The sequence below is a fragment of the Belonocnema kinseyi genome, chromosome 6 (assembly GCF_010883055.1).
Source record: "Belonocnema kinseyi isolate 2016_QV_RU_SX_M_011 chromosome 6, B_treatae_v1, whole genome shotgun sequence".
NCBI lineage: Eukaryota > Metazoa > Arthropoda > Insecta > Hymenoptera > Cynipidae > Belonocnema > Belonocnema kinseyi.
This window is the reverse complement of record NC_046662.1, coordinates 52,908,220-52,980,308: the sequence shown is the minus strand read 5'-3', so window position 1 is coordinate 52,980,308 and position 72,089 is coordinate 52,908,220. Positions and strand designations below refer to the sequence as shown.

At 29.9% G+C, this 72,089-nt stretch overlaps 1 protein-coding gene across 1 annotated transcript; it reads left to right on the top strand.

The window, feature by feature from the left end:
• Window positions 1–31,379: 31,379 nt before the first annotated feature.
• Window positions 31,380–57,128, top strand: LOC117175393 (glycine-rich protein DOT1-like). Its single transcript, XM_033365102.1, has 11 exons — window positions 31,380–31,566; window positions 53,973–54,062; window positions 54,516–54,590; window positions 54,708–54,758; window positions 54,909–54,956; window positions 55,079–55,210; window positions 55,352–55,399; window positions 55,515–55,793; window positions 56,566–56,664; window positions 56,813–56,863; window positions 57,016–57,128. Exons 1-11 carry the CDS (start codon window positions 31,380–31,382, stop codon window positions 57,126–57,128), a joined length of 1,173 nt encoding a protein of 390 aa, XP_033220993.1.
• Window positions 57,129–72,089: the final 14,961 nt, after the last annotated feature.

Below are 72,089 nucleotides of genomic sequence, written 5' to 3'. Positions count from 1 at the left end.
TTTACTACTTCGTGTAGTGACTAGCAACTAGATGCCGAACTACAAAATTCATTGTAATGCAATTTAAAAATGTTGCATTTATTTTAAAAAGGGTTTGAAGTATTCACAATCCTCTGTGGTAAACCAGCAATCAATTTATTATAGCCAGTTACGAATTTCGGTAGAAGAAAATTGGAAATTTCTTGCATTAATATCTGCAGAAGATTGTAATATTCTCCAAGGACTATAGTAACATCGAGAGAGACTGGCGCCCTGATTTAGTAAGCGGCTAAGTAAAAATGAGTGCAGTGAGATTTTCCGCCTATAATTTTTTTGTCAGATAAAACATTTTCATCGATTCATAGTGAAAACAAAGTCTCAATCTAACTCTAATGTCAGGGTTATATAAACTACAACAAAAATTAGTTTTGGTTTTGTGAATTGACGAGTTCCGTACCTCAACTATGAGCGAGGTGCAACATCATCTCAACATTACCTGTAACAAAATTGATCTCACAGTTTTTAGTGTGATCTCTCTTTTTCTCATTATTTCATTTCACAAAGAAAGTTTTTATATTTTCAGGAATATTCTTTTTCATTTCATTACTTATGTTGTTTTACTTTTTGCTAAAGTTTTGTAGACTATTGAATTTATGTTAAAAAGGTTAAGGATTCATACTGTTTTCCATATACCATTTAACCTGGATGAAATGATAAATTTTTGTAAGGAACCTCAGAATAATTTTGAATCTGCATTATAAAATTACAAATCTACCATGCATAGTAAACCCTGTAGGTTCTCAAAAAACAAACTCCAACATACAAACAAATATTTATGAAATCAGAGAGTACACTCAAATAAACTGTATTTCTTCTAAGTATTTATCTAAGGCGGTGAATAGACGAAATGTCATTGTTTCTGATGGGAACAACCAAAGCTGCAGCAATATTACAGAAAGTAGCAAGAAATTCCTAAAACTGCATGAAAGGTAACCCATAAACCTCAAGTGTTGAAGAAAGTACTTTTTTCTATGTAATCAAATATACTCATTAAACTTGAAACTAGAGTCTTCAAAACCCTGTTCTCATATAAAGCAGATTTAAAATTCGTTAGAAGCATAATAATATCCTTTACATTCTAGGAGGTGATCTTCTTAAGAAACGCAATGCGGGAAATATTTTGAACAGCATCATCTTTTATTCCTTTAGTGGTTACACCAAGCAAGTTAACAAATTCCATTGTTTTGGCCTTAAGATCCTCTAACAATGAAGGCAGACTTGAAATGCAGACTCCTGTTCCTCATCAATAGCTTTCTAGATTAGTACTTTAACTTCTGTCCCCAGCGTAACTGAAGATATCCCTAGCTAACCAGCGTCTGCCTTTGGCGAAACGGAGAAAACAGACCCTCGATAGCGAGTTCTTCCCTCAACCAAAGATTTAGAGCAAGAAGTGCAGTTCCAAACCTTATGTTTTCTATTGTTACTTTTGATACTTTCAGTTAGCCAATTCAGACCACACGATACTCCAATCTCGAAAGGGAAAATTAATGGATCTACTGAAAGAAGCATCAATATTAAATACTTTTAATTGTTTATTTGGAAAGATGAAATCCACTAACCATTTATAGCACTTACATTTCTTAAGATCCTATGAAATTTAACTAATATAACGGAGCGATACCAAACGCGTCATGTGCAAACGATAATGTCCATTGAACAAATCTTCATTTTCTTTCACTTTGTCTATTCCTAATGTGTTTTTAAAGGATATTTTAGGTGTGCTTATAATTCTTTTATCTTCTGACCCTCACTCGAGAGGTATAAATTCATAAACATTGGTGATTAAGTTTTACAAATGTTTTTTATGGTAATTTGATTTATGGAATTTGGTATAGAGATCTTATAATGGAGCTGCGACGGTTATCGCAGAAAAATTCTGTTAAGCTAATCTTCCATATCATTAGAGCTCTTTGAGTTGGCAAGCTTACTCTGGCTAAGAGACTAAAAAGCAGTCCTTCGTGTCAACCAGATGCTAAGAAGCTTGCGGGAAAAATGCAGAAGGCGGTCGTCCATAGGTCGCTCCGTGTCCTTAGGAAGCATGAGAGTCTTGCAAAATCATCGTAGTGAGTCCGCTACAGACTGTAACAAACTTTCTCACGGTCGTGGGATGTGGTTATGGCTGACATTTTAACGCGAATTTGCTAGGAGCGGGTGCAGTTTATCAGGTTAGTACCTGCTCCCTGCAAACACCCAAGGTTGTCCTTATGGTATACTTTTAAATATATGCATACACTGATGGTCAAAAGTTTCCGTGCACCTCTTTTTTGCTGAATGATAAAGCTCTCTCAATTTTAATTATGTCAGAGCCCAAATATGTTGTCTGTAAAGAGTTAAATGCTCCCAAAATTATGTACAAAATCAATGTTTTCATAAACTTGCATTATATTCCCTGCTGATCAATATTTTTTATTCTGTGGAAAAAATAGATTTAGAATGATCCCAAGAACATTGAAAATATTTATTATTACGGACTTAATTGAAAATTGAAGGAAACATTGAAATTTCAACTATTTTTGCCATATCTGCTTCAAATATAGACATATCGGCTTCATCATGAGCTCATTTTATGCAGAATTTTGAGAGCATTAAACCCTTTAAAGAGTACAAATTTCAGCTCGGACATAATTGAAATTGAGAGAACATTATCAGTCATCAAAAAAGAGGTGCATGGAAATTTTTGGTCAGCAGTGTATAAGAAATTTGTTAAAGTGCCTTCATTGAAATAATAACAAATTGTTTACTATGACGGAATCTTCCGTCAATCTCACCCCTTTTCCAATAAAAAAGGAAAGAAATCCCCTTAATTTGTACACTCTAAATATAAATAACAAATTGACTGGTCAGTGTTATTGCCTCTGCTTATTTCCTGGCGAATGCTGAAGGACTCTCACCTCCAAAAGAAGTAGAGACACTAATCCAGCAGTAACAGGAGAACAGGATTGCTCTGCCATTTAGCTGTGATGAAAACTTTTATCATACAAGTATGGGAGCACAAACGTCAATGACAGATGCTGAAATACAATCAAGAAAAGAGCGTTTTTCAATAGCGCTAATAGAACTAAATTTCCTCCCCAAGATCCTGACAGAAAAAACTTGTCAGCTTGCTTCGACGTAGTAAGGCTCGATAATAGTGAGGTTGCCGAAATTGAAGAAGCAGCGCTGAATTACCTGGTAAAAATTCCTGAATTTTCAGCGATTTCGAACCGTTGAAGAAAAGTAAGGCTGGGGCCAAGACATGGAAAACGCCGATTGGAAGTTTGCTGACAAATTCTTTAATAACAAAAATTTTAAATAAAATGTGGATTCCTTCTATAACCTCGAATCACCAGGGGCAAATGGCATCTATCAAGTGCTGTTACAAAAAGGGCTTTATTCGGAAAAACTGGAAGTGTGAGGTTTACTATCAGGCAATAGGTGTTTTTAGCTTTCTCGCTGTACAAAGGTTAACATTCTTTTCAAGCAGACTGCTCAGCAGAAACTGCGCTCCATTCTGCCATGAATAAATTAAAGCATCAGTTGAAATAAAAGAAGTATTCTGTGGGCACGTTTTTGGATATAGAGGGTGCCTTCAGCGATACTTCTTGAGAAGTGATCTGCTGAGAGGCTTTGATGTAAGGGATACCAGAAAGGCTAGTAAGGTAAACAGAAAGCATGCTACGCCAGAGAATACTCGAAACCAGATGAAGTGAATACCTGGTTAGGGGAATAGCAGCAGGGGGTTGTCCACAGGCGGCTAAGTAATACTAGTCAAGAAAGCTAATCTGGAAACGTTGATATGTCTTACAAGGTCGGCGGTTGCCATCGTAGAGCTCTAATTGTCATAGCTTGTTTTTTCTCGGTAAATGCGGAAAAGAAGAGCCCGATCGTTTTCACGAGAATTTACATAGTGCCGAAAATGAAGCATACTTTCATCTGCACTGGCAGGCTGCCTTTTTCAGATTCTTTTGAACATCTGGGAATAATCTTAAATAACAAAATGAATTAGGCGAAGCACCTTGACACCTGCTGTCCTTAAACGAGGGATCCTTTATGCGACTGTCGTCAGGCGGCCACGGGAAGAATTTAAAACGATTCCTGATCAGCAGCAAGAGCTACGCCTTAGTTCAATTTTAAAACAGAAAATTGATATACAAATGCATGTAGTCTAGGTTCTGAAATGCTCATTAGTGTAAACCCAAGCAATAAGAAGAGGTGATTTTCGAGGCCGAATCTCTCACTTGATAAAATAATTAACTACTTTTCTTCAAAACGTAGCTTGTCACGACTCGTACCTACATATTATGCAAAACATGCCTGTGAGAAATCTCATACTTTTGAAAATCTTTATAAAGAAGGTGTATCCGATTTTGATACAGATCATCCAACTGGTAAAGTGAAAAGACCCGTATTTTGGGGAGCTGCTAAGGAGTTACTAGAAGCTATCAGAAATGAAGGAAATCAAACTGGGAATGTCTTTGTAAAAATGATGGCCAAGAAAGATCAAGGGTTTTTAAACATTTCTATGATATTACTTTCAGAAAACTATTTGCGTAAATTGCACAGCAGTATCGATAACTTAAATTTTGCTAATGATTCATATTTAGCTATGAAAAATAGACGTTCAAACTCTGAAGGTGGTAGTACTGACATGAAAGCTAAACTAACTAGTGTCCACATGCATATAATATTATCCATAGTAGCCCAAGTTTAAGGAATGTATGAACACATGAAGCTTCTATTTAATTTGACTGACATTAATAATATTTCCGTCAAGTTTGTTTGTAGTTTAGGCTGTTTCTTATTGGTAATGTTCAAGAAAACGCAGCTTCTAAGTACGCCTCTCTTTATCGTTTTCTAACATTAATGGCCTTAAAACAATATGAGGAAGAACAAAATAGTAACGAACACAAAAAGGAAGAAGAAGATGATAATGAGCAGCATCAGGAAGAAAATATTAAGAAGGATCCGAACAATGATATGTGTTTTAATAAAGAGCTTCCGCGAATAAGTAATGAATGCATGAAATTAAAAATGTGTGGAGATTTGAAGTCTGACTATAAGAGGTTATGTTTCATGGTAAAAAAAAGACCAAAAATTCGCTTCATATTGCCCCAGTACAGTTAATTCACCCATATTGCAAGTGTTCGTCAATCACCTCTTTTAAGAAGGCTTAGTTTTACAAGTGGGTGAAAAAGGCACTACAGTATCCAATAGCCAATTAAACTAAAACCCATTCTCGTAAAATTATCAAGAGCACATTTTTTAGGGAAATTCCTATCGCATATTCATCAGAAAAGCAGATGAGTTTTTTTATTCAAAAATATATAAGGGCATCGTCCTTTTGGAATAGCTTATTCAATGTTAACATTTTCAAGGTAAATATGATTTGGGCCTATGGTCAGAGCAAGCGGGCATTTCAATTCATAAGGAATTTTTGAAATCTTGTGCGCGTTATAGAATAAATTTGATTTACGATACCTCGTATTCAAGCAGATAGAAAAAAGCGGTGGTTGAATTGCAGGAAAAAAATGTATAATACATACTCCGCCTTCAGTTACTTTTCTTTCATAATTATTGACATAAATTATAAATGTAAATATAGCTACAATTAACAGTATAAGTATAAATAATATAGTTCTATTACATCGCAGGATGTGAGAAGCCCATTAATGACCCATTGAAAGAAAAGTGACTATAATAACTTTATCTTTAAAAAGTGACTACAGAGTCATTACCCTAAGAAAAACAAATTAATAGTTATTCGCGAAAAAGTGACTAATAGCCCTAATTATTTTTTAAAGTTATTACTTACTGAAATTCCACGATTTTTGTTATGTTTTTTAAATTTATGACATTCAAAACCTTTAATATTATAAAATTTGATAAATAAACTATGGGCTGAAAAAAGGTAAAATAGGGTCCAAATCCTTAAAATAGGGTAGTTAAGGGACCTTAACTAAATATACACTAAAAGAAATGCATTACTGGTACATTAATATTGCGCGTTAGATCAGCAATCTATTCCGGTCATACAGATTGCTGATCTAACCCTCAGTATAACTGTATTAGCAATTTATTTATTTCAGTGTTGGATTTATTATTTATAAAGAATAATTATTATTTGTATTATTTGTATTATTTGTATTATTTGTATTATTTGTTACAATGTCTAGGACCAAATTTGTTAGCGATGTTACCAATAATGTATTAGATCTGATTTTGAGGTTTTGAATATAGGATTTTGAATCTTGACAGCTAGCAACCATTAACTACTGAATTTAAATATCTTATCAAACCTTTGGCTAAACAGATATCCAACGAGGCATAGTAATGAAAACTAAAGAAAATAGTCAGCTGGAAACTAAACATGCGTATTCCAGAATATTTAAATAGCGAGCTTCGAAAGCCTTTTTTCTATTAATATTTGATAAATTTAATAACGCACGAATAAATAATGAAAAAATGTTTTCAAAATTTTGTGAAATTTTATTTAGAGAAGCACACTTTTAAGGTTAATTGAGTAACATACGAAGTAAGAAAAAAGTAAATAACGTCGAATATTTTTAAATTTCATCCTGAATTAAATTTTCGAATTTTCGTTGGCAGCGCTTCTGCGCAATAGAAGAACAGTCAAAAGAAAAGCTCATACACTTATAACTCCATGGGTAGAAAATATGAGTTGATATAACGTCATTTCTATCGAGACTTCAATAAGAAAAGAAGCATTAGTAAATTCTTAATTCAAAATATATATACAAATTTTTTATAATTTTTTTTTTACATTTTATTTTGTACATTTTAAATGCAGTGTGATTATTAACCCTTCCTGTGTAAACTGGGTCTTTAAAGGAACAGTAAAAATTTCAAATTCGAATGTCCCTCCAATATTCTTACTATATTTCAGTTTTTGATAACAACGGCTTAAAACTTTCTAATTCGGCAACTACTCAGACATGAAGCACACACTTTGAGAAGTATAAATGTAGTGTACATAAGCTGGTATAATCAAAAATATTTCTGTTTTTCGTAGATGTGGAGAATATGTTTGTGGCATATAAAATAAGAAGAAGGATTCTGTTCAAAGACGAAAGCAGATTATAAAAAAGAACAAAAAGACTAAACGAGCTTGAAACATAAAACATGAAGAAGTTGCGTAACATAATCGCCATCCATTATATTATTTCAAAATGCATTTTGATTTAAAGTGAGAAATAATTTTCTTTTATTTTTCTTGCCTAGTCTATAAGCTCCATATCCTCTATTTGCTCCATATCCTCCATTTACTTTAAATCCTCCATTTTTTGAAACCTCCAAATCCTCCTTTTATGAAGAATTAGAACATGCATCATATGTATCAGCGCTGAAAATGGAATAATTTTCAACCACATTTATGCCTTTCTATGCATTACAATTCTGTTTCAATATCAAATTATTCCCAATATAAAAGAACAAACATTTGAGCACTTTTTCTGGTTTACAAAGTCATCAGTAAAAAATTTTGTCCACTTGAACCTTCACAAATTGAAGCACATGTGAAGGGGTCACTTTTAAGTTTTTATCGTTGCAAAAAGAGAGGTGTTTTTTGAATAACATTTTCCTTTAAACACTGTCCTAAAAATGCATTTTAGTTTTGAAATATGCTGCTTAATAAATTAGTACACATTATCATTGAAAAGGAGTGTCAAAAAGCCTCTTCGAACCCAGGAATCAAGAATTAGAAAATAATTTTCTTTATGCATAAAATATGAAACATAACCACAAAGACCATACAAATAATAAACTGACGACATAAAAAACAAAGACGATTATACTCTTAATAATCATATTTAGGAACCTTAATAAGTAATAATCATGTCTACTTAAATACTTTATGACCATACTTATGACATTTGTTTATTTATGAATGTCAATTCCGACACTGTCAAAGCAGTTGATAGAAATATACGATCGTTAGAGAAGCTCGACTATATGAGACGAGCTCAGATGGAAAACATGGAAACGCATTTTTAAAAATATGCCAAAATTTTGCAGTAGCTCCTTCTAAAACCCTAAAAGAAAAAATCATCAGTAACTTCGAATCCACAATATATACCCTTCCACCCGAAAAAGCGAATAGCATACGTCGCAGGACGGCCAACATGTTAAGACAAGCACAAATTCCCTCCTCAAACATAACAAAACAAGACAAAACAGCAATCAATGAACTCAACGGGAATGAAGACATTATAATGTTACCCGCAGATAAGACAAAAAACAGTAATAATGCATGAAGAAAACTATAACAACAAAATCATGGACCTTCTAACTGACGTTGCATACAAAGAAACTTAAAAAGGACCACACAAAAACAATAGTCAGTAAAACAAAAGTCCTTCTAAAAGACACTAAACCTGACAGCGAAACAATATCTAAATTTATACCTACTAATCCTATCTCTCCAAGACTTTACGGATTTCCAAAAATGAACGAGAAAAACATTCCACCCAGGCTGATCGTCAGCTCAATAATCTCACCAACTTAAAATCTAGTAAGCTTCCTCGCCAATGAACTGAATCCTTTCACAGGAAACTCTATCATTCACAACCAAAACTCTTTTGACTTTATTGAAAATATACAACAGAATCACATTCAAGCCCAAGACATCATAGTGAGTTTGGACGTAACATCTCTCTTCACGATAGTACCAATCTCTGATACAATTGATGTTATTAAATATTCTGCAAACTTCCACTTCGAGCTCATAAATTTGATAAAGTACTATCTCAATAATACTTACTTCTTTACTAACAACGAATTCTAAAAAAAAACTAACGAGCCGCACTGGGATCTCCCATCTCATCTGCAATAGCGAACATCTTTATGGAACATCTGCAAACTAAAATCTTCAATCAATCCAAGCTTAAACCGGAATTTTCGTCCGTTACGTCTACGTCACTTTTTTCATTTCACATCAAAATATCCAGTTCACTATGGAAATTGAACAAAACGGAAAATTGCGTTTTTCGGACGTACTAGTTTAGAAAAGATCTGATAATACATGAGGACATGAAGTTTAAAGGAAACAAACTTGCGAAAATAGGACGACTTCTACAAAACCCTAAAGACAAAAAGGTATCTCTCAGTGATTAAGAAGTATATGAAATCTGTTGTTTTTGTGGCAAATTTCATATTGGAAAAACCGGGAGAGCGGTGAGCCAGCAGATGAAGAAACATGAGAGTAAACTCAGGTTGAAATGTTTCAAACAATTAGAGCTATACATCATATGGAAACAGGACATAACATTTGTTTTTGATAAAAAACAACCGGCATCGCTAAAATACACCACATTCATCCAAAAAAATATAAAGAAGAATTCGAAATCTTAAAACACCCCCATAACATCAATAGGGACAACGACTGTAAAACTAACCCGATTTGATTTTTCGTTATCCCGGATTAAAAAGAAAAGACTTGATTGGTCAATCAGTTGCGACTATTCTCCATGATAGGGCGCTCTGACCAATCATCGGCACCGTGGAGAGTATAAATTAGAAGAACATAACCTGATGCCTCAGTTTCAGGTTAGCCCTCAAGAAGTGAACTGCAATGTTCACAAAACGTCGAAAAAATTCGTATTTTTGTACATGGTTGAAATCAAAAGTCCCTCTTTCATCATAATGAATCATTGTGAAAGAATTTAATCTGTTATTGATTATTACACTTAAATTAATAAAACTATCTACTATACTACGATTTGTTAACTTCAAAGTTTGATACCGTAACATTTGTTTAAAAACACCAAGAACTTGATCCAAATATTTTCTAATTTTTTAGACACTATTTGGAATATTAATTGCATTATAAAACCTCAAAATACTTTAAACTTTAGGAGAAATTTTTCACTCGAGTATAAGCACCCTTCATGATTTTCTTTATGAAGTTCGATAAGCTTTTACACTTCCTCCTTCTTTGCTGAATTGTATGTACTGAGAATATCAAGACAAATATAATTATGAAGACATTTATACAGGGTGAACATTTTTTCATATTGGTTGATCAAATTCGTTTTCGCAGCAAGCAAGCCATAATAAACTTAAACGTGAGAAGTGATGTAAATATTTTGAATAAGTTTTTAAATTCGACTCCACTACGGACTGTGTATGCGCGTTTTAAGCAAAAAAGACAATTTGAGCATGCGCTGTCTGCTAAGATATTACGGTCGCGAGACACTCGTCTTACTTGTATTGGATCCAGTCTTTTTTCGCGATTATGTTTTGGATTTTGATACTTCGTTGGGATAACACTACCCGATCCAAAATTCACTTATACTTCAGCTCCTTCATAAGATTAATGCAATGTAAATGAATTGTTTGGAATTAATTCCATTTCAAAAGATCGTGTTTTCGGCTAGAGGTATTTACTTAGAATTATTAAATCCTACTTCATTTGAGAGAAACTAGTTTTATTCAGTGTTATTCGCTTAAATTCCGTGCGGATTTAACTTATACTTACTTGAATTTAGCAGTGGAATTAATTTTAGTGTGTTTTTCTTTTGTCTTAGATTCAGCGGTATTCTCTTGAGTTCAGATCAATTCATATAAATTCGGCGGAATTTATAAGAATTTATTTTAAGTAGCGTATTTCACTTGAATTAAAACAAATAATTTTATTTTGTAAAAAATTTTCTATAGAGTCAAATCTTGAAAATGGACAATGTCCAAAATGAGGAGAAAAATGAGTTCGACCGACGGATCGGCAACCATTTGAGTCACCATCCGTAACTGGCAGCAAAGCGGCGCTCACTTGATTCCTCGTGTACGACACAACACAAAGTCTTTCATTCAGAAGACAACGACTTTAAGTCAAAATGGCATTTAAATCTGGAACAAGGAATTTTTCTAAAGATTCATAATTTTTATTAATAAGATAAAATTTTCAAAAAGAATTATAACTTAGAACAGGGAATTTTCGACAAGAACAAGGATCCTGATTTAATACTGGAAAATTTTAAATATAATTATAATGTTGAATTAATTCAGGCAATGTCCAAAAAAATTTAATTTAAATTTGACCTGAACCTGGATTGAAGCACTGTGTGTTAAAATATTTTTTAAAACTAGAAATAGAATGTCCATTTTTAAAGAATTCGAAAACAAACTTAGAAGCATTTTGAGAATTTTCGAAGGAGCCAAGAGAATAACGACATTCCATTACGAATATAAAATAATAAAATAAATCACACCTAATTAAATTCAGATATTTTTATATTAGTTTTGCATTCTCTAGAAATTTTCTACTGATTTTTAACCGCTTTTTTTCCTCATGTTATTAAGTAACGTTAACTTTCATGCATAATTATTTCTTCTCCATTATTCATAACGTGTCTTTACACGTTTTATCTTTACGCTTCCAATCTAAGAGACTACCGTTTCCTTTTCCTTTGATTTTTTTATACCTCCATTTGCCTTTTTTCGCATGCATTCTTTCATTCTCTCTCTTTCGTTCCTCTAGCACTCTCAACTCCTTTATCCATTCTTCTCCACATCCATCCTCCCCTAAAATCTGAACCACATTCTCTTTGCCATCTTCCTTTATCTTTCATTTCTTTCCTACAACCTGCCCACATATACTGCCATATTTCCTCCTCCCATTCACATATTTTACTCTTTCTGTTTTCTTCTTTTTCCCAATACATCACCTCCCTTACCTCGTTTCCCAATCTAAATCTTGTTATTTTGGTCCACCTACTCTCTTTCCATCCCTTTTCTATATACTTTGGTACTCCTTCCCTTTTTATCATTTTATACTATTTATTGCATTCTGATTTATAGTTTACTCGAGTCCCGTCTTCTATTTTTCTAGCAATAAAGATCTCCCTCCTTTCTTCTTCCCATCTCGTTAATTCGATCGCCCTTCCTCTCATCTTTTCTACCTCTACCAAACACTTTCTCGCCAACTCTCCTCCCTTTCCCACCCTCAGCTTCATCCTCCAGTCTGCCCCCAGTGTCCACCTTAAATACCTTTCTTGTAAACTCTCAATATCTTCCCTTTCTTTCCATCCCCATATCTCTGCTCCATAACCTAATACCGCCCATACCAGCTTATCAAATAACCGCATTCTCTTTCTCTCATTCTTTTTAACCTTTTTTTTCTATTGCTCATTTTTGTTTCATTAGCCCTGTTGCTTTCTGTATCCTTTATTTTATATGAGCTCTATAATCTCCATTTATTTGCAAGATATATCCCAAGTATTTAAAATCTTTTAATTCTTATAACTTTATTCCCTTCCATTTCCCTATCAATTCTTTCTTCCTTCCCCTCCTTTTCTATACCTTATTATCGTTTATAATTTTGCCTATCTTTTGACTTTTAACTTTAAAAAGTTTGTGCACAAATTCGGAGAAGTACAAAGACCAAAAATGCAGCGTGAAGGAAACACATCGAGCGCGAAGCGCAAGAACCAAAAGCCACGCACTCTAGACGCGCTACAACTTGAAAGCGATAAAAGTGTGCCCGCGCGGTGGTTAGATTGTCTTTTCACTAAGAGTTCAACAAATTGTTAATTTTTTCAGGTTCCTTGTTATTTTTCAAGAATAAGAAACTTGTCACATCATAGACTGCAAGTTTTCAAGTATTTTTACGTCAAAAATGTAAGCTTTGATTTAAATAAGTAATTGATAATGACAACATTAAAAATCACGAAAAATGCTGAAATAATAACAGTGAGGGATCTCGCAAATTAAGGAAGGGTGAGGAGGTGGAACGTGGAGAAGCGGGTGAAATCAATAATAGGATAAACAAGGTAAAAGTAACAAGGGTTTATTTAAACTAGACTCACAAACGTAGTTCAAATGTCGCACCCGGGCGGCGAAGCCAAGGTTCTAGAGCAGTTGGTGGTTCAGTAAGGGGGCTGAAATCTTGAGGATGATCCTGGAAGATTAGGTGGCGTCGTAAAGCGCGGGGGTGCGGAGTGACGAACAAGGTACCGACCCACGGAGCGTGTAGTGAGTACCAGATGAGAGGACAACTCGCCTCTGGGGCAAGTTTACGCTTATATGGACTGGGGGTGTCGTTCCCCACCCCTAATCATGGGCCCATAGGGCCGTACGTTAGCGGGGTACTTGTGACTTTGTTACATAACAAAATCACAATTATTATAGTGTAGTATAGCAATATATAGTAATATTTTACAATTTCCAAGACATTAAAAGAGATTTTAGTACTTTGATCCAAACTCTTAAAATGTGAGCTCACAACTTGTTTTAGACAAAAGTTTGACCAATAAGTAGTAATTTTAATATAAAAATTAAGTTTGAACTTAAGACTAACCAAAATAATAAGATGCAGCGATAGTAAGTCAAGATTTTAAAATGAATTAAATCAGTTGTCTCTTTTATATTTGTAAGCGAAAATGTAGTCATACTTTTTACATAAATAAGTTAATCTGGAAACTCCCTTAAGGTACGTATGGGCACTATCGAAAGTGAACATATGTAAAAAATCAATATATTAGTGGGCGCCTATAAAAATGTATTTCCTATACATTTTCAATCTATAAATATTTTTTGGATTGCATCGGAAACAAATGAATTTAAAATTCCGTCGTGTCGTGAACAACAAAAATATTCCTTTCACGTTTTCTGTTTCAGTATAAATAATTTATTATTGATTTCAAAAATATGTTTATTAATAAAATTCAAAACATGTTTTAGGGAATTTCTCAGGGATAATATGGATGAAAAGAAATAGGAAGAAACTTTTTACTTTACTGATATAAATTTTAGCAGTACAAGTGTAAATCGTGGATATTATTGCACTGATACAAATTTATTTTGGAAACTTCCACTACATGTGTTGCAAGTTTGATATATCCCACTGGGTGCTAAAATTGAGAACCATTGGAAAGCAATTTGCCAAGGATGATTCCCCGCTCGTGTTTATTAAACCTAAACCCGAGCTGGGAAAACCTTCCAGGTTGAATTGCTTTTTAATGGCAGTTTGACGACCTCGCTTTCCATCATGAATCACAACACTCGAACGAAAGAAAGAGAGTTGTAAACCACACTTGGCGCAGCTGTGATCGAAAGATTTTCCTCTCTACAATCATTCTCTCTCTCTTTCCTTCAAGTAAAAAGCGGCCAGCGGCTGCCAACTCTAACGTATCTTATACACAAACGATAATTTTGCTATTTCATTCCTTTTCATTTAAAACAAAACCAGGGGAATTGGAGAACAAATAATTTTATAATAATTTTGATAAAGAGAGCTCTTGTCATAAATCTTATCCTTCATACGATTTTTTTTTATATGAATATTTTGATTTCCGAATTATATTAACTTTTCCTCCGTCTTCGTTGTAAATTGTATTTTTTTTATTACTTCTAGATTAATTCACGTATTTTATATTATATCCTGTACATTATTCCTTTTTTACTGCCGTAGTTTGTTATATTATTGACTCTTATTCCGCATTTTCATTTTATTATTTAAATTGTATATTTCGTATTGTGTTTACAGTATAAGTCCGATGACTTTCCAATTTCGGGCTGTAACGGTGAAAAATTCCAGGAATTCCGGACTTATCGGGTGCCCCCTCTAGTAGTACGATATAAGATGCGCACATGCGTAAATCATGGGCGCAAATGATTAGAAAAATAGCACACGTAGTGGGAGAGCCACAATTAGTGTGCGTGCTGTACTTGTGATGACGTTTCAAGGGGATAGTACACTTTTAGGACGGCAAGTTATCGGACTTGCACTGTACCGATACAGCGCAACTGCGCGAGAACTCCGGGCCAATCAGGGCCAGCACACTCTCCTTAAATACCGGTGTGCTCAGCGGTATTGACACTCGATTTAAAATCGATTCAATTGATTCGAATTAAATTCCAATTCGATTTAGATTCAATTCATTCATTTTGAAAATTATAATTATATTGATTTTCTTGTGGAGTATCGGTCGTGATAGTTTACGTCGTGATTGTTTTCGTTACTCACTATTCTTTATGTAGTGACGGTGTGCTAATAGTGATGATGTACTAATATAACACTTAAATGATGTACTCTTTTTTCCAAGTCTGGATGTAGTGACGAAGTGCAATGCTACTTTTCTTTGCAGTGAAACTCCATCTCGTTGTGTAAGCAGCCTAGTCTTCACGATGTAGAACCAAATGGTGAAACCGCTTGCGCAAAATAAAATCTGATGGCTCGAAACCTACGTACACGAAACAAGACTGAAACAAAAATCAATTAAAACACGTGAGGCCTCACGTGTTCATTCTGCAAATAGAAGACAACTATATAAGAAGTCAAGGAGGAAGAAGAAAATCCATAATGCATCAGATACTGATGCGCAAAACGCAATGGAATTGTCGGAACTAGAGGAGGAACAGCATGAAGAAACAACTACCGCGCCGACAACTATTTATCCCAAACCCGAAAAGGCGCCTCCGATCATTTTCAACAACCCCAACACTACTGACGGAAACGAATTTATGGCTTATAACTCAATTAAAACAATGGAAAAGCAGGTGATCATGAGAATAACAAGCACTCAACTCACTGTTTTTCCCAACGGAATGAAGGAGCATCAACAAATCAAAAAATACCTCCTGGACAACAGCATATCTTTTCACACATTCGCAATTCAGAGCGGAAAAGATAAAAAAAACTAGTACTCAAAGGACTACCAGAAGCTAAGATGGACGAAATTATAGAGGACCTGAAGAAACTGGGTTACGAACCAAAAAAAGTAATAACTATGAAGGTGAAGCAAAATCCAAGAAATCCACCTTATAAAATTTACTACGGACCAGACACAACAGGAGAAAAACTTAAAGAAATCCGAAACATGAAGACCCTATGCTACACCAGAATAAGATGGGAAGACTACCACAACCCAAGATTAGTTACTCAAAGTTATAACTGTCAACAGTTCGGACATGGCACTAAGGACTGCCATAACAAACCCAAGTGCGTTAACTGCGGAGGGGGCCATGCTTCCAAAAATGTGAAAACACTGATGCTGACACAAAATGCGCAAACTGTGGAGGTAAACATCGAGCCAGCTTCTCAACATGCCTCAAATACCAAGAACGTCTGCAAAAAGTCTTCAAAATCAGAAATGCTCGGCAAACACAAAACCTACAGAAACTTCAGCCTAGACAGAAACAAGAACTTCCAGCTTTGGTCGACTTTCCGAAACTTCCACTCGCAAGGGGAACAACGAGCCAGGAATTCCCACAACATCGAGAAATACAATCCAAACAAGAACGAGAAGTAAATTACAAGGAAAATGAACAACGGAAACCAGCTTGGAATATAATCAGAACTTCAACCTCAAGTGGTGCTGCAGAAAAGGACACAAACATCCAGGAACATCAATCTTTCAAGGAATTTACAACTATATGGAAAGAACTCAGCACACAATTCAACTTTACTGAACTACTAAGGTTAGTTAAAAGTTTTAAAAAAAGAATTAGAAAATACTGAATATGATATAGATAATGGAATTATTTTCTCCGAATATATGATAAAATTTGCAAATGCAACGTGTAGATAGGTTGTCAATAGCTCATTGGAATGCTAATGGCATTCTTAGGAAACAAAGGGAGATGAGGTACTTTCTCGAAAAATTTAAGATAGACATAATGTTAATTAATGAAACGAAGCTCAAAGGTAAATTAAATTTTCATACTCCAGATTTTAAAACACTAAGAAAAGACAGAAACGGACCAGCTGCAGGTAGGGGAGTAGCCATACTTATTAAGCAAAGCATAAATTTTGCAGAATTTGACCTTGACACTAAAACAATTGAAACTGTAGGAATCAAACTTGATAACAATCTGATAATAATATCAGGATATTCGCCTAGACAAAATATAAGTAAATCTGATCTTGATAAACCCTTTAACTCTAACAGTAAAATTCTTGCAATAGGGGACTTTAATGCTAAACATAACAATTGGAACTGTGACCGAAACAACTAAAATGACAAAACCGTTTTTGACAATGCAAATAATAAATTCCTAAAAATTATAGCTCCTGACAATCCTACTGTTTATCCATACATGCAAAATACTAAACCAAGTATTTTAGATATAGCAATATTTAAAAACATTAACGTTCAAACTGAAATTAGCACACTTGACGAACTTGACTCGGACCATCTTCCTGTTTTAATAACCTTACATAACACTCCTTGCAGACGTAAACAAAAAATTTTTCTTAACAATAAAAATGCAAACTGGGAAAAATTTAGAGAATATATTAACAAAAACACAGCAATCACATCAAAAATAATAGACATTCACACAGTAAATGAGGCAGTAACTAATATGACTACAGTAATTAATAAAGCTATCAAGCCCTCAATAACAACTGTTAATTTTGACAATCATTTGGAACCACTACCAGACAATGTTAAGCAATTAATTCATGAAACGAACAAAATACGAAAACTTTTTCAAAGGACTAAAATTGATCACTTCAGGAAAATAGCTAATGTTCTTGCTTTTTCAGAAAAAGGCAAGGATAAGCTATATCCGCAAAACTATAGACGTATCAGCCTTTTACCTACTTAAGGAAAAATATTTGAAATAATAATTTTAAATAGAATGAAACAACATGAAATAAAAAATAAAATTCTATTGCCAGAGCAGTTTGGCTTCAGAGAAAAGCACAGCACAGTGCAGCAATTAGCCCGGATAACTAATCATATTTCCACCCAATTTACTTTAAATAAACATACAGCTGCAGTATTGCTGGATATCGAAAAAGCATTTGACACCGTCTGGCACAGAGGCTTAATATATAAACTTACAAGACTGAAAATACCATTGTATGTTATTAAAATAATCGTTAGCTATTTAGGCAATAGAAAATTCACTGTAGTATATAATAATGAGAGTTCCGAACAACAACTAATTGTAGCAGGCGTACCGCAAGGTTCGATTCTAGGCCCGATATTATTTATCTATTACATCAACGACATTACAAAAAACATAAATACAAATTTAGCTATTTTTGTCGATGATACAGCCATATATGCTCCTTCCTGGAAAAAATATATGGCGGTAAAGTACCTACAACAACACCTAGACAAAATAGTTAGATACTATCATATGTGGAAGATAAAAATTAATGTAAATAAAACTGAATTCATCATTTTTAGTAGAAAACGAAAAAAAAGAAGAGATGATGACCTCGTTATTAAGATAAATAATATACCACTAAAACATCAAAAATAAAGGAAATACCTAGGAATGATACTAGATTACAAATTATTGTATAAACAACACACAAAGGAAGCATGCGCCAAAGGCTACCCAATGATATACTTGTTATATAGTTTATTGAATCAGAAAAGTGCGCTTAGTATTAAAAACAAAATTATTCTCTATAAAACATTCGTAAAACCAGTATTATTATAAGCAGTACCTGTCTGGAGCGGTGCTTCGATAACGCACGTTCAAAAATTGCAATACTTTGAAAATAAACTTCTCAGGAGGATCTCCAATGCTAGTCCTAGAAAACTAAATAAAGATATAAGAAATGATATTCAAATACAATATATGACTATAGATATATTAGAGATGACACAAAAATTTTATACTTTTCAAATTAACGAATCAATAGCTCTCAAAAATATCAAATTGTACAATAATGATAGTACTCCTTTTCGAATAAAGTACAAACTACCTTACCCCCTTTTAACATAAGCTATATTACAACTGCAATAGTAAAAATTCCTGTAAATAATGTATATATAGTTATCATAACGTCTAAATAAGTTAAAAATACTTGACATTAGGTTAAGAAACAACATTATCTAATGGGACATTTTCATTACCTTTTTACCCGAAAATTAAATTAGAAACGTGAATTATTTTATTCATATTTAACTATAATACCATATAATTAGAAATATTCTGTTAAGTTCATCGTTAACTAGGTGCAGAATTTGACACACTGATGTATACGTAAGAATCGATGTAGCCTTAAATTAAAGTTATGAATAAAGATGGTTTTAGAAAGAAGAAAGAAAGAGGTATTGACACTCTCGCTTCGACGATCGATTGGGTAACCTCAGTCCCTCGATCGTCTCTGGAATTTTTTTACAATTTTTTTTAGCAATAGAGCTTGACAATATTAAATAAATTCCAATTATCTCTCCTTATTTTCCTCGCACTATCTTTCAACCTCTCTCTCTTTTACCGAGGTCGATAAGCTTTTTTCGATTCGGAAAAAGTTTGATTAGAAACTATTTTTATGAGGATTGTCGTTGACACTTCTATGATCTGGGTAAATTTCTAGCAAAATAATTTTATACTTTAATAATGATGCCATGGTGACCTGACGTTTTCTTTTTTACCTAATAGACGAATAGTTTTATAGTAATCCTATTAAATTATCAGACAAGTACATTTTCTTAATTCAATTGTATTAAGCTTGAAAACCAAAGAGCACTTAACTGAATATGCAGAAAATGACTTCTTGTTAAAAATTGTTTTCTAATTGCGATGTCGCAGATCAAAAACAATTTTAATGCAAATTTTATTATAATTAAATAATAATTAAAATTTAAGTATTGTTAAATATTTAGATAATGGTTCTTCCTTCCAATCAAAATTTTTTTAATTTAACCTTTTAAAAATGGAATTATTTAAAAATTGTTCATAAAGTAAAAATATCCCTAATTTATTTGCAGTTGCGGTTTATCTAACTAAACATTTTCTTTCAATTTTTCAGTTTTTTATGTAATAAAACCGCACAGATTTTTCTTCCAAAATTTTGTAAAATTCCCAGAAAAAATGAATTCACTGCCATTACTTGGATTTCCGATTCACAAAAAATTCCCAGTCATTTTTCAGCTCTCGAGGCCAGCGATTGCCCTTAATTAAAAAGTGAAGCCTACATCAGTGGACAATCTCAAAGGAAAAATAATGACCAAAAAATATTACTGTTTTTAATACAAAATCTTCAAAGTAATAATAAGTTTCAATGAAAGAGATCACAAATTTTAGCACTTTAATTCAAAAAGTTTTATGTTAGGTAAACAGTTATAAGTTTGACATTAAAAAATACTGAATAGAATAACGTGTAATCAAAGACTCGTAAATTGATATATAGTTTCAAGAATTTAACATGAATTAAAATTCGAAACACGCTTAAGCGTGTAGAACATGAAAAATTTGCAAGATTAAAAAACAAAGAATATGAGATTCTAAGATTAAAAATTTTTAAATAAAAAAATAATGTCATTTTAAATTTACTTTAAAATTGTTTGATTTACAGCATTTCAGTTTTGATACTGTTTAATAATAATTGCACAAAGGAAATCAAACCTATGTCTTATTTTAAATCTTAAATACTTTTTACAAAAGGATGTTTTTTATGAAGGAATATTCTCCCTGAGAAGATGACAAGCAGTCAAATATTTTTAATGTTTGAAAGAGGGTACACTTTTTATTAAAGAATGGTCATTTTAGAAGAGAATTGATTTCTTGATTTGATTATTTAGCTATTTTACTGGACAGACGTTTTTGTCTTCAATAACCTTGTTTTTATTTTTGATGCAAAGTCAAATTTTTTGGCAAAAAATTAATTCCCCCCTTTAAAAATTCACCTTCTTGGTTTAAAATTAAGCTTTTTGGTTAAAATTTATGTTTTTTATTCAAAAAGAAATAATCATCTTGATCAAACATTATTTAACTTGTTTACTAAAAATTCCTTCATTCTTGGTTCAAAACTCATCTTTTTTTACAGAAAAAAGTAAATTATTATTTTTTAAAGGAAGAAATTAAACGTTTTCTGTATTAAGGCCTATTCATCTTATTTAAAATAATTTAAATGATGTATCGAATTATAATTATTGTACTATTACATGCTTATTAAATTAACTATAATAAAAATAATTATTACATTTATCTAACTAACTAGAAATAACGAAAAAGCAACAAAATGCCATAAGAAACAAAGTTACCTTCGTTTTTTAAAAATATGATATTGCTTTTTAAAATGTAGCGTTTATTCACAAAAATTTCTTATTAAGGGAACTGAATTACCTTGTAGCAAAAAAATGCGGAACAAATCAGTTCTACATTCAATTTTTTTATGGATAAACCATTATATAAGAACAAATTCATAAAATAAAAAATACACATATCGAATTAACGTATTTATTTTTTTATTTCTTGTTTTATAATTTAACACTTTCGACATTGCTCAGAATCAGAAAAGTTATAATTTACCGTTAGCAATTTTATTTCCAACATTTTTTTCTATTGATAATTTTTTTAAATAAAAATATTTTTAATCTTATTGATTAATTATTGTTCTTATTGCATAATTGAAGAATCCTGAAAAATAAAATTCAAAACAAAATGAATTTTTTGAATTTAAGTATTTTATGGTGTCAAATATTTTTTAATTTTCAAAAAGGGTCTATTTCGAGAATTTTTCTTTTCTGGAATTTTCTTTTTCCGTATTTTTTATTTGTCCAATAAAATTAATAAATAATCAAATTAGAAATATTCCCGAGGAAGACAATACATCAAATGTAAACTTCATGAAGCTTAAAAGTTGCGGACAATTAAAAATTTTAGACTAATTAATTACCTCAAAGTTTATGATAACACCGAATCTTAAAATTCCCAAAAAAAAAAAAAATCCGTGAATAAAATTTCTAACGGCGAATTATTAAATTTCAGATTCGAAACAATTTCAAAATTGTTATATTATAAAACGAAATATAAATAATTAATAAAACGAATTCCGTAATTTGAGAAACATATTTTTATTTTATGTATCATTTCTTATTTTATTATTTATACATTAAAAAAATCAATGCAGGACCCATTTGTTCCGCATTCTTTTGATACAAGGTGATTCAGATCCGTTGATAAGAAATTTTCATCAATGCACGCTACATTTTAGAAAATAAATTTATTTTTAAAAACGAAGGTGACCTTATTCCTATGGCCTTGCGTTACTTTTACGTGATTTTTATTTAGGCTAGATCATTCATCAAAAGTAATTATTATAATAATGTAATAATGCATAAAATATATATAATATATAATATAGTAATATAAATATATCATAGACTGATAAGGTAATATCATAATGATGATAAGTTCAATTACTTAAACTATTTGGAACTTAAATTAAGGGGTATTCAAGCAGAGAAAAAATTATTTTTTTTGGAGAGAAATAATAATTTACAATTATTTACAAAATCGAAACAAGATAAAAATAAAGTCAAAAGAGCGAAGTATTTTATCTTAAAAAGATAAAAACAAGTGGGCTCTTCACGCCTTTTTCTCTATCTTCCGTTTTTTTTTTTAAATTTAGAAAATCATTTCCTACCTGTGTACAAATTTTTAATCAAATAGTTGATTTTTCTCTCAAAAAGTTTCAAAACAGAATTGAAAAGTTACATTTTCTGCTAAAAAAATTGAATAACGACACAAAACTAAAGAATTTCTAGGAAAATAGTTCTATTTTGAAGTATTAAAAATAAAATAAAATAGTATTATGAATCTTTAACAACAACAAAAGAACAATTTATAACGAAATAGTTCAATTATAATTAAAAAATAAATTTTTTATTTAAGAAGAGTCAATTTTACTTTAAAAAGCATTTTTAACTAAATTCATGAATATTCAACTAAGAAGCTGAATTTAGCATACAAGAAAAAATAATTGTTCAACGAAATATTAAAATTTTTAAACAATGGAAAGAATTTTTAATCACATAGATTAATTTCGTACCAAAAAAGAATTTTTAACAGAATAAATTAATTTGTATTTTTATAATGGGTTGAAATAACAAATATTTTAAATAGAATTTACAATTTAAGGAATTTTATATTTCAATTTTTTTTATAACATAAGATTTTTTTCATCCACGGTGAGAGAAAAGTTAAAATTTAATGTAAAAAAAAATTTCCTATAACTTCAAATTTTTTATTTAAAGTCAAAGTAGATTTTACACAAGTAAAAATTTGTTTAATTTTCATTTAAGTTGTTTTCCTTCTTTAAATTAAACAAATTACTCATTTTGGACTATTTGTTTAATTATAAACAATCTATTTATCAATGAGAAGTGAAAATAATTTTTTAAGCAAAATTTCTATTTTTCTAAGCAAATACTATGAAAGACTTTAAACTGTACTTCAATATTTATTAAAAATATTAGTTTATAGTATTTCCTGCAAATTTAACTTATTGGGTTGAGAATTATACTATTACGTAGAAAATTCAACATTTTTTATGAACTTATTTTTATTTCTTAAATTGAAAATCCTTCTTGGTTGAAATTCAATTCTTGAAAATATCTAACTTTTTTTAAATGAACAAAAAATCTTTCTTGGTTACAAATGTAACTCTTTATTTAAAATTTACCTGGTTACCTAACACAATATTTCTTGGCTTAAAGATTAATCTATTTATCAAAAAGTCGGGATAAAAAGTTAGTTTGTTGAAAATTGAACTATGTTGTTAAAGTAATCATCATTGATGGGAATTTTTTTTAGTACAAAAAATGATTCTTTTTAGTTAAATTTTTTTTTTCTTTGTTCGAATATTCTTTCTTTTTGTTGAAAATTCTTGTAGTTGAATAAAATTTGAAGTACTGGGTTGATTTTTCTTCATGGGTTGAATATTTCTTGCATTAGTTAAAATCTTATCTTTTTGTTAAAAATGTAACTAATTTATTAAAAATTCCTTTCTTACTTTAGTTAAAAAGTTATTATTTTTTGGTTTAGAAATGAACTGCTGTGTCAAAATCTAATTTTTTATATGATGGTTTAACTGATCCATTTTTAGTTAAGTTTTTATCTTTTGCAATTGATGAACTGGCATTGAAGCACGTTTTAAAAATAATTATTATTTTGAATATAAACAATTTTTTAAATAAATAAATATTAAAAAATTTTGCTTTTATCAAAATATTTAATTACGATATTTTTAATAAGTAAATGATATTGAAAAAATAGATTTTGAATTTTTTGAAATTAAGAATTGTATAGTGTGTCGGGAATTTTCTATTTCGAATATTTTCCTCTTCTGTAATTTTACAGAGCCGGAATTGTATTTTTCTGATTTTTTCCGTCGTCCAATAAAATCATTAATTAAAAAAATAAAAAATATTCCATAAAAATAAAATACAAATTATAAAATTCACGAAGTTTAAAAGTTGCGAAAAATTCTAAATTTAATAATAAAAAAACCTCAAAATTTATGTTATTACCGAATTTGAAACTACCCGATAAGAGAAAATCTAAATAATAAACTTGGCAACGGCAAATTATACAATTGTGAAATCTGAACAATTTTTAAATTATTAAATTTTAAATTATTATATAAACATTAAATTTTAGAAAGCATTATTTTTTTATAAAACGGAGGTACCATTATTTTTAATGGCCCTGTGTTACTTTTTCGTGATTTCTAATAAGGCTTATTTATTTAATAATAGAAATTATTATAATTAATTAAATCGTACATAATTAAGATATTATTTACACAATAATATAATAATTATAATTAGTTAATATATCTTAATTATTTTGAACTTAGATACACGTGTGTTCAAGTAGAGAAAAATGAATTTTTTTTAGGAAAAATAATAATTGAAATGATCAATACTTAACTATGAAAATTAATTCTTTCCCGAAGGTGGAATTTGCAAGCAAAAAAATTAATACTTTTTTACGAAAAAAAAACAATTTTCAAATTATATTAATGTTTACAATTTTTAACTCATAAATTAATTTTCAACTAAATTCAGGAATCTTTAGTTGAATTTTCATCTCTTTAAATTCATGTTTTTGGGCAAAAATTAATTTCCTCAATTAAAATTTTTACTACTTTGATGTGATTTTTTAAATTCATCCTTCTGCTTTAATTATTACATGTTTTGTTGGAAACTCAAATATTTATCAAAAATTTTTCATTCTGATTTGTTATCTAAATTAAAGATTTGCTTATTTTGTTGAAAATTTATTTTTCTGGATGAGAATTTATTCCTTTTGGTCAAAATGTAAATATTTCATTGATTATTAAAAACGTATCTCCTTCACTTGCAAATTTCACGATTTGGAGAAACTTCGTGCTTTTTGTTGGAAATTCTTATTATCAGAAAAAAAATTAATCCATAGAAAATTGAACTTTTTTTGCAACTCAAAACTGATCTATTGATTCTCGACGATTTATAATATAAACTTTTTTTTTTAATTCCGCCCAAAAATTATATTTCATAGTCTATTAAGAAATATTCCCTATATTAAAGAAAAAACTGATCTGAAAGCAAAATTCTTTTTTTCTTGTTTCGTTATTTGGTCCAGAATTCAAAATTTTCAGAATTTTAGAATTCGGCTTTTTTACTATTTTCAAAAAATTAGAAAATTCGTATTTCATAATTACAAGAACAGACATTTTTGGTAGCATAATTTTGTTTAGAATTGTTATTTTTCGGGAATTTTTTTTGGGAGGATTCTGAATATTTGGCAAAATTATCTTAACCCCTCGTAAAAAATGGGATAATTTGTTTTTTCTAATTATCTTGAAATTTATTTAAATTTCCATTTTGGAAAATCAACGTGGGTCAAATTTGCTAATTTGGGGAGAAATTACTTGTTTATTGAGTATTTGTAAATACTTTATGGCGTCAATTAATTTTTGGCAAAGAAGCTCAATTTTTAATCCAAAAAGATAGATTGTCAAGGAAAAAAAAAAAAGTTGATTTTTAAACGAAAAAGATTAAATGTCTACCAAAGGAGATACATTTTCAAACAAAAAAGACGAATTTTCAAATAAGAAAGGTTTTTCAGTTAAGAAAGACAAAAAACTCCAACTAAATTCTTGAATTTTCAAAACAGAAAGGAGAATTTTTTACAAAATAGCAGGAGCTTGAACCAGTCAGTGTGAATTTCAGCCTAAAGTTTTAATTAATTTTCAACCGAAAAATAAAGAATTTTCAATAAAATAAAAATTAGCAAGTTACAACGTCAGTTCCCAAAACATGAGCTCGATTTTATATTTCAAAAGTATAACCATTGATTTTTGTGATTTTAAATATTTGTTGTAAAATTAAATTAAATAATTATCAACTCTTTTAACATTAAAAAATTTTCTTCCACAATTCGAAATCCGAGAAAACTAAAATTTATATTTTACTTCATTCATAAAGATCAAATATTTATTTTTTTAACGAATGATTAAATTTAAAAATTAATACACGCGACGTATCTTGTATGTTTGGTTTCGCAGAAGTTTTCATTCCACAGGTAATAATTTTTTGTTTGCTCATTTAAATAGCTATGACTTGAACTTAAGATTTCGAAACGATGATTTTACTTATGAAACCTTGGACTTAGCAGCTGCATGTGTTTTAAATCGTCTAATAAAATAACTTTATTACTTTATCTTAAAAATAATATCTCGTTAAAATATGTCTTTCGGATAACATTGTCATTAAGGGTATGTGATACTTTGCTGCGTGGTAAAAAGTATTCATTTGCTTCAAATTATATTTGAACAATAAAAAATTGTTTCGCAAAACGATTCTCACCTTCACTTACTAATCCTATAAAATAAGGTGTTCAATTAAATGCATTGATGTTTCTGAAGAGTCACAGAACTGCGCAACGCCACGCAGTAGCTGCGTCGCTTCGCTTCATCGTGTAGAGCCTTACATTTTGATCACTTACGTGATCATCATAACCACTAACAATACTAGAAATACTGTTAAAACCAGTTCAGCTAATGAGGGCAACAAAATGGCGCTGTCCTGGTAATAATAGGCGAAATCATGGGGCTGTCCTGGCAATGTAAATACCGTTCGAAATATTAAAGGTGGAAGACAGTTCAGTCAATAAATATAAAACTGTAGATAAGTCTAGCTATCAAAAAAAAAAGCCAGCTCAGCTACTAAAAGCAATGTAATAGGACGGTCCAGGTAATGTCAAGATTTTTCAAAATAATCAAGGCAAAAGACATTTCGGACAACCAAAGATATTTTGCGATCCAGATAATTAAGACAAGACTTTAGGTAAGTCCAACCAATTAAAGGCAAGACATGTTGTTAGTCTAGTCAGTTAAGAAAAGACTAAAAAAAACCAGTCCATCCAACAAAGGCAAGACATGTTATTAATCCAGTCAGTTAAGACAAGACTATAAATCAGTCCAACTATCAAAGGCAACACATTTTATTAGTCATTTGTTTCTGAATTTTATGTAGTTCTTAAACATCAGACGATCGCTTATATTGTCATTTGTTTCTGAATTTTATGTAGTTCTTAAACATCAGACGATCACTTATATTGTCATTTGTTTCTGAATTTCATGCAGTTATAAAACATAAAACAATCACTCATATTTTTATTTGATTCTGAATTTCATGCAGTTGCGTAACATAAGACGCTTACTCACATTGTGATTTGTTTCTGAATTTCATGCAGTTCTGAAACATGAGATGATCACCCATATTGTCATTCGTTTTTGAATTTCGTGCAGTTTGGAAACATAAGACGATCACTCATATTGTCATTTTTTCTGAATTTCATGCAGTTGTGAAACATAAGAAGATCACGCGCATTTGTCGTTTGTTTCTGAATTTCATGAAGTTGTGAAACATAAGACGATCGGTCACATTGTCATTTGTTTCCGACATTCGCTGCTTCCACTGTTTCATCATTTGTACATGACAGGACGAAATATTATCCAATATTATGCATGTGATGTTCGATTAGAACCTCGCGCAATCGGTTGGAAGATTTTGTAAGCTTTATCTCGAGTTCCGGGCTAATCTTTTTATTATAAAAAATATCTACATCACCGAGTCAGCTCGCTGCTGCTTTTCAGCATTTAGACACTAAAGGCTTTATACCACATATTTTATTGAGGACCATTTCGCTGGTCCCACCACCCACGCAGATTACAATTTTTTTAGCCAAATATTTAGTGCAGAATTTGTTCAAATTTGTACAACCAAAATTAGAATTTGTGCATCACTGGAAGTACAATGTTTCTCAGAAAAACACTGGCGGGGCAGAGAAACGTTTCGCTGGCCCCGACATTATCCAAAATCAACTTAATATTGGTGCATAAGTTTCGTCTTAATTTGTACAAATTTGTGCAACGAACTTTAACCCCTATAAAATACCCCCTGTTGAGCAAGCGTCATATCAGATCCAGCGTAACGTACCGCTAGTCAAGATATAATCCAAAATCAACTTTATATGGGAGCATCATTTTCGTCTTAATTTGTTCAAATTTTTACAACCAACTTCAAATTCTTAAAACTGCCCCCTGTGAGGAAAACTGCATAGCGGGGTCAGCGAAACGTTTCGCTGGCCCCGATATTATCCAAAATCAACTTTATATGGTTGCGTTATTTTTGTTTTAATTTGTTTAAATTTGTACAACAAATTTCAAGCCCTAAAACTACCCCCTGTGAGAAAACCACCATGGCGGGGCCAGGGAAACTTTTCGCTGGCCCCGCAATGTTGTTTTTCTTACAGGGGGTAGTTTTTAGGGGTTTGAGTTGGTTGCACAAATTTGAACAAATTAAAACGAAAATAATGCACCCATATAAAGTTTATTTTGGATAATGTCAAGACTAGCGGTATGTAGCGCTGGATCTGATGTGACGTTTGCTCAACACGGGGTAGTTTCTAGGCGTTAAAGTTGTTTGCACAAATTTGAACAAATCAAGACGAAATTAATGCACTTATATAAAGTTGATTTTGGATAATGTCGTGGCCAGCAAAAAGTTTCCCTGGCCCCGCCATAGTGGTTTTCTCACAGAGGGTAGTTTTTAGGGGTTGTAGTTGATTGTACAAATTTGAACGTATTAAGAGGAACATAATGCACCCATATAAAGTTAATTTTGGATAATGTCGTCACTAGCGGTATGTTGCGCTAGATCTGATATGACGTTAGTTCATCAGGTGATGCACAAATTCTTATGTTGCGTGCATGGTGGGGCGAGCCAAATGGTCCTATTTTATTAAACGGTTTACAGTTGGAAAATAGTCATTGTCGTTTATTCGGCACAGAACTGCAGAATTTTTTGCAGAGTTTACGTCAATCATCCAGAGTAGATGAGCCTGAATTTGACAATGAAGAAAGCTTTTCAGAAAATAAATTCAGAGCCATACGTCCAATAATACTTTATTAGTTTAGAGAGCTGTACACATATTATGACCCTGTGTCTGAACCTGGTGGTAACGTTTGTTATGTGAGAGAAAAGGATCTCCTAATATTTTGATGTAAAATGCGTCAAAACTTATCCGATGATGAGAAGACAAGTGATGGATTTTGCAAATAGGCTCTATAATCCTAATCTTAATGATCCTCTTGCATTTACATACATAGATGGAACGTATGTATATATGCATACATGTAGTTACTCCAGAGTATTTAGTCATACTCAATGCCTAAGGGACGTGATTTAATTAAGCCAGCCCTTGTTGTAGCTCCAGATGGATACATACTAGATATCCATGTACTTTATTTGTCGGACTCTCGGAATGATGATGCACCAGTGTTTTAAAACGAATTTCAAATGGATGCTACAGGTCTTTAAGAATGGTTTCAAAATAGGGACAAAATCTTATTTGATCGTGGCCACAGAGATGTTTTATCTTTACTCGAAAACTTGGGTATTAATTATAAAATTCCCGTTGTTCTACATCCAGATCAACATCAATAGCAAAGACTTTTAACGAATTACCGGCGCGATTCTCAATAAATATTGAGAGCTAATCGCTATGGAGGGAGCAACTGCTAAAGTAGCGAAAAGAATGTTATAAAAGTCTCGTAACCTAATGTTATTCAAGCTAGAGTTGAAATGGACAACCTTTACACGAGGAACGCACATTGGGTTCAATTAAACTCAAATCATGTACCCTACTTTCCAAGACTCGATTACAGTTATTTGATGGACCTCACAATGAGAATATATCAACCAAAGACCGTACCTGCTTACATGCAAGACAAAGTTTAAAGAGAACAGGCTGAACTGTTTCAAATAGACGAACTACTGGATGAACGTAGACTCATTAGAGTGTGCATGTATTCCCGATTCATATTATTGTATTTAGGGCATGCACGACATTAGCGAAAGGGGTCAAATTCCTACAACAGCATTGCTTGAAAATGTCATTGATACAGGTCACAGACATTAACAAGCCATTAACGAAGTCTGCTTGCATAAAAAGCCTAGCGTAGACAAGCTTGTCTTAACTGACTGAACGAATAATATGTCTCGCATTTGTTGGTTGGAATGATCTATACCTGGATCTATACCTGGACTGACTTTTCCTTTAATAAAATTGGACTGATCTATAGTCTTGTATTTATTGACTGAACTGTCTTCCACCTTTAATATTTTGAACAGTATTTACGTTGCCAGGACAGCGCCATGATTTCGCCTATTACCAATAGGACAGCGCCATTTTTAGTTCTCATTAGCTGGACTGGTCTTATGAGTGTTTCTAGTATAGTCAGTAATTGTGCTGATCGCAGTTTATTGAAAAATCTGCACCTCATCTTCAAGTTTCAAGCGAGACATTAGATTCGCTTGAGGTAATCTTTTTCGCGTTAAGCCCCACTTATCTTGAATAATTTTGATGGTTTGTACTAATACCCATGAGGATTTTGTGATCAGGAGGCTTTGAAATATATATCACATTGCAATTTCAGCCAATTTGACAGGGGCCGGATATGTTATCACTTGACATGGACTACACCTCCTATACCTCATGTGTATTGAAAAAGTATAGATAAATTATATCTCACGTATATATTAAACAACAAGATATACAAAACGTAACCTATACTTAAGTCTATCTAAAGTATAGGCCTCATTTATAGACTTCAGTAAATCTGAAGTACAGATTACACGTCATTAATAGTTAAGTATGGTAAAAGTGCTAGGCACAGAATTACACTCATTTTTTATTAAACACATCCTAGCAATACACACACATATATATATATATATTTTAGTTATTTTCATTTTACTTATTTTAGAATTTACAAACAATATTCTTTCACATTGTAAAAATCATGATTATGGATCTGTATTTTCATGTATTTCATGTAACCGATTACACTTGAGCTACATTCAAAATAAAGAAATGCATTATACTTCATTTAAATGTACATAAAGTATCGGGTCGTTTCATTTTCCACACTACATTTAACTAGCTTGTATATGAATTTTAAAGTCGATTGATTTATTGTTATAATTTGAGAGCCTACTGAGCAATACACCTCGATTGTTTGTGCAAAAATAGAAAAATCAGAGAAGCGTGCGCTTATTAAATACTTATATTTAAAAGGCCTAACACCACTTCAAATTAAAGAGTAAATGGATTCCACATTGAAAGAATCTTCTCCATCAGGTTCGACGTTTAAACAGTGGATTTCTGAATTTAAGAAAGGTCGCACGAGCGCTTCTGACGAACCACGCTCAGAATGCTACGTTGAGGTCGCAACTCCCGAAATGATCAGAAAAATTCATAAAATGATGATAGTGAGCCGCAGATTACAGGCAAGTGAGAGCTGAAGCTATTAGAATGTTAATTAAGCATGTTCCCAATATTTTACATGAAGATTTGGTAATGGAGAATCATTGTGGTAGATGGGTACCGCGTTTGTTAACAGTCGATAAAAAAAGGCCCGGAAAACTGTTTCGTTGCGACTTGACGAATCGGAATATAAAAATAGCAACACTACATTATAGAACCGATATGAGAAACTTTATGTTAAAAATGAAGTGGAAAAAAAGTTGTTTTTTCTTACCAGGCCGGAAAATTTTCACTTCACTCTCGTATTATTTGAGAGATTACTCCAATATGATTTCCAGGTGTTTTTCAATATCACTCTCATACTTGAATTTTTTATATTATCATCATTTATGATTGAAAAAGTACTAGAATTTTTCGAAATTTAAAACCACTGTCTTTCTGCCGATCTGCACAATTTGAGACCCCCTTAATCCGTAAATCAAGCTTTGGCGATGGCATCTGTCTGCCTGTCCGTCCGTACGTCCGTCCGTAAAAACGATAACTCTCGAGAAAATGAACGGATCCAATTGACCTTTGGCACAATTTTTTTAAATCCTTAAAGGAAAAAATTTTGTCAATAAAAAGAAAATTATCAGGGTTCTAAAATTCATTACATTTTAAAAATCAATCCAAACTAAAAATTTTAAGCCAATAATCGAATGATATGAAAAAAAGTAAGGAGAAGAAAAACATTTCTTTTTTAAGTTCTACAAAATTTTCAGAACAACTTTCTAGGTTTTCTTTAAAAATCGCAAATTTGAAATTTGATCTAACAAATAATAATGAAAAATCAAAAATTCCATTTTGTGGCCAAACAACGCAAGATAAGAAAGTGATAAAATATCAAAAATTATTACGCAATGAAGTCTACAAATTTCTGAATAATCAATTATTGACAGAACGCGTAGTTTTTGGTTTACTGGTAAAAAATATAATTGAAAATAAGGAAAAATTAAATTTTTGGAAAAGCAATAAAAGTTACGAAAAAAAATGTTAAATAAAAATTGTGTACCTAAAACACGTCTACAATTTTTTCTGAATCAATTTTTTATAGCACTCGCAGTTCTAGTTTTAATTAAATGAATGAAAAATAGGCAACGAAAAATTTCGGGAAAAATTTTTGGTGGATTTTCAGCGTTTAAAAATCTCTACAAAACTTTCATATAATTGATACTTAAAAAGTCGAAAAGAAAACTTGTGAAAAATTTTGTTTTATCCACTTAAAATAATATAAACACAGACACTTTTAGATTGAATATTGAAAATTGGAAAATTTTATTACAAAAGGTTTGACCTTTTTTTATTTTAAATATAAGAATTTCGAAGATTTGATATAATAAGAAAATTTTGAAAACAGGACAAGGGCAAAACAACAAAAAGGAAATATTTTTCAAATACAATTTTAAAAATGCAATAATTTGAAATTCAAACGAATTGAAACTGTATTATTTGTAATGAGGAGTACTTTAAATTGAAAAATTTTATATTATAATTTTTTTTAATGGACAATTTGTTTCGAAAGGAGTTAGGATTCTATCATTTCTGATTAAAAGCGTTTAAAATTAAAGAATCTTATTTTGAATTGAAGAATATCGAATCTGCATAATTTAAGATTAAAATTTAAAAAATAGTACATGTTAAAAACTTTAAAAATTAAATATTTTCATATTAGTATTTCGAAAATTAGCAACAACTTTCTTCTGCAGATTATCCTTTTAGTTATAAATTTGATTATTTAGTTGAAAATTTAAGAATTTTATCAAAAAGACATCTATTTTGGGTAAAAATTGTTTACAATTCTCATTTTAGTGTTAGAAAGTGAACTGGAATCTCCTTTGGATGAAAATTTCATGCTTTCGTTTAAGGTTTTTTTTTTGTTTGATTCATCTGTCGTAGGAGAAATTTCATCTTTCTTAAATAAAAATGTAACATTTCGGTTGGAGATTTAACTCTTTTGTTTATTTGTCTGTTTAATTAAAAAATGTACCTGCTTTGTCACAAACTACACCTTTCTTGGGTGAAAATGCAATTGTTTGTTTAAAAATTCAACAGTTTTGTTAAGTCTTAATTTTTGCTTAAAAATGCTACTGTTTAAATATAATTTTTGGGTGCTGAAAAAAGAACTGAAATATTTTTTGAATGAAAATTTAACTAGTTTTGAAATTTTGTTTTTATTTAATTAAAAATTCACCTGTTTTAAGAAAAATTTCATCTTTTTGGATAAAAATGCAACTATTTGTTAGATAATTCAACTATTTAGTTAAAAATTCATCCCTTTTTGTTGAAAAAATTCGTGTTTTTCGATAAAAAATTTATTTTTTTTTCGTAGAAAATTATATTTTTGTTAAAAAAATGTAATTTTTTTATCTTTTATAGTCAATTGGAATCTTCTTCGAATGAAAGCTAAACTTTTTCTAAAATTAAAAATTCTTCTGCTTTAAGAGAAATTTCATCTTTTTTGATAAGAGCGCAACATTTTTGTAAAGAATTCATCAATTTTGACAAGAAGACGATATTTAATCAAAAAGTTAAATTTTCATTTAAAAATGTAATTTCTTCTATCAATTTGTTAAGAAATTACTTTTTTGTTAAAGATTTAAATTTTAAGTTGAAATTTTATCTCTTTAGTTAAAAGCTTAATTCTTTTGTTGGAAATTAATCTTTTTCAATTAAAAATTTAACTGCTTAGGTAAAAGGTAAACTACATTTTTAGAAATTAATTTTTTTGATTGAAGACTAATGTCTGGTTTAAAATTTAACTGTTTAGTGGAATATACGTTTTTTTGTTCACAATTAATTTTTTAACAGAAAATGTAACTTTTTCGTATTTTGAAGATTGATATTTTCCAGTTGAAATTTCGCCTTTTTTGAAAAAAAATATAATTCAGTTAAAAATTTCATTCAAGTTAGGTAAAAATGCATCAGTTTCGTGAAAAATTATTTTTTCTCCGAAGTGATATTTTTTGTTTGAAAATTCAATTTTTGTAGAGAAAATTCGTCCTTTGGCTTGAAGGTTAAACAATTTAGATAAACTTTTTTTCTTGAGTGAAAAATCTTTATTTGTTGAAAATTCTTTTCTTGGTTAAAATTTTTTTTATTGGTTGCACAAACTTCATTTTTTTAAATTAAAATATAAATTATGACACTTTTTTCTTGGAAATTTATCTACTGATGTTGAATATTCAAAAATATTATGTTGGAAATTCAAATTTTTTTTAATTTTCGTATTTTGTTAAAAAGCCTTTTTTATGATACAAAATATATTTTTTTGTTTAAATTTATTTAATAAATTTGAAAATTTTAAATTTGTATATGCAATACTATTTTATTCTGTTTATAAAATATTCTATGTTAAAAGTATCACAAGATTAAAATGCTGGTATTAAAATGCTGAATATTAATGATATGAAGTCAAAAAATAGTTGAGAAAAAAGCAGAGAATTTTGAAAAAGTTCTTGGCTTCGAATTTTTCTGCTAGAGGCGCTACGAACGATACAAACTAACTAAATCCGAATTCAGGCCTCCAAGCTTTCCGGGAGTGGGGTCTCTTTATACTACTTCGTGGATATGCCTTTATGTTACTAACTTTCCTACATAACCTGCAAATGTAATTTATCAAGTCATTATATCTATTTAAATTGCGGTAATATTTTTTAATTTCCATATCTTTATTAAGCTATTTCTATCAGAGCAAAGGTATTATTTAGACATTGTTGATTGTTTTGCGTTCCTTTTCAGCAAGTGGGGTTTCTTTTTGTTAAAGCTCCTTTGGAACCAAAAAAAAGTTCTCAGGGAAACCCCAATTTTTTTCTGTGAAAAAAATCCTATTTTCAAAGTAAAAGTGCGATATAGGGAAGAACAATTTAAAGAAAGCATTGTAGTTTTCTATTTATTTAAAGTCCACTCAGAAAATAAATGTACATTAACAAAGGCAATTTCAATTCAGAGAGGTAGTAAAGTATCTTTTGCGTGAGAAAGTAGCTATGAAATAAAAATAAACTTTTTCAAACAATCCAGTTCATTGTTATTTAGGGAGAATTATTTTTACTAATTTTTGTATAACATTGCAATTTTCTATGAAAAACAAAGACAACTGTAGAATCAAAGCAGTTTTTGAAAATCAAAAATATAAAACGTTTGAAAATTAGCGAATGGGATACTTAATGCATTTAATTATTTTAGATCGCATTAATCTCTTGTGATTTTTAGATCGTAAAACATTCTCATTTTTTTTAACTCAGTTCAAACAATCAGAAAAGAATTTTTTTAATTGGAGACGGTCTCTTCGTGACGTTTACTATGTCATAATATGACCTTATTTTTGTATCAATAGAGTCAAGAATGTCACACTATTGCATCGTTTTATTAAACTTTTTAATTTTCAATTATCGCATATCAATTAACTTTTATTAATTATTATACACTATCTTGAGTAGATTTTCTACCAATTTTAAGTGTCTCACTTCTTTACCAATAAAATCTGCAAAATTCCAATAGCCATGAGTTAAATTTTACTTAGTTTAATGTAGAGAGACTAAAAAAGAAAAGCATAATTGATTTGTAACCCATGTTTATTTATTACAATTTAAAAAATTTTTTAAACTTTTGTTTTCCTGAAAATTATTCATACAGCCAGAAAGGAATTTTTTTAGATTGGAGACAGATTGCTTCACGTTTATAATTTCAAAATATGACCTTCTTTTTGTTTTAATAGAGTCAAGAATGTTACATCATCGTATTATTTTATTAAACTTTTTAATTTTTTCACGTATTTTATTTTTATAACATTTTATTAATAATAATATGTAGTCCTAAGTCAGATTTTTTACAAAACAATTAGCTTTCTACTACTGAATTAGGAAATGAATCTGCTACTCGAATTAATAAGCTTCCACTAATTTTTAGTGTTTCTCTTTTGACTAATAAAATCTGTGAAATCTCATTAGTAACCAGTTCTATTTGATCAATTTTTATTCAGAAAAAAAAATTATCAATGATATATATATTTCGAAAAAAAATCTAGTGATTAATTTTAATCAATACTTTTCTAAGAATACATTTTAAAGTACGATAAGAATCTTTGAGCTATGAATATTATCCCTTTAAAAAAATCTTAAAGGTCCCTTTCAGGCTGATAATTCTAATAAAATTCTAAATTTTCGTTTGCAAATTTTTATTGTATGTTAAGCAATTTTCTTGTTACAAGAAATCTTTTAATTTCTGTAACTTCAAATATTAGAAAAAAATTATGATAAAAATATTTGATTAAGGTAAATTGAGTTAGTAAATAATATTTATTAAAATTGAATTCAAATAAATTTCAGGATTTTCCTAAGCTGGGAATTTTATTATTTCAAAATTTTATTATTCGGGAATCATAAATTATTCGGAAATTGTCCAATTTGAGAATTTTACAGTGTCGGAAATTTTTTTGTCGGGATTTTTCAGACGTGCTCGAATAATGAAATTTCTTAACTAGAATATAGATATAGAGAATTCCTCCAATTAAAACCAAGAATCTAACGACCAAATTTGGACAACCACCATAAAATGTTCCAGTTGCAATCTGAAAAGAACTTTTATCTCCTAAAATAGAAAAGAAAAAAGTTTCCCTTCTTTAAAGACAAAAATAAAAAGGGGGGGAGAAAAATGATAAGGCAGCCCACAAAATCCCCTTCCTTTCCTTTTTTATTTCTTCAGTCTTTTTTTCTTTCTTATTATTAAGCAATTTTATTTGATTGATTTTTTTGTCCGAAAACTCTATTTTTTAATTCTTAAGGTCGTTTTTTTGATAATATAAGAACTACGCGTCCTATAAAAACTAATTACTTTAAATAAAAAAGAGTTCTGTCCAAAAAAAAGTGATTTTGAACAAACCTGGTGAATCTTCAAGCAAAGTATATTCACAATTATCAACCAAGGACTTGTAATTTTAATTAAAATAATGTGTACAAAGAAAATAGATAAATAAAATGATTATTTAAGCGGGGAAATAATTTTTTACATAAAATAAAATTTTGGAAAAACTATTCATGCTTGAAGTTTACTTTTTTCAATATTATTATCATTTAGCTGGATTTTTGAAAATCTTTCAAAGCTTAAAAATGTTTGTATAACTTGAAAACTGGTTACATTCCTAAATATATTTTAAACTGATTCAAATTATTTCTAAAAATTTGATAAATACTTTCAACCCTAAAGACATTGTTTTTAAGTCTTCCACCTATTTTTTGAGAATTTTATCAATCTTTCGAAATATTTTGAAATATTCTCATAAAATTAATTTTTCAGAAATAAAATAATTTTAAACTTTCTGAGCAATCTTAAAAAATATCAATTCTTTTGAAAATTTTTGAACTTCCTTAAAAGCTTGCTCATTGTTAATTCGAAACCTTCATACATAATTCTACACTTTATTTATAATTTTTTTTTTACTTTTAAAATCTCAGATAATTAATTTAAGTTTTTTCAAAACATGTATTATCTTAATAGATTAAAGTGTCCCCAAGAGCTTTTAACGATCTTCCAAAACTAAAAAACATCTTTAAATATGTTTTGAAATCTTTTTGAATGTTTTCCTTTAGAGTAATTTTATAAAATAAAAAATCATTATAAATTTTCTTAATAATTAAAAAAAGTCTATTCTATTAAAAACTCTCGAAATTCTTTAAACGATTCGAATTTTTGTTTAAAATCTACAAAAATCTATACTATAGTTTACAGATTTTTGAACACGCTTTTGTCCGATGAACCTATTTTTGATTTTATGTTTTATTTTGAATTTATTATTTGTTTCTAACATCGAAAAAATATTCAATGCGGAAAACGTAGGTTCCAAATTCTCGTATACAAGGTAATTCATTTTCCTTAATAACAAGTTTTCTTGAATAAATATCACTATATATCTACGTGATTGCAAAAGAATGATAAAATTTGAAGAAAATAAATGCAAAGTCATTTCTTATCGACTAACTCTATTTTTTTAAATTTACAAATTATTTAAATTTGCTTAATTATAACAATGAAAAATAGAACTATTAATATGATAATATATTATAGAATATATTATGAATTTGTTAATGCAACAATTATAATTTGTTTAATCATATAAATTATTTTGAACTTATATCTTAAATCTACCAGGGCTATAAAACAAGTTTCTTGTCGCTTCCTTTTATCTTTCGTTTACTCTTACTTGAAAATTTTCCGTTTTATTTTTAATTTCAATCATTCTAAAATTAAAATCAAATTTTCTCTTGTCTAAAAAATTATGGAACATTTTTCAATTGCAAAGATTTTTCTTGTGAAGAATAATAATCAGATATTTTAATACTAGTAGCATATAATACGTATTATATATTATATTATTTTCGCTAAGTTCATAATTTCCCAAATGAAAATTGTCGAATTTTAATAGAAGAATTTTTAAATTCTTAGAAGTAGTAAATTGTCGAAATCTTAAATTCAGAAAATTTAAAATATCGGAACTAATAAAAAAAACTAATCAGAAAATTTTTTTTGATACAATCTTATTTTCTTTTATATAAAGTATATTTCCTAAGTGACTATTGAATTCAATTTTTGTGGGGAATTTGAGTATACATTTACATTAAAAGTCTTGAAGAATTTAATTAATTAGAAAAATTTTAATTTCAGGGAATTGTATATTTTCAAAAATGTTCTATTTCGAATATTGTCTTTCTCGTAAATTGCACAGTGTTAAAAATTGGGTTGTTCCATATTTTTCAGTTGTCCCAAAATAAATATAAAAAATTGGAATTGCGTTTTTTTTATTCAAGACAAACGAATTTTTAACAAAGAATTTTTGCTATTAACTTAAAATATGAACTTTTAACTAAAATTATGAATCTTCTACCATGAAGATTATAATTCCTCCAGAAAATACGATTTTTAATGAATAAATGAATTCCCAACCAAGTCGTTTAATTTTAAACTTAAAAGGATAAATTTAAGCTATGCTGATATTTTTTCAATGAGGGTAGTAAATTTTTTTATGATATTTATTAAATAGTATCGAATAGTGGTATATTATTTTTGGAGAAACGAGACGAAAAAAACGTATTTTTTACAAAATAGTTGCATTTTCAACCAAGCAGATAAATCGTTTACCAAGAAGATTAACTTTAAATAAGAAAATTAATTTTCAACGAAAAGTTACGAATTTTTAATCAAGAAGTAAATAGAGATAGTTTTTCAAGTAAAAATGATTAAGTTACATTCGAAGTTAAAAAATGTATTGCAAAAAGAATGAAAAAGTTTCAACCAAATAGATCGATTTTCTACTAAGAAAATTAATTTTGAACTAAAATGATGATTCTTCATCGAAAAAAGTACATTTTTAACACAGTAGTTTCATTTCCTACCAAGAAAATAACATTTTAACCAAATAAGGACGAACTTAAAAAAAAGCTAGTTCGATTTAAAAAAAAGATACTTTAAAATACTTTTTCGCAGATTTTATTTAGAATCGTCAATATTAGGTGAATAAAGTTGAAACTAAAATTTTTTTTGCAATTACCCATAGGATACAAATCACATATATTTTTAAAAATATCCCTCAAGTAAGCTTAAAAAAATGTTTTTTAAATATATTTTTATATATTTTTTCATTTCTTTTCTGTATAATATACTTGTTGAAATAACGACTTATTATTTTGTATAATATTCTCTTAGAATAATGCTAGGAAACTGCAGTTTTTACCCAAATTATTCTTTTTTTTTCTAATTTTCAATTAGTGAGCTGAATAATTAATTAAAATTAAAATACTTAATTGTTTAAATAATTTATTCGTTGTTTCTAAAAGTATTATTTTTGCATTTTTTTCAAGTTGCAGTTTTGTCTCAAATAATTAACTCATTCTCCACCTTTCAACTAGAGTTTGGTAATAATTACTGAAATTATTTAAATAGATTATTGTTGTTTGTAATTATCTTTCCTTAAATGATTGCTAGAAAGTTGCGGAATTTTCTGAATTCTTTAACTTTAGGTAAACTTTTTACTCATTAATTTAATAATTGATGTAAGCTATAAGTAAATAATAAATATTAATTTGAATTTAAACAAAAAGACTCTCAGTAGCTAATTTGAGGAAAATTTACATTTCGGATAATCATTATGAAAAATTGAGAGAATATTTCAAACTAGAAATAATTATTGTCTCCCTGAACGAAAAGTGAACAAAATGTAAAAAATTTTAGGAAAAGAATCGCAACTAAATGACATTAACACAGATGAAGACAGTTATAAAGAATAATAACTTTTTTTAACAATAATTTTTGCTGAATTAAATCAATTTTTAACTCACTTCAAGTGAAAAGTGGACATAAGGTAGACACTAATAATAATTTTTTATAAAAATCATAATTGTTGAAAATAAATACTATTAACTTACCCTAATCTGCATTTAAAAAACCGTACAAAAATTTACATTCTATGGGTAATTGTGTAAAGAAATTTTGACATTCACCCCGAAACATTACTTTTTTATAAAAAAAGGCGAATTTTGAACAAAAAACTACTAATTATCCAACAATAGTTAAATTTTTATCTAAAAATATACATTTTTAACATAAAAGAATTAGTGAAATCTTCAGTTATCAAAATAATATTGCAACAACAAAAAAAAAAGTTAAAAAAAATAACCTGAATTTTCTAATGAATGGATGAATTTTTAATTGCAAAAGATAAGAATTTAACTAGAAACACATCAGTTAAATTTTCATGTAAAAACATCAGTTATTGAACTCATAGTTCAATTTCCAAATAAAAAATAATAATTTTTTTATAAAAACGTGAAAATTCTACTGACAAAATTAATTTTCTACAAAAGTTTTGCATTTTTTTAACCGAATAGTTTAATTTTAAAGTGAAAAAGACAGAATGTTCAATCAAAAATGGAATAATTAGATTTTAAGTTTCAAAAATCAATAATTGAATAGTTAAATTTTCAGTCACTAAAGCTAATTTATATATATAAAAACGAATTTTCCACAAATGGTTCAGTTCTTAACAAAGAAATGAATGTTGCAATAAAAAGATAAATTTTTACAAACAAAAAATTTATGAATATCAGAAAAAGTTTAATTTTCAAAAAAAAGAAAGAAAAAAAACATTTTCCATAAAATTTTTTCTACACAAAAAGACAAATGTTAAACAAAAAATATGAACTTTCTCCAGCTAGTTTAATCTTACACCATAGAAGGAGAACTTATAATATTAAATGGAAGATTTACATTTGGACTTAAGAGAATGAGCTTTGAACCGAAAAAATGAATTTTCAAAGAAATGAGTAAATTTTTCATTTCGATTATGAATCCGCAAGAAAAAGAGATTATTCGCTAAATGGTAGAATTGTTAAACGCTAAGAAAATGTTCAACAGGAAGAAAACGAATTTTCGACAATTCTATCAATGATGACTTTTCATTACAATCGTCAAATTTTCAACAAAGTAAATAAATCTAACAACAAATATTTTGGCAAATAAATTACAATTTTTGATAACACTTTCTAAAATATGAAATAAAAGTTTGGATAAATATGGAAATGCATTTTTAATCCCTTACAAATATTTGCTCAGAAAACTCGAAATTTTGCTCATGAAATTAATTTATTTTTCTGCTAATAATTATAATATTTACAATTAAACAAATACTTTATTTAATTAGAAGAAGGAAAAAAAGGTGATTCAATATGAAACAAACTATTTCTTCGTTTAAATGCACTTTCACTTGAATAAAAAATTTGAAGTTAAACGAACAATTTCTTACATCCATTTTTAAGTTTTCTCTAGCTATAAATAAAAAAATTATTAATTTTGGAAACGAATAAATTATTAAATTACTAAAGTTAAAAATTATAAATAAAAATTATGTTTCTCCGACCGAGTCTCAAGTCTGGCAAATAAAACTCTGATAAAAAGAAATAGTTTTCATATACATTTGTTCTATTAACGATGGATAAAAATTAAATAGAGATTAACAATAAAAACGAATGTATTTGGTTGAAAATTCTTTTTGGGTACAAAATTAATCACCGTTTTTAAAAATTCATTCCTTTCGTTAAAATTAATTTTTTTAGTGAAGATCGTTCTTCTCAATTTCAAAATTAAATTTATCCTAATTACATTTTTCGAGGCAAAGAAAATGATCAGATTTATAAAATTTTCGAAATTAACGAAAATCAAAATTTTAATCCAAACAGCGTACAATGTGAAAAAAAGGAAGAGAAGAAAAAAATTGTTGTTTGAAAGCCTTACAAGAATTTCATAATAATTTTTTGAATTTTCTTCAAAAATAAAATTTATAAATTTCGATTGCACATAAAATAATGAAAAATGAAAACATTTATTTTGTGGTTAAACGTTGTTGGATACAAAACAACGTTGATTTAACAAATATTGTGTTTTCAAAAAATATCTGAATTTTTTTAATAATCAATTCTTGATAGGAAGCGTACTTGTTTTTATTAGTGAAAAATAAAATTAAAAAAAATGAAATCCTCGGATAAACGACACAATTTACAGAAAAAATTTTTATTTATAAAAAATGGTGCACCTAAAACACATTAAAACATTTAAGGTGAAAAAAACATTATGTTTTGAAAACAAATTTTATACAATTTAATGATTTTTCCACGTAAAAAAGTCATTCCCATATTGATTAGCTAAATTTGTATCCTTCAAACTGACTCATGAAAAATAAATATCGCAGAAGGACACGCTTCGTATAATGTAATCGATCAGACAACATTTATATGATCGAAAGTTAAATATTAAATAAATAATTTGATTTTAAATTACGTAAGAAAATCGATTGCAGATGAACATAAAATACATTTTTTTTATTGGTATTAATTACAATAAAAATAAAAATATAAATTTTTCATATAAAGAAGTATTCTTTTACTTTCATATTCTAATTTTGTATATTTAATGTTTTGTTGCAAGCGATTAAAAATATAAGAATTTGAATTTCATTTTGATTAATGAAGCAATGAAGGAATTTTTAACAAATTCTTCAAATGTAAAATAATTGCCTTAAAATATTTTTCATTCATTTTTTCCAACTTCGTGAATATTTTGCCTTTTTTTAATTCTTAAAAATATTCTCTTATAATTCATTTTTTTAAATAAAACATCATTACAAATGACTCTACAGCAAGTCCATAAAAAATGGAAGTTTGTCAATTTATAAAATTATATATTTTTGGTATAACTTCGAAACTGCAAATCAAGAATTTAGAAGAAAATTAGCAGAAAAACAGACGGTTTTTATTGAAACAATAGTCCAACTTCCAAATTTTGCGTGTGCGTTTATAAAAAAATTTGTTCTTAAAATTTTGTCTTTTTTTAAAAGTTCATTTAAATTTTCCTTGATGCCTGATACTTTTTCAAGTATTAATACACTGCAATCAATGAAATATAATAATAAAAAATTTTAATTCTCTAATTCCTTGAATTTTACAACTCGGAAATTTTCCAATTCGGATATTTTATAATTTGGAAATTTTCTTACGGGAATTTTCCAATTCGGTAATATTATTAACTGACGGGAATTTAATATTTGGGAATTTTCAATTTCGAGAATTTTATATTTCGGTAATTTTATTATTTGAGAATTTTATTATTTGGGAATTTTCCATTTCGATAGTTTTATTTTTCGGCAATTTTGTTGTTCGAAAATTTTAATATGCGGGAATTTTTCAATCTGTTATTTTTATTTTTTGGCAATTATATAACTCCCGAATCTTATTATTCATTTGCAATTTTTTAAGAATGTTCGGATGTTTTTTTCAATATCTTGAAACCCTTCAAAATGCTTGAAAGAAAAATTTCAAAAATTGGTTTAAAGTCTTACCCATTCATTTTCAACCATTTTTTTTTACTTTTTGGAACTCTTTTTAAATATTCCTTTAAAATTAATTTTAAAAAAGACATTACAAATATCCACAGGAATTTTCAGATTTTTTTCTAATTCTCTCGAAGCATCATAAAAGTTTTTTTTTTAATCTCAATAATTTTTTTTAATTCTCTTGAAACATTTTTAAATTATAAGATCTTCTGTTTTTTTAATCCTTAAAAATCTGAAATTTCTTTCACATTTATTAAAATCTTTGAATTTATTAATTATTTATCAATCTTTAAAATTTCTCTAAATTTTTCCTAACATTTTTTTCAAATTCTGAGAAATTAAAAAATATCCAAAATTCTCAAAATTCTGTAGATTCTTTTCGTGAAATCGTAAACACTTTTTGAAATCCTCTTAAAATAGTCTGTTAAAATTAATTCAGCAAATAAGAACATTGAAAATGGTCGTAGGCGCCTGAAGGAAATTTATTTATTTTATTGAAAGATTTCAAAGTACTAAAAAGAACTTTTTTCGCTGATGAAAATTGGCAATGATATAAAATGGTTTTTAATTTCCTTTAAAAATTAATTCTAAAAAATAGAACTTTATTTGAAGATTCTGCAGAATTTTTTTTTTTTTTGCTTTGTTCAAAAACTTTTAAACCTTATAAATCTTAAATCTTTATAAAAAATTTGGATTTTTCCAAAAGTTTTTCGAAAATTATGCAAAGAATGCATCAAAAAGGTCCAGATTTTTTTCTAATGATTGTCGAAATCGTTCTAAATCTTTTGAAATATTATATTAAAGTAAACTTTTTTACACATGAAAGATGTTACTACCATTCTTGAAATATTTGGTCCCTTGAAATTTTTTTTAATTTCTCAAAATATTCTTGTTTCAATGACCATTTGACATGTTTTGAAATATTTTTGAATTTTACCTTAAAATTATTTTTCCTAGAAATCTTAAGAATTCTTTTTGAGTCCTTTAAAACCTTTCCGAATTCTTAAAAAGCTTTTTTTTGCGATTTCCAAAGATTTGTAATTTGTTTTAAATCCTGAAAAATATTCTGAAATTTTCAATTGTTTATAAATTCTTTTAAAAACTTTAAGCCTTTGTTATATCTTTTCAAATTATTCCTTTCTTTTTCTAAAAATTAACAAAAATTCCATGTTCCAAATATGACGAAAAATGTTTGAGAAGGATTACATTTCAATATGGTTAACATTTTATTTTATTTAAAATTTTCCCGTCCTCTAAAGGTTAACTGATTGTTATAATAATATACATGTAAAAATTGAACGTTTGGAAAAACTGTTTAATAAAAATGGGCTTTGTCCTGATAAACTGATAAACTGTCTATTTCCTGATAATCTTCAGAATATAGACCAAAAATTATTAATTTCCTTTGGTACAAACTCCTGAAAAAAAAATTCAATGACAAAATTTGGAACACAAAGAAAAAACGAAATAAACAAAAAAAACCCATTATAATCTGAAAAAATGTAAAAAAATATAATTTTCTTTAAAAACTAAAAAGGAAAAAAGAAATTCTTTCCTCTTTTTTATTTTTGACCGAAAATTATATATTTTTTTCAGGTTCCAATAGGGTTTTTTTTGTTTGTTCGTTGTGGTCCAAATTTGGTCGTTTGATTCCTGTTTTTTATTTAACAGGAGTTTGCATCAATTTGATTGTTGGACGTTAAATAGAATGTTTAATTTGTATTTTAATCTCGATTAAATTTCTTAAATTTTAATTTTTTTAAAATTATTTATCTGCATATTCAAAATTATGAAAAGAAATTAAAATGCAAATTTTTTAAAAGAAGTCATTCTCTGGATATTTTTTGATGTTGAATTTATTTTACAAGGTTGATTAAATTGATTTATGAAAACACATATGTATATTAAATTAATTAAAATACTGTAAAACTATTTCTCTATTATCTGGAAGAAAAAATGTCAGATGACCAATGAATTATTATCAAAATTTAAAATTATTTTTCTAGAACTTTCTTGAGATCATTCAAGTGTCAAGGACAATATTTAAACATAATTTTTCCATTCGAAGCTAGATAGCTTGAAACAAAAGTAACTTTATTGATCCAAGCTTATAGATGTTAAACTTCTGTGCATTCGATGATTCTCCCCTTGCCCTCATCCATCGCTTGGTCATAATTTGAGGCAATAGTAAATCTGCACAAATCAGGTCTAATCAAACTTTTGCAATTCAGTAATATGGGTATCATCAGCAGCTTTATTTAAACAATATGAAGGAAACATTTTGAAACTTTTAAGTAGGATTATTCACCGGTTCTTCGACGATATTTCAAAACCTTATGTATGCAAAACTATCTTATTCACTTTGAAAAGAATACCACTCATGCTTGTGTACTCACGAGAAATCATAAACGCGACGAAATTTGATTAAAAAAAAAAATACGTCCTTGATAAACTACGTGAATAATTCTCTTTTTTCCTGATTTACAAATTTTATCACTTTTTACCATTTTTATTCATTTTTTTACTTTTTTATCAATATATTACTAAAATTGGAACTTTTTATTATTTAAAAACAAAATTACTTTTAAACTATCGAATTTATCCTACAATAACAATTTTATTTCAAGAATTTTTTATTTAGCCATCTTTTACTTAAAATTATCAATATATGAAGGCAACTGAATGAAAAGAACCTTTATGTTGGGTATGAACGTACCTACAGGGTTATACAGTCGGATGCATTTTCGACATTTTAGGCCTAAAATGATTTCATTATGGTGAAAAATAAGTCCTTGGAGCATTTATGAAATTAGAACACAGGAAAACCGCATTCTGAGAAAAACTAATTTTATTTTCAAAAATTGGGCCGCTTTCTGATTCTCAAAAATTTTTTTCAACAATATTTCTTGGATCACCTTTCAATCCCTATCCGCCTCTGCAAACTAGGGTTGCGCTACTTAATTAAAACTGGCTTTTTTATCATTTAGAACGTTAAAGAACATAAAACTAATTGTTACTGGTTTAATTCTCCTTATTTTAGTATGGAAATTTCGAAGCATAAATCATTATGAATTATAAATTTGGTAATTGACAAAATTATTTTAATCAAAACTTTTAGAAATCAGGGAAGTCCTGAAAAAGTAAATCTTATGATATCATGTAATAATAACACAGGACCACAAAATGATTTTGGAAGTCTACTGGGATTCTGATAGGTCTACTTTATGTTTTTGCGGTCGCTGAGCACGAATCTATTCGCAGAATTGAGCCATCACGTCAGGATTTGCAGTAAAATGAAGAATAAAAAATGGTTAAAAACCTGGAATTTATGCATGAATTTCGTCCCCAAATCTACAAACCTCAAATAAATAAGCCCCAAACACGCAAACCCTAAACCTCAAAACCAACAAGCTCCATATGAACAAACCAAAAAAACCCCAAACAAAAAAACTCCAAACCCACAAACACCAAATCCACAACTTCGAAATACACAAGATCGATATCCACAAATCTACAAACCCTAAATCTACAAACCCAAAACCGACAAACTCTACACCCACAAACCCACAAGCTCCATATTTAGAAACATCCAACCCCTAAATCAACAATCCCAAACCCGCGAAACCCAAACTAACGAACCCAAAATCACCAACCAATGGGTTCTGGAGTTTGGGGTTTGAGGTTTCAAACGTTTTTGAATATTGAGCTTGGGGGTTTGGGGTTTGTGGATATGGGGTTCGTGGGTTTAGGGTTGTCAGTTTTGGGTTTGTACGTTTTTAGATATGCAGCATGTGGGTTTGTGGGTTTTGGGTTTGTAGATTTAGGGTTTGTAAGTTTGCGGATATTGATCTTGTATATTTGGTGTTTGTGGGTTTAGAGCTTTGTGGATTTGAGGTATGTGGGTTTGGAGGTTTTTTGTTTGGGGTTTGTTTATTTTGTTGATGTGGAGCTTGTTGTTTTTGGGGTTTAGGGTTTGTGGGTTTAGGGTTTGTGGGTTTAAGGCTTATTTATTTGAGCTTTGTAGGTTTGGGGACGAAATTTATACAGAAATTCCAGGTTTTTAAGAATTTTGTCTCTTTCATTCTATTGGAAATCCTGACGTGCTGGCTCAATTCTCCGAATAGATTCGTGTTCAGCGACTCCAAACACATAAAGTATACCTATCAGAATCCAGCAGACTTCCAAAATCATTTTGTGGTCCTGTGTTATTATTACAAGACATCATAAGGTTTACTTTTTCAGGATTTCCTGGATTTTAAACAGTTTTGATTAAAATAATTTTGTCAATTACCAAATTTATCGTTCATAATGATTTATGCGTGTAAACCCACAAACCCCAAACTCTAGAACCCATATCCACAAACCTCAAACCCACCAACCTCAATCCAAAAAACCTAAATACCTCACATATTATAATACTAATTAAGAAATTGGTATAATTTGGGGTTGGTGGTTTTGGGGTTTGTTAGTTTGGGTTTTTGGGTTTAGGTTTCGTGGGTTTGGAATTGTTGGTTTGGGGTTTGTACGTTTGTGGATATGGAGGTTGTAGGTTTCTGGGTTTGGGGTTCGTGGATTTGGAATTGTTGGATAGGGGTTTGAATGTTTGTGGATATGTAGCTTGTGGGTTTGAGTTTTGTATGTTTGGGTTTTGTGGATTTGACGTTTGTAGGTTTTTGGATATAGAGCGTGTGTGTTTTGAGTTTGTGGGTTTGGAACTTGCGTATTAGAGGTTTGTGGGTTTCGAGCTTTTTGGTTTGGGGTTTGTGGGTTTGTTGATATGGAGCTTGTGGGTTTGGGGCTTGTTGGCTTGGGGTTTGTGGATATGTTAGTTTGTGGGGATGGGTCTTATTAATTTTGGGTTTATAGGTTTGGGAAAGAAATTTATGCAGAAATTCCAGTTTTTTAACTATTTTTTACATTTTACTGAAAATCATGATGTGCCGGCTCAATTCTGATAATGAATTCATGTTCAAGAACCCCAAAAACATAAAGATTACCTATTAGAATCCCAGTAGACTCGCAAAACCATTTTGTGATCCTGTGTAATATTTTAATGATGGAGTAATTTGTCTATTTAAACAAATGTAAAAATTAAAAAGTTTCATTCTGTTAAAACTATCTTTTAATTGTATTATCTTAATCTATAAAATCTTTCTCAATTTTCTCTCAAAATTAATTTTTCAAAATAAAACATGATTTGAAATTCGTCCAGGACTCTTGAGAATTCTTTTTGAGTTCCTTGAAACTTTTCGTTATAAATATTGTGTAATATGCTCTGGATTTAAATAATTTTAAAATAATTTCCAATTTTACAAAACTTCTAAATATCTTTTTAAACAATTTCAAGTTTTCTTAAAATGTTTTAACATCCTTCAAAATTGAAAAAGTTGCCTTAAAGTCAAAAAATGTCATTGTTTCCATCTCCCCGAAAGTTTAAAGAAATTTAGCAAATTATAGGGTTGTAGTAAAATGTTCTAAATAGAATAATTATTTCCTAACATTTAAGAAGCATTCTAACTGATTTTTTTTATTTATAATGTTTTAGAAACATTTAGACGTACATTTTATCATGACATGAAATTATTTGTTTTGAAAGTTTCATTTACAAACTGGATGGCACAGAAAAATCGAAATCTTTATTGACAGGTAAACAAATGAGAAAACAACATCTTAAACTCGTATTGCCGCTGTTTCGCAACTGCAACCGAGGTAAAAGATTAGGTTCAGTATCTGATTTTTTTTCTAGAAACGCAATAAGGAAAAATAAATATCCCAGAAGGGCGAATTAAAGCCTGCAATGTACGAGATGACGACTATATATACTCCAATGATGAACCAGAATAGTTACCATTGTTGCACTCTTAACAAGCTGTTCATCAATACAATTGTCAGTTTTTCTTCTATCTGAAAAATGAGGGTTTCTGGCGTTCTGGTTCTGGTGGCTGTCCTGTATTCTATAGGTAAATATAATTATATCATAAATATCTATGATTCTAAGTTTTTTAAGGTTTCCTGCAAATGAAAATTCAAATAATAAAACAAGAGAAAATAAAAGAAGAAAAGACCACCTCCAAATCTTCATCCTTATTTTTTCTCTGTTCTTTTATTTATTTTTTTAATTTTTGAATAAGGAAGCATTTACAACAAAGTACCAACGATTCTGTTTTTATGCAAGCCTCTTTAAAAATTTTTCGTTTTATTACCTCCATAAGGGTGTTTAATGAACAAGGAAACGTTAGTAGTTTCAAAAAATTGTTTTTTGATCATGCTACAAGAAAATGAAATAAAAAACTACGAAAGAAAATTGGAAAGGAGATTAAACGGTTGCCCTATTTTTCTTTTCTTTTCTTCAGTTTTAGTGTTTCAAATTCCAATGAGAAAATGTAAAGGAGGGTTGTCTACATGTAATTTTTAACTCTTATTCATTTTATTTACAAGAATTTAGTCGTTTTTTTCCATTAGTTTAATTCTTTTAACATTTGTCCAAATTGTGTTCTAATTCATTATGAATTGATTCTTGTAGAATTCAAGAAGTTTTCATGCTTGTTAGAAATAATAAGATTCAAAAGATTGTTCCATTCCTGATTTCTCATGCATTTTTTAATATTAAAAAATATTTTTTGAGTATTTCCCAAAATATGCCCCCCCCCCATTAGAATTCACAAACAGTACGTTTCATGCGTATACCTTTACTACATTTTTTAAAATCTCATAAATATTATAGCTTAAAATAAAAACTCCGATTATAATTTCCAAGGAATTACAGCCATAAATTTTAACTACAATTTTTTTCGATTTGTTTTAGAAGAATGTTCTCGAAGCACCTACGACTTTAACGATTACATTTTCATTACAAAACTCGCTCTTTACGAATTTCAAAATGCCATTAGGATAATTTGCAATCTTTTTGCCGTGTTCCAGAAAATTTGACATACATTTCTAAAACTCATACAAAATTTATTTTTGAAATTTTGAAAAAACTCTAGCTTTCTGAATTTTTCTCCAATCGGAAAATTTAACTGAGATAGTTTTTAAATATATTTGTTGGCTCATGAAGAGTTCAAATGAAATTTCCCAATCTATCAGAAAAATATTTTTTTTTTCCATTTTTCTTAATATTTTCAAAATTTTCAAAATGATATAACTTTTCTAATTTGCATTGAAATAAAACATTTTATTTAAATAATTTGCAAGCCTCTAACCCATGTATAAGAAACTGTGACGATAATTTCTAAAATTTAAAAAAAAAATTCAAATTTTTAAAAAGCCCTAAATTTTTTAATTTTAGTTGGAAATATCTGCTTTGCGAACTTAACTTTTACTTTTAGAACCAAAAGAAGTGTATTAAAAGCAGACTCAAACGGACAAATCCTTTAAAAGTTAGCGTGCCTACAACATTCAGGTAACCATACATACAGACATACATAGAGACATATAGGCAACAATATACACACCAAATTTTATAATTTTCGAACTTGTAAGTGCCGAAAAGTGAAGATCTGTTAAAACCCAGCGATCGAAAATTTGGACGAATAAATTACACTCTGAGAATGTAAAAATTCGGCTAAAATTTTGAAAAAAGCTCTAAATTTTTTAATTTTCGGCGAATTGACAAATTCTGCAAGAATATTTTTTAAATCTATTTGTTATCTAGTGAACATTTTTGATGAAATTTCTGGATAGATGCAAACTATAATTTTTTCTACTTTTTGAAAAATTTCAAATTTTTGAAAAATATATAACATTTTTTAATTTTCATCTAAATTCCAAATTTTATTTAGATATTTTGCAAGTCTTCCACCAATCTATAAGAAATTTTGACAAAACTTTCTAAGATTATAAAAAGATCATATTTTAAAAATGCTCTTAATATATCAAATTTGGTTGGAAGCATCTGCTTAACGGACTTATCCTTCATTTTGAGAACCTTGAGAAGTATTTTAAAGGCTGACTCGTTTAGACAAATCCTCCAAAAGTTAGCGTGGCTACAACATTCATTTATCCACACATACAGACAGACACACATACATACATAGAGAAACACTGAAATACAGACAGACATACTGACATACAGCCAGCTATATAGACCGACATATATACAGGCATACATAAAGACACACAGTCATAGATACAGACATACTTACATACAGAAACACAAACATACAGGCAGACATATAAACAGACATGCAGCAGGCATACAGACAGACATACAGACATATAAAAACGTAAAGGTACGTTTAAAACCAGAGATCGGAAATTTGGCCGATTACATTACACTCTCATGAATGAGAATGTAAAGAAAACACGATAAAAATAAATAAATTTATATAGGGCTGAATGTATTAATTCAAAAAAGCTTATAGGAATAAATTTAAAACAAGAAGTACTTATGCAAGTACTCTGTTTTGCCTTGCTTTGTTGACTTCGACATAATCCCTTCCCTAATAGCACGCTCCTAACTCTCACTTAGTCGTTAATTTTAGACATAGAAAAATATATTTTTTTAATTAAAGAATCTGTTTATTTTGACCTGATTTCTTATTAAGTCAGAAATAGACATTATGAAATTGTTTCGTTACAAATCTAAGTCATCCAAAGTAGTGCTATTTTAAATTTAAAGGTGATCATGTTTTCGATTGCTAAAATTAAAAAAAAAATACCTAACTAAAATTGTATCTTTTAGTATTTAAATTTTAAATAACCGACAAAACATTGAGAATCTGAAGGACTTGCAATTGGAGCATCAAACCTTTTAACATATAAAATGTTTGATATAAATTAAAGCGTCTAAATCTAAAATTAGGAAATTTTAGTTTTAAATGTAGATATTTTTCGTTCAAATAGATAAAGGAATCGATAACCGAATCGATTTCATATCAAAAGGGTTCTACAGGTACACTTGAAATTGCAGAATCTCTCGGGAACGAAATATGTTGTTTTTTGGATGAAATTAGGAGAGACGTTTTTTTTCGAAATTGCAAAGAAATGTCAAAAAGAAGAAATATTTTGTGTTCCAATTGTATGAAAAAGTACAAATTTTTTCCGATACTTCGTGAAAATTGCTGTTCACTCCTTTAGGGCTAACCTGAAACTGAGGTATCAGGTTACGTTGCTCTCATGTATAGTCTCTACGATGCCTGTGATTGACCATACGACTTCCGTGGAGACTAGTCAAACCTGATTAGTCAATCAAGTCCTTTTTTTCAACCAATCTTCAAGGCAGGGCATATCGCCAATCACAGGCATTGTAGAGAGTATGCATAGAACAATATAACTTGATACCTCAGTTTCAGGTTAGCCCTGAAGAAGTGCACTTCATTGTTCGCGGAATGACGGCAGAAACTCGCAGTTGCGTATACGATTAGAATATTCCTATTGAGTGCAATAAAAGGAGTTGAAGAAATATATCTGAATTATTTTTGTTTGATGGCATACAAATTATTAAAACATAATATTATGAGTTACAATCATCTACAATATGCAAGTTGCAATAGTTGTTTAAGACAAACGTTTATTCTTACAGATCAGATACAAGGAACATTTCTACCTGGAGTAACTGGAGGTTTGGAAATACACAGGGAATTCAACTTAGGTGGAGGTGGATTAGGAGGAGGTAAGTAGATATGACGAAAATTGTTTTTCAGAGTGTTGAGGCCGATTGATTTGCTATTACTTATAATTAGTATAGCTTGACTAATTTTAGTTTAAAGTTTCGGTAAAGTTGGTAATTTCTCGGCTTTTGCAAATCAAATCTTGTGGATTATTAATTATTATAATTATCAAGAATTAAAAGGATTGATAAACTATTTACGGTGAAGATGCTCTTTCTACAACAAAGTATAATTATCTGATTGAATTAATGACAGTGTATCGATATTAAGATTACCTTCTGCATTTAAATTAATGTCAGGGATAGTTATTTTATTTGTAGTCACAATCCAAATTATTAATTAAATTTAAAAATACTAAACACAGAGGAAGGCATACAATATGTTTAAAAATAATTCCATGGATGGAGATTAGACGTAAAAGTTACAATTGTTAAAACACTATACTTCTTCAACAGGTTCGAGAAGAAGTGAATTTAAATATAGCATAGGTAGTGGAGGAGAAACCGGAGGATCTGGATCTTCTGGACAAAGTGAGAAAAATAACAAAACTTGTTTTTCATTACAAGGCATAAAATTACAAAAAAATCTTATTGATGATTATATCACAGAAAATACAACTTTTCTTTATAATATTTTATTTTCATCAGGTGCATCAGGTGCGTTAGGAGTATCAGGCGGTTCAGGTGGATCTGGACAAGGTGAGAAAATATGAAGAATTTTTTGCTCTGAAGAAGGCATAAAATGTGTTTAATTACAATTTTATTGATGGAAACTATATCAATATATACTACAAATTATAATTCTTATTGGAAAGATTTTTAAAAAATTTTATTATTGTTTTTATATAGCTGACTCTGCAGCAAATGCAGCAGCAAGAGCAGCTGCATCCGCCGAAGGTAAGAAATTTTATAAAAATGTTTTTTCATCACAGGAACATAAGCAAAACAATTTTTGAGACGATTATGTTACATAAATTACAACTTTTCTTTATGATAATCCATTTTCATTTTCCTTCTAGCAGGTCAAGCTGGAGTAGGTACAGGATCAGGAATATCATCATCGGGTGTATCAGGTGCATCAGGTGCATCAGGTGCATCAGGCGTATCAGGCGTATCAGGTGGATCAAGTGGATCAGGTGGATCAGGACAAGGTGAGAAAATATAGAAAAAGTTTTTCAGAGAAAGGCATAACACCTGTTTCAAAATAATTTTATCGATGAAAATTATATTGATGCATATTACAAATTACAATTCCTGTTAGATTTTTTAATTGAATGGCTATTTTTATCTAGCTGAATCTGGGGCAAGTGGAGCGGCAAAGGGCAGTTCATCCGTACAAGGTGAGAAGTTTGAAAAAAATTGTTTTCCATCGCAAGGCAAAAGAATGTCATAGATAATTATGTTACAAAAATTGCAACTTTTCTTTATGCGAATCCATTTTCATATTTTTCCTAGGAGGTCAAGCTGGAGAAGTTACAGGATCAGGCACATCAGGTGGATCAGGTTCATCAGGTATATCAGGTTCATTAGGTGTATCAGGTGGATCAGGTGGATCAGGCGCATCGGGCGCATCAGGTTCATTGGGCGTATCAGGTGGATCAGGGGTGTCAGGTGGATCAGGTTCATCAGGCATATCAGGTTCATTAGGTACATCAGGCGCATCAGGTGCATCAGGAGCGTCAGGCGTATCAGGCGGATCAGTTTCATCAGGTGGATCAGGTGAATCAGGACAAGGTTAGAAAATATCAAGAAAATTCTTTTTTAGAGAAAGACATAAAACGTACAATACAAAATAATTTTATTTGTGACAATTATGTCGATATATACTAAAATTGACAATTCTTTTCAAGACATTTTTTAATTTGCTTACTATTTTTATCCAGCTGTGAGAAATTGAAGAAAAAAAATATTTTTCATGACAAGGCTCTAAGAAATATTTTGTCAATATATTTGAACAATAATATAAGAAGAAGGTTTAGATTGAAATAATTTCTTTTGACTGAATTACAAGAGAGTACCTAAAATTAAAAAAATGATTTTATTTCCCGATGAAATAAATCTTCTCTGTCTCAACTGAATGAAAATGTTTCTAATCTACCTAGGTTCCTGTATTTGAAATTAAAAAAACAAATCTAATTATTTTTTTACAATTTAAAAAACGCTCATGGAAAATAAAAATGTTGTTAAATAAATTATCCCAATGTAAAGTGACAAATGTAGGTATGTACACTTAAAAATCTTTTTTTATTTAGACACTCTAAATTCATTTCATCGGGAAATAAGGATAGAATATGTCACTTCCCGGTAACTTAGATCACGAAAAGAAATTATCATGGTTTAAATAGAAATAAATGTGTCTCTTTTGTGATACTAAAATATAACTATAAAGAATAGAAAAGTTTTTTTTCTAAAGAAAACTAATGGAAGGCCTTTATTTTTTATGTTGCGCTATACATATTTTACAAGTGACAACTTTTTCCAATAATATTCTACATTTGTCTTCAAGGAGGAGCTGGAGCTGGATCTGGATATGGATCTGGATCAGGTTCAGGATCTGGATCAGGTGCAGGATCTGGAGTGGGTGGATCAAGTGCATCAGCAGAAGGTAACAAAATATGACAAATATTTGTTTTCCCCCAAGGTATAACAATCTAACAAGCATATCTAAATAAGTGTTTAAATGCTAATTATACATCATCATAATAGTTAAATGGTTACGGTTTTTCTGAAAATAATCTTTTTTTATAAATTAGGTAAGGCAGCTGCTCTAGCTAATGGAGGTTCTTCAGGATCTGCTTCAGGAGGTGAGATAATTGACGCAAATTATTTTACATTACAAAGAATAAAATGCATTTGAAAATAATATAGTCGATGATGATTATATTTCACAAGTTTATTGTGTGCATGTTTTAAGTTTTTCTTTTCTTCATTATAATGTGCTTTTCTCTCGCAATAGGATCTAGATCTTCAGCTGCAGGAAACGGTGCTGCAGAATCCTCAGGTGGATCAAGTAGATCACGTTCATCAGCAGATGCATCCGCATCCGCAGGCTCAGAAGGAAGCAAATAAGGCCTCCTTTTCTGATTTTTCTCTCCCTTCTTTATGCCGGACATATATTGTTCACAGCTCAGAGGAACATAAATATTTTTAACGAATAATTACACAATTACACTGTATTGTATAAGCGCATAAAAAATGTTAAAAAAAAATATTAAAAATTTAAATAAATATTTTGAGTTCAGAATATAAACTTACTATCATTTCTTTTCTAATTTAGGAACGAAAAAAGCAGGTCCCAATCGAAAAATTCATAACACGTTTAAATTTTTTCTGTACGACAAACGTTTTTTCAATAACTGTAAACATTATTTCGAGAACCCTCGGTGCCTCAGAAGATAGGGCTTCACACTTCCTGGTCTGGGGTTCAATCCCTGAGCCGCTACCAATGGGAATGTTTCTTTGCACTTCTACCGGCGTTTCGGTTGTCCGGAACCCACCTCGAACTTGAGGAACCAGAAGACTCGAAAATGAGTTAGCGATCTCCTTGCGATTAAGGCACCTCCGATGGAATCACGCTAAATGTTCACTTCTCGCCTCAGAATAATGGACACACACAATCATAAACTCACATAACAGACGAGGACATTAATTCGAATCTTAATTTTTCTAACTTATGAACTCAGAGGGCTTGATCCGTCCACGTTACAACCAACAAAGACATTTTTTTATTAAAAGCAAAAAAATGGGCTTAGTATTTCTAAAATTATCAAATGCGTATATTTTATAAAAATTCTGCTATTGTTGTACAGCTTTTCTCAGCTAGCTCAATACATATTACGTAGCGGCTAGCCTGCCGGCAACGGCAAAGAACAACATAGCTGGCAATGCACCGGCAAGGTTGCTCGTTGCTGGCTGCTTAGCCCATCTCCGTGGTTATAACGCCTTGATGGTACTCAACCAAAAATACAAACAGTAAAAAGCTAACCGAGAATTTAGCGCAAGAAAGTCTTGTTCGCGGATTTGAGCAAGATGAAGCTAGAAGTTGGCTAAAACTAAAAGGTGCAAGCTCGTTTCATCAAATCATAAAAGTTCAATCTCGGGTGAACAAAGCATGAAATTGCTACTTCTTGCAAGTATCTGTTAGTTTTGGCCAACTTCTAGCTTCATCTCGATCAATTCCGCGAGCTAGAACTTGCGAACGCTAACTTCTCGGTTAGCTTTTTACTGTTTAAATTTTTGGTTAAGTATCATCTAGTCGATCGCGTGCCTTGGTATCTTATCGTTAGGACGCCTCGATATATACATATATATTATCTACAATTTTTGAAATTTAAATGAAATATTGATTATTCGCCATGCGTGATTCAAAATTAATATTAGCTTTCTATGCTGCGACGTCAACTAGCAAGATAGCCGATACCGAAGGTCAAACAATAAGATCAAACACATCGGATAAATTTTCATTTTTTAAAAATGTTCGTAACTTATTTTTCAAAATTTAATTAATCAAATAATAAACCCGATAATCCTGTTGTCTTATTATAAGCAATTGTCACAGTTTTGACCTTGAAAATAATATTTTCGGGTATTTTCATGACTAAACTGATTGCAAGCATGAAGAGCATGGTCCTTAACATCAACGCAAATAAAACAAAAACGATGGTGTTCGAAGGAAAAAGTGAGAAAACACTATGCAATATTGTATTAAATGGTAAGAGAATTTGAAAAGTTGATACGTTCCTATATATTGGTAGCTTATTTTCTAGGGATGAAAAGATAGATAAGAAATTAGATGGACGCAGAAACAAAGGTAGGATGGTTATTGGTAGAGCAGGCCCCTTATCAAAAGTAAAAATATATCAAATGAAGCTAAAATGGCAATATACAATTCTATATTTGTATCAAATGTACTATAAGGTAAAAGATGGACCTATCAAGAAAACGATATTTGTAAAATTAACGCAATTGACATGAGATTCTTGCGCATAATATGCGGGAAAACTCTGATGGACAAAGTGAGTAACGAGATAATTCTCAAAGAATGTGGTGCAGAAGAGACGCTAGTAAACACATAGAAAAAGAAATGGGTTAAGGTGGTTCGGGCTTGTTGAGAAAATGCCGAATGAACGAATCATAGTGTATCATAGTAAAGTAAATGACAGCGTGTCCAGAGGGAGACCGCGGAAAGAATGGTTAGAATGCGTGAATGAGACCCTAATTAGAAGAGACATAAGAAGCCACAGAAACACGAGAGCCTGCATGAAAAAATGCATGGACGTAAAAGAAGCTAGAGAAGTATGTCAGGACAAAAAAGTACGGTGGCAAATAGTTAATAAAAGGAGTGTCAGTAGAGTGAATGACGCCTGAAACAAAAGACCTTGGACATTAGTGGACCCAAGTGATTGCTAGAGAGATTGATCAGCAACCTGGGTCAAAGCAGTGTTGCGGAACGAACGTATTATTTAAATAAATAACACAGGAATTCTGGATCAATCTACAAATTTCAGATCCCTTCCTCACATTACTCCCCGTACCACCGAGTGATTCGCGCCTACCCCAAAATGGAGATGACTTCACAGAGGTCCGGGGTTCGATCCCTGAGCCGGTACCACAGGAAATTTTTCAATGTACCTTTACCGAGGTTCTGGTGGTTCGGAACCCACCTTAAGCTGTAGGTCCCCCCATCATGTACTTGACTGCAACCCAGTCCGTCAATGATGGGGTAACAACCAGGCTTTGTCCAATATTTCTGAGCAGACTACTCTCATCAGATCACTTGATTACATTTTAAAAATGCGTCCGTGACTGATGATATATACCGAGACAGCCCCGTGCAAAATGATCAAATCAAAATTTAACTCTAACCAAAAATACCTTCGACATGTTGGGCAGTATATGCCTGTGAACACATTTCAACAGAGAAATGTTTTTTATAGCAGAATGCATTTGACTCATTCAACGATTAAACGAACTTACCTGTAAGTGGATTTCTATCGGAATTGTATGAAATAACCTCTTCCAAAAAGATCACTGGTAGTAACCCTACTGTACCTGCCGATGGTGCCAAGTTTTAAAGCTTCAGAATGATTTTACGTGCTCCCTTTCCTATACGGTCCCATTTTGCGAATGCCTGTCTACCTCTCATTACTTTAAAGTATGCCGTAACTTAAAGGGGGTCATTAAATTTATAATTTAGGGCTCAGTGCGACTGCTCTCTTCGGAAGAGGCTGCTTCACACAATCCCGATAGAACTTTACTCAGAGGCAAGTTCCTTTAATCGTTGAATAGTATTTCGCACCTCTTCCTCGAGATCACTGGTAGATGTTTAAAGAAATAGTTACGGCAGTGACATATTTTTTCTTTGTTTTATTCAGAACTTATAGGACAATATGAAATAGAAAATAAGAGCAAATATATAATCATTTTACTAAATTATAAATGAAAATAGAATTATTTTCCAGATTGAAAAATCGAGTTACCAAATATGGTTTTATCACCTACAATATCTAAGTTATAAAACTTCGCGAAGGTTTCGGACTGCTTAGTCCATCCAGCGGTCATACTAATAGTGTCAATGCTTACACCCATATATTTCGCTGATGGAGTAGATGCGTGTCTTGTACTGTAAGCAGAGAACTGTTGAGTATCCACTTCGCTCTTCTATACGATGAATTTTATTCACCGACTTAACGTCTATACACCAACTACTTTATGAGGACTTTGAAGTGATATAAATAAATTCTGCGTCCCTCCTCGAATATTTTTCGTTCCATCAATATAAGTCACTAAAGCTGAAGCAGAACACATGCTTTCTCCACTGTAGAAGGGTATCACAAGTACTGGCTGTTTTTTATTATGTCCTGATGTTTTTAATTTTGCTGGAATTTTAATTTCAATCTTCTCCCCTAGATTCCGCACGTCTCTTAAATCGATTAGAGATAATCTTTGCATTCTTTGACCCGTTATAAGATCGAGTGAAACAATCAATTTTTGCGATATTTTTGCAAGAGAAATTTTGTTATTGGGAACCTATTTCCTTAAAAAATTTAACACAATTTTTAAGTCCCAAGTTGATGCGTATTTGGGTTGAGGTGGTCTTAAGTTGGCTATGTCTTTACAAAATTTCTTAACCCTTGAATCTTGTCCAATTTCAGGGCCTAGAAATTATTTTCTGATAAGTTTCGCTTGAAAGTTGATACTCAGTTCCTGGTTCGAGGGGTCTTGATTCGAAATCAGCTGCAAAGTTTTCTTTTGAACTAATGTACGAAGCAAAAATCCATCAATTGTAGTCTTTACACCAATTTCAAATTTTCATTGTAATTTTACTTAATTTTTGACTTCGTGTTTCTCCCTTACGATTGAGATAGCCAATTGCCGTTGTATTGTCAATTCTTAACAAAATATTACAGCATTGATATTGTTTGGCAAAACCTTTCAGACTCACAAACGCAGCTAAAAATTCTAAATAATTAATATGATTTTCCTTATCATCTTTACTCCAAAAACCATTAACTCTCTCGTGGCCACAGCATGCACCCCAGCCTGTATTAAAAGAGTCTGAAAATATTACTAGACGAAATTTTGGACTCTGTATTGGACTATTAATTGTAAAAATATCTTTGTTTTCCACCATTCTAAATCTTTATTTAAGTTGGACTTAAATTTCATTTTTGCTTCAAAATCATCATCATTGCAACTTAAGGCTTTAATTTTCTCCCGTTCTAAGTCTTTTACGTAAATCCATCCATATCTGGCAGCTTGACAATAAGCACTCAGTGATTCTGCAAACGAAGCGAATTCACGTATTTTACATGTTAACTGACTTTTCGATTTGTTGATAATAAAACCTAATTTTTGAAGTAAACAGATTGTTTGAGTTATATTATCAATGCATTTTTTAGCGTCACTGCCTATTAAAAGTAGATCGTTCAGAGATTCCACTGAAATTAAGCCAGACATTCTCAAATGCGCTAAAACTGGCTTCATTATTTTCGTAAAGACGTACGGGGTGTCTATATAATTATTAAGCTTTTTTAAGATTCAATATAAGACGGTTTGAACCATCTGGTTTTGGAGTAAGAAAAATACTCGAAATAAATTGACCCTGTGTGAACCGACATTTTTGAATGACATCTTTCTCTAATAACATATCTAACTGTCCCGAAATAGGCTTAACCTCACTGTAAGACCAAAAGGTCTCTGTAGGCGGATTATTTTTAAATACAATTCGTGAGAAGGATATCTCATATCTCTCAATACATTTTAAAATCACTCGATCTGCACCAATGGTTTCCCACTGTGCTTTAACTCTTTTAGGCTGCCACCAATGATACTTACTTCAGCTAGTTGTACCTTCTCCGAAAGCTCGGACCTTGGCCTTGAACTTGACTCGTATTCTGGGTCCTGAGTGTCTTGCGGTACCCTGGTTGAGGTTTGTTGTTCCCTTTCCGTTGCCTGCTCTCTGCCAATGACTGGCGCCGGAAAGGTTGTCGGTGGGGCGGGCCCTTCAAGTTTTTTGATGTTCGCCTTGACGTTGTTGCTTTAGGCAGGGGTTTCAGCTCTTCGCTGGATTTTTCGAGCAATTTTGCCGTTTTAATGTCATCCCCTAAGGTGCTTTTAAGTCACGCATTCAAAGTCCCTAAAATCAACGTTTTTCTTGTGATCAATTCTTCTCTTTGAAGGTCTATTAGGAGTCTGACTATATTGCTAAGGTTTCTAATGAGACTTAATTTGCTGACATCTTCCTTTCTAAGTAGCTTGTTTACCGTAGTACCTAAAGCTGACAAGCATAGAATTATTTTCTCCGGCTTGGACACAAGCCGATTTTCTCTTGTTATAAAAGACTCATCGAGAGGAACTTTCAGTACTTCGGCGTTAATCTTTGGAGGCCGCACCATACACAATTACTAGGGATAGGATATTCTTTAATCAGATTGTCTAACTCTTCTTTCGGAAGGCTCTCTTTCAAGACATCTGCCCAGCGTACGACTACATCCTCATGTATTGGTGGAGCCAAGGCCTTTTCTGCATTCACTCTTTTTCCCATTGCTTCGAAATATTACTTATTTATCATTTTTCAAGTGAATTTATCTTGGCTTGGACCCTCTGCTTCTTCATCTTTAGATGTGCTCGCCGGAAGCGTATGCTCTTGTACAGGGGACCTCGTGTCATCGTTAGGACAAGGATCTTCGTCATCTTCGGATAGATCATCATACGATTTTGACATGAAATCGCTCGAAATTCTCGATTCAGATGAGCACGAAGATTCATCTACAGCCATGTACAACAAAAAATAAGGAAGATTCAATTAACATCTTGATGTTAAGAGACAAAATTTATTTAAACATTTGTTTTCAATAACAAAACAGGTCCCGAAGCATCAAAAGATAAATGCCTGCGTCTAATCATGAAGGAAAGCACTCTTTTATTTCAAATTTCATATCATATATTTTTCGCAAATGATTTAAGTTCCTATTAAATTTTATTTAAAACTAATAATAAACAAGTCAGAAACCTAACCTAACAGGGTCTTACTTACATCGTCGTTGATAACGACGCCTTCTTTTATTTTCCTTCTTTAACTTCTTTTCTATTTTTTTTTTATTTTTTCCTGATCTGTCTCTCATCCTACATGGAGCGCTTTCTTTTAACCATATTCTCAAACACAATTATTGTAATCAAAATTAGAATAAAAAAATATTTGTGACTTTTATCGGCACAAAGGAAGGAATAAGAGGTGGATAGGCATCTGCATAATGGGACCGTATAGGGAAAGGAGCCCGTAAAATCATTCTAAGGCTTTAAAACTGTGGCAAGATCGGCAGGTAAAGTAGGGTTACTACCAGTGATCTCGAGGAAGAGGCGCGAAATACAATCTAAAATATTCTAGCATATTCTGAAATTGTATAGAAGCGTAAAAATCAAGTTAGAGACCTAGCCGGTACTGATCCGAACCGGGCTCTGACCGCATATCTGCTAAAAACGTTAGGTTAAACTAGAAGGATTCAGGCTCTAATTCCGACAAAAACGCTTTCAGATTATCCGGCCACAGAACATTATAAAAATGTTGCTTTCAGCGAGCTATTGGTAACTTTAAGGTTCTCTAAATGAGCCAGGGTTCAGAGTATTACAGAATACGTTCAGAAGAATGATTATTGTGATGTCATATGTTTGTAGCATAATGTTCTAGGGAATAAGACTCCGCAGATATTATCCGTAAATTACATTCTCATCAGAGAAGGTATTATATTTGTATAAATTTGACCCCCACCTCTGTTTTTATCAAATTTTAACGTTTTGATAAGTGTATGTCTGTTTTCACTATAACTTTTAAAAAAATCATTCAATAAGATTAGCCATTGATAAACACTTTTAATGTCCTAAAATAAAGTTTAAGTGCATTAGCTGGTCATTTCGGATAAAGATTCAAAAAGTGAGCAAGTTTTGAATTTTTTTTAGACTACTTTTTTCCAAGTTTAAACTTTTTCTATTTTTCTTGTTCCAATAGACTCAAGAATGTTACATCATCGCCTTGTTGTATTAAACTTTTTATTTTGTATGTATGAAATTTTCGTAAACTTTTCTTAATTATCATATACAGTTGTAAATAATTTCCTTTACGAGTAAGTTTAAACAAGCAGATTCATTTAGTTGATATTTAAAAAATTAATTTTGCATCTTATTTTAAAGCTAATGATAAAGAATATTGTTTACCTTTCAACTCGTAATACCAAATAAGGGTGATTTTGAATCAAATTTACAAATACGTATTTTTTCTCACGAGAAATATGTGTTGAAGTTCAGGGAACGCTGAAACTCTGAATATTATTCTATTAAAAGAGAGAAAGATTCATTTATTTTTTTCTGAATTTGAACAAATTTACAGGCGATACACATGAAAATTCGAAAAAGTGCGTACACCACCCTAATCAGTATTTCATGTACTATAATTTCTAAATTATTTCAACTGAAATTAAAACATTGTTTAAAATTTCGATTTATTCATATATAATTTTTTAAATCTGAACTTAGAATGTTTAGTCAAGATTGAACTATTCGGTGGAAAAATAAACTGCTTGTTTAAGAATGTTTTTGTTGAAAATTCAATATTTTTGTTGAAAATTTCCCCATTTTGAGCTAAGAATTCATCTTTTAAAGTCGAAATGTCCCCTTTTTGGTTAAAAAATAAAAGTTTAATGAAAATTCAATTATTTGGTTGTTAATGACATTGATTGATTTTAAAAATGTCATCTGTCAAAATGCAATCAATTGGATGAACATTTCTTTTCAGAGTATCATGAATTCCCTTCCATTCTTCTTAATTGACCCACATTTTAATGAAAGTAATGGAATTGCATCGATTCTTTCCAATTCATTTCAAATAATTTATGTTTTATTTTAACCTTTTTTTAAATTAACTCTAAATTCTTATCAATTATTCCTGAATTCATATAAATTCACATGGAATTCTTATGGATTTGATCGAACTGCTTTACTAGAAATACATCTTTTTATTAATTATTATTCTTCTTTATTCATATTGTTTCCCCTAACGTTTTACATGACTTCCATTCCTCACAATCTTTCCGCTTATATATATATATACATATACACACAAACGCACCTTAATTCACTTAACTCTTACATTACCATTACTTACAATCTTAAAGCTTCTAATCTAAGCGACTTCCGTTTCATTTTTCTTCAACTTTTTTATACCTCAATTTGCCTTTTTTCACATGCCTTCTTTCATTTTCTCTCATTCGCTCCTCTAGCACCCTCCAACTCCTTTATGCATTCTCCTCCTAATCCATCCTCTCCTCGAACTTTAACCACATTCTCTTGCCAGCTTCCTTTATCATCCATTCCTCTCCTACATCCTTCGTGTACATGCTCCCATGATTCCTCCTTTCATTAACATATTTTACACTTCCGGTATTCTTCTTTTTCTCAATACATTCCCTCCCTTACCTCGTTTCCCAATATAAATCTTCGTATTCTGATCCAGCTTCCCTCTCCTTTCTTGCCAATTCTTTATAGCCTACTCCAGTCTCGTTCTCTATTTCTCTAGCATTTAAGAACTCCTTTCTTTCTTCTTCCCATCTCGTTAATTCGATCTCCCTTTTTCTACTCTTTTCTACCTCCATCAAACACTTTCCCGTCACTCCGTGCCCATTCCCTCGCCTAGATTTTTCTCAAATTTCCCCTCCTTTCGGATCTAATATCTAACTTATATCTTTGCGCTTCTTCTCGAACCATATACCCTGGCATCCTGCAGTCTGCCCCTAGTTTCCGCCTTATATACCTTTCTTGTAAATTCTTAATATCTCCTTCGTTAAATCTTCATATCTCTACTATATAACCTAATACTGGGCATACCGGCTTATCAAAAGACCAAATCCTTCTTCTCCAATTTTTGTATCCTTCTTTTTTCTATTCCCTATATCTGTTTCATAACCTTTGCTGCTTTTTTTAATCCTTTTTATTATATAAACTCTATGATCTTCATTAGTTTGCAAGATATATATCAAATATTTAAAGTCTTTTACTACTACTAACTTTATTCCCTTCCATCTCTTCGTCCGTTCTTTCTTCGTGGCCGCTTCTTTTTGAACCTCATTATCTTTGGCTTTTCCACATTTAAATTCGGCTTTTTCTTATTAAAGTATTTCTCTAAGCCTGTAATTAGGCCCGCTATCCCTTCTTCATCCTCTGCTCTCAACACTATGTCGTCTGTGTATACTAGTGTATATATTTTCTTTCCCTATCTTAACTCCTTCCCAACCTTTTCTCCTCATTCCTTCTACCCTGATTTTTGTCTCTCTAAAAATTACTGATACTCTCTTCATTAATCCCTCTCTTATTCCCTCTTTTACCATAACTTTTTCTATTTCGTTTTGGTCTAATGGGTTAAACACCGCCTTTGAGTCACGAACATTGCTATCATAGCCCCTTTCTCCCTTTTAATCCTCTTATTTAATAGATAGTTCAAAACATATATGTTGTCTATTATTTCTATTCCTTTTCTAAACACTGTCCAATTCGATGGTTCGATCTTTTTTTCTTCAACTTTTATCTCCAATCTCTCCGACAATACAGTTACATATACTTTATACAGTATTGGCATCAGCGCCACACCCCTATAATTTTTACACATTCCTCTAGTTCCTTCCCTCCATGTTTGCATACCTCATTTGGCATCTCATCTATACCAGCTGCCTTTCCAACCTTCATTATTCCTGAAACCATAAATATTTGCTCCCTTGTTATGTCCTCTTCCACATCTCCTTCTCTACCATATTTTCCTCCCTTTCTAAATTTTCTCTCTACTCCTCCTAACAAATCCAAAACATATTTCTTTCATTCTACCATTGCAATACCTTAATTCACTCTTTTTTTCTGTTTATTTCTCTATTTACTACCTTCAATACCTCTTCTTCCTTTGAAGCCCTATCCGCCTCTTCCTTAAACCTTTTATACTTTTTCTCTCTCTTGTGATCACGCAACTCAGTATACTCTTTCTTTTATTTCCTATTTTCTTTCCCATTACTTGTTTCTTTTCTCCACTTTCTTAATTTCTTTCTGACCTTCTTTTTTCCCTTTACAGTCCTCATTCTATCCACATTTATTTCCCCCTATGCTAACTACATTTTTGTTTGCGCACTTTTATCCTCTTTTTATTTCTCCTATAATTTTTTCCACCTTCTCGTCCACATTTCCCTCTCCCATTTTGATATCTTTTCATACTTTTTCGTACTGCTTTCTAGAAATATATCTTAAAATACGATAATATTCTTTGAACAATAAAAACTGTATATGTTGCAATTCAAGATTTTACTACCATCGGGTATAAATATTTTTAATTCATTTTCTTAAGATAATATTTTCTTTATACTTTAGAATAATTCTTGATCATATTATTCTTGCACTTGCACTTTCTTATTACACTTGTATGTAACAATAAAATTAAAACTGTAAGAAAACATTTTAGAACTTCTCATTTTTCAAAGTTATTACTTTAAGAAATAACATAAAGATAAAATAGCCTTAGGCGTTCTTCTTTGTTTAATGTTGAGTATATTTGTTTTTTAAGATTATATGCATTTAAGAATTTTTGAAAGATAAAATTCCCTAAATTTAAACATTTCGAAAATCTGCTCAAAGACAAAAACTACGCGTGATATCGAAAAATTATTAAACAGAAAATTTATAGATCTTGTTCAGGTGAACAACTTTTCTCTATCAATATTTTTTACCTCGCGTCGTTTATCCAAAAATTAATTTACTTTTTATTTTATATATTATTTTTTTACAACAACGACAAAAATTACGTATTATATCCAAAAATGATGAATAATAAATGTGTAGCTGTTTGTTGGGTGCATAACTCTTGCTTCAATAATTCTTTTCATAGGTTTTGTCTTTCTTACGAAAATTTAATTTTTAAAAGTTTGAGGTTCGTGTTTTTCACGAATAAAACAAAAGTAGTCATGCAAACTTTTTTATTCCGAAATTTACTTTTTTTAAGTTTCTTGTTTTAAATTTAATAAGTAAATTTTTTATAAGTTGAACTTTGAAAGAAAATTTTCGTTCATAAAAATATTTTATTAATGCATTTTGAGTAAATCCGTAAATAATATTTTGTAAAAATAATATTGTTAAGAGTTTGAATTCAAAAATTTTATATGACGGAATTTCTAATTTGGGATTTTATTTTTTCGGGATTGTTTAGTCTACAAAAAGTAATTTGAATTTATCCTAAAATTCTGTAAAACTCCCAACAAGAAAAAAATAACCTAAAAATATTCTAGATATTTTTGGGAAATTTGCATAATGTTTTAAAATGTTTTGAAATATTTTAATTTAACCTTTAAAAGATAATTTTTCCAAAAAAATAATAATAAAGAGAAATTTTATCAATCTGAGAAAATTTTGAATAATTTATATTTTTGAAATAAAAAATTAAACAATTTTAATGAATGACCGCTCTTCTTAAAAAAAATTAAAATTTTGTTACCCAAGAATGTGAATTTTTAGCAAAAGAGTCAATCTTTAATCAAACAGCTGAATTTTCAATGAAAAGATAAATTTTCAACTTAAAAGTGGCATTTTAAAATCAAATAAAGAATCTTTAACAGCATCTGAAATTTTTTAAAAAGCTGTTCAATTTTTAAACAAGTAGAAAAATTAAAAAAAAAACAGAAATGGATTCTCAATGTTAAGTTTGAAAGTAGATATTCAATCTGAAAATTATTTTTTGTTTATATTGAAAAGAGTGAATTGATCTAAAAGAAAGAAATTTTGAACTGAATAGGTGAATTTAAAGCTTCCTAATTTCTTAAATATCTTTCATACTGATACGACTTATTCCTAAATTTCGTTTCAAATCGAAATATTCAAAAATCTACACTTTATTTTCCATTCTTTGAAATCTTTTCAACTCTTGTATCATTTTTGATTTTTTTCATAACTTCCAAATATGTTGTCAAATGATTTGATTTTATCCAAAAGATTAAAAACATTTTGCAAAACAAACACAAAATCTTTTGATATGTTTCGAATTCTTTTATAATATTCTCCTAAGAGTGATTTTTCAAAATTAAAGTAATTGTGAATCTGCCCAGGAATTTAAAATGAAACTTAATTCTGTTAAAATCTATCAAAACTCTTAATAGGCTATCTATTTGTTTACGAAATCTAAACAAATCTACCTTATTGATATTAGTATTTTTAACATATTTTGGTTTGCAACACATTTATGAAAAAGTATCTCAATCTGTCACTTTGTCGTAAAAAAAATTACTTTCTCTTCGATGATTTGTAATGTTGTAATTGTAATTAATTGTAATGTTAATTAATTAATTGTAATGTTGAACCAACCTAATTGGGACAACAATTTTTATTTGATTTTTCTGAATTATTTTATAGACAAAAATTTATTATTTTTACATCTAAAAAAGAGTTTTTATTTTTAAATGGAAAGTATTCGCGGTTGATTTTAAAAACTGTATATTTTCCTGAATATGTGTTTTAATCTATTATTAATTTATAATCAAAACGATTATTGTTTGGAATCGGAACAATTTAAAATTGCAGAATTGAAAAATTGTTATACAATAAAATAAAAAATAAAATAATTTTGTTAGTTCAACGTATTCTTATCTTTTTTTATTTTGATTTTAATTTTAAATTGGTTCCTAATTCTCTTAATCAAGGTGATTAATTTTCGTCGATAACAAGTTTTCTTGAATCAATATCACTATGTACGTGATTGCAAAAGAGTGATTAAATTTGTAGAAAATTAAGGCGAGGTCACTTCACATCGTCTAGCTCTATGTTTTCATAATTTGAAAAATTATAAACTTTATAAATTAAAAAATAATTTCCTATTGGTACAAAAATAAACGCACGTTTTTTAATCCTACAGGTTTTTCCAGTTAAAAATAATAAAAATCAGTCAAAGAAAATTATAAACAAAGATACCTTTTTTTGTAAGGGATAAAATCATTTTGCCAAATTTTAGAAATCCTGAAAAAGACATTTCTCGGCAAATAAGAATTCCCAGAAAAAAGTGTTACTGCTAGAAATTGTTCTTTTCGTAATTGTATAAAAAACGTGATGTAAAAAAGACAGTAAATTTAAAAATTTTAGAAATTTTTAATTCTGAAACAAATAAAAAAATTAGATATAATTATTTCGTTAAAACAGTGTTTTCTTTAATATGGCGAATCATTCTGAAGTGTCTATCAAAATTAGGCAATTTCATAATTTCCAGAATTTTCTGTTCCGAATATTCAATTTTTTGTCAACTAAACAGGGTACGGATTTATAGCCAAGAATTATAGCCAAGAATTATAGCCAAGAATTTTCTGCAAATTTGAATTCACAAGAAAAATGTGGATGCAAAAAGTCTTAATTGTTAAAAAAAAATTAAAATTGAAAATTTCTGGTGTTTAAAATTGTGGTTGAAAATTATTTGATACTCAGAGTCTTAAGCCTGGCGAGTAAAACTATGATAAGAAAAAACAGTTTTCACATACATGTTTTCTATTAGCGACGAGTAAACATTAAGTAGAGATGAGCAATTGAAATTATTGCATTTTGTTAAAAATTCGTATTTTTTAACAAAAATTACTTTTTCAACTGTAAAATAAATCTCTTTGAGAATTTAGAACATTTTCAAAAATTTTTAGACTTTTTTTATCCTAATGTCTTTTACGAATTAAAAACAAATAATTAGAGTTATAGCATTTACAAAATTAAAAAAAAATAAATAAAAATGAACATTTGAACTCAAACAACGGTTGATATAAAAACAAAGTCGAAAAGCATTGATTTTTTGACATTCAACAAGATTGCCATAAAAACTTTTTCAATTTTCTTTGGAAATATAAATTCTAACTTTTGATCGCACAAAAAGATGAAGAAAAATAAAAAATTCCATTTTGCGGTTCAACTATATAACATACGAAAAAAGATGAATAGAAAAATATTTTGCATTAAAAAAAGATTAACAAATTTGTTGTAAATCACTTTTTAATAGAACGCATATTTTTTGTTTAAATAAATAGGCAACATTCTTCACTCAGAAAAGAACTACCAATTTGTTATTATTAATCGTATGATAGGGTGTGTAATTTTTTTTTACAATCGTGAAAAATAGCTTTCTAAAGAAAAAAAAAATTTTAATGTTTTTTATACCAGATCTACTGAAACAAACTTTTTGGATCCACAAACTTAACAGATTCGAGACTTTGTGTATACATGGTGCCATGGGGTTGTTTAAGCACACCTCAAAGATTCCATTAAGAAACCAACATTTCCAAAAAACGAAAAGACAAAAAATTATTTGATATTTAAGCTGAGGATTATGTTAACATCCTCTAAACTTTTAGGGAAGGAAATCGACATTCCGTAAAAAGCAAAATCATAGAAGATTTTGTATTATGCCATTAGGGTCAAGAATCAATTAAAAATAATTGTAGGAAGTAAATCTAAGGTAGGAAAATTTGTCAAATTTGTTTCAAGTGT

What these genes read in the sequence shown, in the direction of transcription:
- LOC117175393 (XM_033365102.1), top strand. Translation starts at nt 31,380, where the DNA reads ATGGATTCCACATTGAAAGAATCTTCTCCATCAGGTTCGACGTTTAAA. An exon ending in AGCAGCTGCATCCGCCGAAG is followed by an intron (nt 54,957 to 55,078) that starts GTAAGAAATTTT and finishes TTTTCCTTCTAG; the next exon opens with CAGGTCAAGCTGGAGTAGGT. An exon ending in ATCAAGTGCATCAGCAGAAG is followed by an intron (nt 56,665 to 56,812) that starts GTAACAAAATAT and finishes TTTATAAATTAG; the next exon opens with GTAAGGCAGCTGCTCTAGCT.